Source organism: Malurus melanocephalus, unplaced genomic scaffold (genome assembly GCF_030028575.1).
Source record: "Malurus melanocephalus ecotype Western Australia unplaced genomic scaffold, MMel_1.1 scaffold_156, whole genome shotgun sequence".
Taxonomy (NCBI): domain Eukaryota; kingdom Metazoa; phylum Chordata; class Aves; order Passeriformes; family Maluridae; genus Malurus; species Malurus melanocephalus.
In genome coordinates this window covers 1531249-1603337 of record NW_026623388.1, presented here as the reverse complement: position 1 = coordinate 1603337, position 72089 = coordinate 1531249, and the positions used below count along the sequence as shown (strand labels likewise).

The window sequence follows — 72089 nt, the reverse complement described above, 5'->3', positions numbered from 1 at the left end:
AGTGAGTGACAGGCGTCACTCGGGCAGGAACAGCAGCATTGTCCCGTTGTGCTGAGCTGAGKTTTGTCCCTGTCACACGCACACGGGAGGGGGCTGCTCTCTGGATTCACAGCCAGGTGTTCGTGCCTGTGGGTTTTTTAAATCTGTATCTTCACCAAATCCATTAGAGGTTAGCATTACTCTGAGCACAGGATGGATTTCCAGTGTGGTGACAGAAGGAAATAAGCATGCAAACAGCTGTSCTCTCGTCTGTGAAAAGTACTTGGCTTCAAAGTGCCTAAGCTACTTCCTTGACTCTTTGAGAAGGAATTGTCTGAGAGCTTTCTGGGCTGCAGATAGGTAGAGGGGCCATGGGTAAACATCACAAAAAGAGAGGAACATCCCCTCCTCTTACTCTTGTGCTGCCACATGTGCTGGCTGCTGCAGGAGTGGTGGCTGCCGGCTCCAAGGCAGTGATGGAAGGTGGAGTTGGATCACGATCCCTGTGGGAATGTCGTGTGCCAGTGCCAGGATGGGGGGACACATCCAGTGCCTTTTCAGCTGGTGAGAGGGCAGGCAGAGGAATGGCCATGGGGTTTAGCMTGGCCTTGGCTCGCAGAAATGGGTGAGATGTTGGTGAGAGCTGCAAGTAGGAGCATCTTCTCCACTCTACAAGGTATTGTTAAACCCTGGCCAAAATKCGAGTCCAGAGCACAGAACATGTGCACAAGAGCTCAGTTCCATCAGYTGGTGCTTCTGTGCGTTTTGATAATGGCTTATCTCATGGATTCCCATGTTTTGAAGGGATTTTGCTGGTCCCACACATGCATGCACAGGAATATGTGCACATGCATGCGTATGGCGTGAAACATGTGAGAGTGCACATGTACAAGAACAAAGAACTTTGGRACTGTGCAAGTGTGGAAATGAAGGAGGCCCAGGGAGACAGCTGCATGACTCTTCCGCCTCCCAGGCAGATCTGTCATTTCTGGCTCTAGGATTGGTTTGTTTATTCTGTTTAATGATGCTGACCTTTGTGTCGGATAAGTTGGCCTGTTGCAAAGCTAGGATTTGTGGCCTTTTGGGACTTTAGTTGTTTGGAAGGCTGAGGATATTTTTTACTACATTGGGTCCAAAGAGAATGAATTCTGATGGCCCAGCTGCCCTTATAACTCATTTGCCCTTTAACTTTTGACAGACAAAGTGACTTCAGATTCAGTCATATGGCAAAGTAAAATTCAAAGTTCTTCTGCAAGTTCCTATTTTTGTTGCGTATTGCATGTGTTTTCTTGGGGAAATTAATCTTGAATTTRCAGTGTGACTTTTAGAAAGAACTTATCTGGAAAAGTAGAAAAAAAAATGTGGATACAGTGAAGGGAGTATTGCCTCAAAATGTATTGTCTTTCATAAGAGATCTTATACCAGTGTTACTTTATCTGTCTCTGAATGAACAATCAGTTTCTTAAGAAACTGGCCCCAAATCTTGCTTGATTTTGGGGCCCCCAATCCAATTCCAGAATCTGTTTTAGCTAAAGGAATCCCTCAGGGTTAGCACAGAAGTGTTCACACTGGAGATGTTTTGCAGCACATCAACAGCTTCGTTGGTTTTCCCATCCCTAGAATTTTAGTGRCCATCGTCCTGCAGTCCTTGGGCCTAMGATTGATTTTAAACATGACTGTCTSTCTGTGTTGAGCTGAGCACATCAGCTGGAAGTGGGARATCACGTTGTTTTCACTTGCCATCAGTGGCAGTGGCTTTGCCAGCTCTGGTGGCACTGCCACCTCACTGTTGGCAGCGGGAGGGKCGTGCTGGTCACAGCCCAGTGCCCCACAGGCTGCCCAGGTGGCCCTGCAGCTCGGCTGACTGTCACATAAACACAAGAGCCAAAAATCCTGACCTCTTTGCTTCCCCCCAGCTCCATTGGTCCTGCTGGGTGGAAAGCAGGGAAGGGGGAAAAGAGTACTTTTCATGGTAAGTTAAGCAGAACTCTTTCTGACTTCTCACAGGAAAGGGATGTGCTGAGTAAGAAAGTGCTAATTTCACATCGTTGTTTTTCGCAGTAGAGCTATGCTGTAAGTACCAAGCCCGAGAGGAACGAGAACATAGTCAAATTAATGAAAAATAGGTTATGATGATAAATTATTCAAGTGGGTAAAATTACTTTGGATTTGGAAGACACTGAAACTTAAGGGCCAGATCCTTTTCTGGTATGAAAAGATTCAGCTTCATCAGTTTCAGGGAAGCAGAGGGAACTTACATCATTCAGTACAGGATCTGACTWTGACTGGCAGCATAAGCAGTCATTTAAAACTCAGTGGCATACATTTCATCTACTTTGGGTGACAGGCATAAGGTGAATGTTTTAAATTCTGACACGGCATAGCCTTTCTTTTGAGATCTGTGGTATGATTTTAAAGAGGATGAGATAAAAGCCGTGCCTCTCCAAAGGCACATTTTCTCTGATGTTAAAGGAAACAATGTAAAAATATGCCCACTAAATAAATCATCAGGGACTTTCAGAATAGATCACATCCTTGTGTCTTAAAACTTGTAATACAAGTGAAGTTGTTCACCTTAACTCAGTTTCTTTTGTTCAGCAATTTTTCCCTACCAGGAGGCATGTGTAGAGAAGTCTGGAGGAGACACCCCATCAGAAGAGGTTCCAGAGAACAGAGATAAAGAAGCTCCTCTTTGGACTTGGGGCATGGCACTATCAGAGGTTTAATCCTCATTATTCACACTCACATTTCCAAGTGAGGTGAGAGTGGAGAGGAGGCTGTTACTGTGCTGAAGGTGAATGCCAGCCGGCTGTGGATGTACCTGGTTCTGCAGGATGGCCTCTGGTTTTTAAGTGTCTTAGCCAGCACGGGGGAGGAAATGTGCTGATTTGGCTCCTGCTGCTCTAGGATGAATTTTCAGTGACATTTTCCTTCAGCTTGCATCCACATACACATAAAGTGGAGGGCACAACCAGCTTTTACAGGCCACGTTTGAAGTTACAACTTGCAGTCAATTGCAGCTGCAGAAAAAAACAGAATACCCCAAAACCAAGAACTTCTAGTAAGTTCTTTCATGGCCCTAAACTCTAGGGCTGAATCACATCCCAACAAGCAGCAGACACTGAAGTCACAGCTCTGGCCCCCCCTAGGCCCCTGCTGTGATAAGTGGAGAGAGAAAGTGTCTCCAGAGAGTGGTTCATGGCTTAGGCAGGATGAATCACCCCCTCTTTTCTGAGAAGCAAAGGGTGACACCTCTTTTATCTTTCCAAACAGGCTAACGCCCACAGTAATGCGAGTCGAATGCAGGCTTTAAACGTTTGTGGCATATAGCTATAAGACACAAGTGCTCACATTAAGCCAGCGTGGCATGGCCTCCGTAACACTTTGCATAGCCATTGCTGTGAGGAGARCCTTCCTTATCCCCAGATGACTCTTACAACCATCCCCTCATGTGCAGACGTGAAGAGGACTGACAGTTTCTCCAAAGTGAGAGTATTTTCAAATGTCAGGAAGCTTTATTTTTAATGTGTTAAACCATATAAAATCCCCAGATAATGTACCTTGTAAATGAAATGAGACTAATTAGTAGGAAAGTAATGAGAGAGCATTTACAGAGGTTACGTCCTGAGGTCCAGTCACAGCTATGGAAAATGTGGGAGAGGGGTAAAAACTGCAATCTGCTTTGTTCCTGTAGCACTGGTATTCATAGTTGCTAATTAACCCCAGCAAGGGCAACTTTAGAATGGCAAAATGAGGAGAAAAATGTTAAGGGGCTATGAACTTTGTCTTTCCTTTGTGTCCCTCAGTGTCCCTGGGCAGACACAAGCTCCTCACAGCTGATCCAACCTGCCCTCACACCCATAGCAGGGCTACAGCTCCATCCAGCCTTCCCTTTGTTACAGCCACTCACTAAGAAACTYGGGTTCAAGTGCTTTTTGCAGGGAAAACTCAAGAGCTACTGGGACACCACRAAGTTCTTTTGGTACAGATCATCAAGGTCATGCAGCTGCCCAACTMCTTTTTTAACTGAGAGTCTATTACCCGTTTGAAAAGGCAGAAAGAAGCACTTCTTGACTTTTGGCATTGGAAGGGTAAGCCTGTTACAGGGTTTTGAGCACYCTCATACAAAGGTGTGGAGAGTTGTGTGAGGACTTGAATCAGACCATGGAGTTGGAGTACCATCTGTGACAGCAGATGTAGAAGCTGCACAGCAAAGGATCCAAATGGCAAATTTATCTTCTGGGTTTCTTGAGCTTGAATAGAAGTACCAGGTCTCTTTCTTAAATCAGATGAGTCAGTAGGGTCCTTCCCTTGCCTTTAATGAGCATCTATACTGAGCTGAAAGTGGAACCTTGAAATGAAACCTTGGCATCTGAGTACCGAGATTTTAAAAGCATGAATTTACAGTTTGTCAAAACACCAAGGAGATACTGCTGATGAAACAGCATCGMTGCTATGTACTAAATCATAATGTACTTAGTGAAACACTGACATCACTTGAAGGAAAATGCCTATTGAAAACCAGACCCATGTTGAACTAGGGTCATCCATTTGCACAGCTTTCAGCAGTCACCTGCACCTGAACAGCCACAGGCTCTCTTGGAACAAGGAGGAATTCARAATGCTTGAGGCAAATGCAACTGGAGGAGCGTACAGTCAAATCAGCGCTCCCTGCAAAAGCAGCATTTGTGTCCGTAGAATGATTGTAGGAGCTAGATGGAAAGGGAACAAAGTGATGAGATGAGGAGATGCCATGGCTGAAGTAAAACAGATGAGAAGTCAAATAAGATTTAAAAAATAAAGAATGGTACTRTGATGTCACCTGTCACAAAAGACAAAAAATTGCAAACAAGCAGGTGCCATGAGAMATCGGGTGTGTTCCGAGCAACACAATTTAATCACTGTGATGTTGTGAAGCTGACCAGGTCATTGTGGAGAAAAATCACCAACAGAGTGTCTTTGTTTCCTCTCAAAACTTCAATTGTTTAAATTTGTTTCCCCTCAACTTTAATGGATGTGCTYTCTTCATCTTTTTACTTTTAGTCTGGTCTTCTTGAATATGTGCATTAATTGCACCTCAGATAACTTTGAATTTTTCACTAGCCTAATTACTCTTAGAGTTTTGCTCATGTYTAGGCTGAACTTTTTCTTTCTTTGCTTATGGCCATTACTACTTCTTCTGTTTTCTTCTGAGACTTGGTGTAATTTCCTTCCTTCATTTACATTGTTACCTTGAAGATATTTACAGGGAACGTTCATTTTCTTCCTGAGGTTTCTCTTTTCCCCTGTGTCGATCTTTTCAGTTCCTTTCTTTTTCCTTCTCTCTCCCTAATTTGTATGCTTTCCACCTCTTATTACCCATACAGCTAACATTTTGACTAATTTTTCATCTGATTTTTTTTTCTCATGTATTTAAGATTAATAGCTAAGTAGCAAAACTGACCTTAAAAATCTGTGACGGACATTTCCATAAAAATACTGGGTAGTGTCTCTTTTTCATGCTGCTTTGTGCTTTTAATGTCCATCAGCAGCAAGCTTGTATTGCTGAGCCAGCTGCCACAGTTACACACACACAGAGAAATAAATATCTTCAGCCTTCATTTTTTGCAAGTAGGACTTTGTATTCCCATTTCTTTATTACCTCACTGGGCAATACCTCACAGTTTAAATTCAAACTGCCCAGACCTGGCCAGGTTCTGCACAACTTGTGTGCCCATGTGAGACCTGTGTGTGCATCAGAACGAGCAGAGTCTGCACTCAGGGATGGCATTCATTGGGCACATCTTCCTCCTTCAGATGCTTTTTGGACACCAGTCTGGGTTTGCAGCTGTATTTAAGTGTGTTGACCTGCGTGTAGATGTCTAACAGGATTTCCAGAAGTGACTAGGCAGGCTGAGCTCCCCATTTCCTTATTTCAATGGTTACACCCAAATTCCTTCAGATGTTTGCTATCTATTCTGTGGTCTGGGAAGTGCCATATTCTCCAAGCAGTACTGGGAACAGCAGAGTCCTGCTATAACCTTGGCAGGTTCCTTGGCAGCACCAACCTGGCAGTGCTTAACAGCAGCAAAACAAAACCAGAGCAGTGCCCAGGGTGCGTGCAGTGGGAATTAGCACGAAGGAGAAGGAGCTGAGTAAAAGGACACCATGGAATTGGTTCATCTGATGATGAGAGCGTGAGGAAATGAGGATCAGAAATATCTTAGCAATTCAACATGAGACACTGTCTTTCTATTCTTTGCAAATAGACTGATTAAAAATACCCCAAAGAAAGACAGGTGTTGGATGTATAACAAGTGCAAGAGTGTACYTTTTCCTTGCAATCTCTGGCCTCACATTTGTTTATAAAAAATTATTTAATAGATGGAGAGATGCAACCTGAGAATGTGTTTGTGCAAGTTATATGGTGCCAAGGAATGGGARTCTTGAGTCTGTCAGAAAAAGAAATGTGTTTAACAAGCCACCAGCTCAAGAAGATGCAGTTCCTTTGCCCTGAACCCCCTGCTGTCACCGGCTGCTGTCAGCTGGAGGGTTTGATTTCAATGTTGTGAGAAACCTTAGGCAATCTCACACAGTGCAAGTGAGAAAATGACAGCCCTGTGATGATGCAGCCGGTTTTCCTGATCAGCGTGATTGTATGAGAGCGCTGTACTTAGTTATATCGATTTGTCTCTGAGAGCTCTTTCTGCCACATAAATCTCATTGAAAATCTTTAAAGATCTTGCCCCAGAAGGCCACTATGTTATTTTTCTCTGTAAAAAGAAGCAGAGCCAGGAATTCATTTCTCAAAGTTTTAACTAGAACAGTCCATTTATGAGGAAGGTGTGAATTCATCTGTTTTACATTTTGAAGCATCCAARACCAGCACTGCACTCTATGATTAACCTCCAATTCTAAACTGTACTGCAAAGAGCCGTGTTTATCTCCTCTCCCTTTCTTTCTTGGATCAAGAGGTTTGAATAAAGAAAATCACCTCCCTTTTAGATGGGGAATTGGAAGGAGCATTGTGTTTTATGTAGTTCAAGCCTTAAACACAATAGACACCACAATATAAAGATACTCTYTGTGCCACTTCAGTTAAAAAGACTGATGATACTTCCCTTATGGAATTTTTCTTTAGAATGAGAAAAATTATTTTAAAAATAAATAACCAYTTTAAATTAAGAATCAASTCTTTCAACTCAGCCAGAGCTAAGRAAGCTCAAAATGCAAATTCACATTAAGTCTCCATAGAATTATCAACATGTCTGAGTCATAAAGTGTGTCTCTATGCCTGGCAGACTTATTTCTTCTAGCTCATATGGAAGCAAATATTAGTGAACACAGAAGTTTTACCTTTTTTAACTTGACAAAACCACTTTAAAAAAAAAAAAAAGTGACTCTTGAGTTTGAATTGTCTGTAACACAGAGAGAACCTGAACACCTACATGTGTGTGAGTTTTATGCTGTTCAGGTACAATAGCTTGTATGACATGGCTGTTAATGTTTCAGTAACACTAAATATTTGGTAACATCAATTTTTTTTTTTTTTTTGATACCATGGTAAATGATTCCTTGGCTTGTTCTGTTGCTCTGCACAGATGCAGTGATCTGCACACACTGTAAAAGGAGACTGAGGAAGATTTCCTTCTCCTCTTTTCTTGCAAATAAACGAACTCCAAGACCTCTTACAGTCAGGATGTGCCAAAGTGTCATTTACTCATTTAAAATGTGCAGCCTAGTGCACCTTAAATTACTGTACATCAGAACAAAGCTGACTTCATGAAGCCACGACATGGCAAGCAACATCTGATTAGACAAACATTTTCTGCAGGTGCAGAACCATTGCCATCCAAGGAGGATATTGCATTAATCCAGGACATGATAGTAATTAATGCCACATTCACAAACTTGCTCCATTAGAGGGGACAGCAACAGTGCTCGTTTCTTTGAAACAATCTTCATACAAAAGCTCTGGTGTACCCCTCTGCAGTAAATGACAAAATTGTGTTCTGCCTAATTTCCTGTTTTGTCCTAGAGTATATTCAAGTTTGTGGGTTCTCTCTAAACCTTTTTGGTCTAGGTATTCTTATTTTGAATTCAGAATAAACAAGCTGAAGTTGCTACACAACAAGCAAACGAGAAATCTAATGCAGCAGAGCAGCGGTTTCTGAGGACTGGAACCAGCAGCACCCAACAGAACATTTGTCACAAATGTGCATTTAGTCACAAGTACAGCTCTCATACCTGAAGCATATCAGCATGTCTTCACAAGGGTGGAAGTGGTTTTCAAAGTGACAGCTCAGACTGATAAGAGTTTGAATCTATGTCCCAGACATGAAGAAAGCAGGGCATGAATCTTGCCCAGATTGATGTACATTTCTCACTTTATGCACCAGGATTAGTGCCTTCAGTTTCCCTGAAATGATAGACAAAACAATCATCACATGCAAAGAAATTCAAAGTCAGTTTCTGAGCCTCCAGGTTAAAGAACCCAACACCATGGTTTTTGGAGCAATCTTTAAATCTCTGAGCTCCCCTTTTCCCACTTTCCCCTGACATTAATGGTTCAGGTTCATGGGAGAAATATAAATAAGACCACTAACATTTTATGACASTCCAAGTTATATTTCTGTCAGGAATAATGTTTGTTGCCCCTCAACACTCCTTTACATTTCCTTCAGAGTCAACCCTTTTTGTACTTAGGTGAGACAAACACAGACTCCTTGTCTCCCTCTTCCATGGCTGACAGTAAGGAGGGGCAGGAAGAGAGCACTAGCAGGCCACTGTGTTCATAGGAAAAAGGTTTTCCTAAAGTTACTTTTTGTGTCTTTCAGTGTCGGAAGAATGATATTCGTGTCTCTCTTTCCAAAATCCAACATCTCTTACACCATAAAAAAAAAAAAAAAAGTGCTGTATTTTCCAAGGATCGTCAGAAATGTTCTGGTGGTCTCTAACTCACTGCTGTCCCAAAGAGATAAGTGGGGAGGTGTTTTCCTTTTTGTAATCAAAATATCTTCCAGAATTTGCATTTTCTGACTTCATCACAAGATTAGCCCCAGTAGTGACAGGAATAACTCGTGTTGACAGTACTGGACATATAGAAAAGGTCTTTTGGAGTTTRCCAATGATTAAAAGGTACCTAGTGAGCACCCAGAACTACTTGCATCAGTGAAATATGAATAGTCCATTCACACTTGCAGGGGTAAATCAGAGAGTGGGCAAAGTACATGTGAGGGTTTCTTTCAAAAGACAAGAGAAAACGATAAGACTGTGAAATTGTTAGCATAACAGCCTTTATTTGTATATATATAGTTAATACATGGTGTATTAACTACACTATGTATAGTTAATATGTGGTGTAAGTGTTTATGAAAGTATGTAGGTCACCCAGAAGATAAAAGAAAGGAGATGCAAGAACAAGARCTCAGTGAAATAAAAGTTTGCAGTTCAGCTTTRGTCCAGTTGGTCTGGATGCTGTGGATGCAGGAGGGGTGAGCAGAGCTGGCACAAAGCAAGCACTGCCTGCAGGAAAGACATGACCTTCCGGTGGAAAGCAACTGAGAGGCAGAACACAGACAGCTGGCAGGCTTTGATGGTGTCTCAGCTGACACACAGAGTTTTATTTTGATTTTGCAAGGTAATGGTTAATGGGCAATAACATGAAATGCTGAATGTTTGGCACAGTGTTTTATGTGTCATGACCTTCCTGCCAGAGATCTTTGTTCACACATGTTTCTTTTATTTCATAGTCCTTAAGAGCAATATCTATAATCTGAGTCCCTTTTTGTTCCCTGCTGCACCTCATGCTGGTCATCAAACAGTTAACCTGCATTGCCTTTCAGGAATCCCATCACCCTTCTGCCAGGATCAATGATAAAATTCTGACTGTGAAAGTGAGAAAGACCGTAGGCCAGATGGGTATTAGGTAGCAAAACATTTGAAGGGCTCTTTCTGCAATAAAGAGCTACATGAAGCACTTGCTCTAAAGACAAGCACCGATCTCTTGTCTCCACGGTATTTGCAATCAATATTATATTACAGGTTGATTAAATACCAAAATATTAGAGCGGTGAAGCTCAAAGTGTATTTTTGTCTTTTCATTGTTTCTCAAAAATAACTGTAGAAATTATTTAGAGAATTGTTGACAATGCCAGAAAAAAAAATCAAAATTAAAATAGCATAATAATCAGTATCTCTGACCTTGCAATCTTGGAAAAGGGGGAACACCCATCACTGGATCAGGACCTGGCAGATGCTGTGGGTGGGTAAGAATATTACAACTTAATGGCCTAAATGTCTGGCCCATTTATTCTGTGCAAGGAGGTAGTGTAACATGTAGGATAATTTTAACACACACATTCTTAGGCTGATATCCAATGTGTGTGGTGGATGCCACTCAAAAAGATGATGCCATCCCTGGGAAGCCACAGAAAATGGTTTTTAGATGTTGACTTCACAGATGTGTAATAAAGGATATGTCTGGTGTGCATCTGACACTGGAACACAGAAATGGGTAAGCAAGAGGACGAAAGCGTGTGAAGAGCCGTGGTCAGCTGAGCCACGACTCAGAGCAGGAGCTGGGCCCTCTTGTCTCTGGATTACTTTTATCTCTGCAAGCTTTTTGGAAATAGACATCAGGTTGGTGTCTGTTTGAGCTCAAGTGATAAAGTCCAGCACCAGTGTGAGCGGATGAGGCAGAGAGAACCCGGCTCCCTACTGCAACAGCTCAAAAACAGTCGGGCCACCRAAATGCCCAGCAGTGGCAGGACAAAGATGCTCCTGCCTCTGTTTTTCATTCTGACAGATGCACCTTGGTGTGCGGGGGAGAAAAGTACATGAAACAGTGCTCCCTCTGTGAGCTCCCAGAAAACAGGCTCACAGGAATGCTGTGTCAGAGACCAAGGCAGCCAGACCCACACCATCTCCTTGCATTCCTCCAGCTCACTCTCGTTTACCAGAGCTCTTTTATTCAGTTCCCTATTCAATGCCTTGTTACCAAAGTTTAAGTTTGTTCTTTGAGGGCGTTTTTGGGTCTATTTTATTAGAGGAGGTTTRAGAGTTTGTTTTTTCTAATAAGCTGGAGCTGTAATTGGGAAATGGGTTAAGCTTGCCTCCAATTAAGATAATTGACATGAAATACCCAATTGCACTCTGAGAGAGAGAAAAATAAGTTCCCCAGCTGAGCCACGGAAGAGAGCAGCTTTGTCTAACAATGAAGGTAGAAGCAGATGTTTAGAAAAACATGTAAAAACAATCAGGAGGGGATTTATACATTTGGTTATTAATTAAGATGCATGCATGAGCAGCCAGCCAGCCAAGTTCTGAGTTAAGAAAGGCAAAATTCCAACAAGGGGTACAAGGAAAGCTGTATTTAGGAGATTCCTGGGGTTTTAGTTTTTTTGTTTGATTGGGGGTGTGTGGGAATTGACTTGGTTTGCTTGGGGTTTTTTGGGTGGTTTTTATTTTGTTTTGTGTTTTTTTGTTTTGTTTTTTTTTCTTGTGGGTTTTTTTTTTTTTTGTTTTGTTTTGTTTGTTTTTTGTTTTGTTTTTTCCTCTTGTAAAGAAGGAACTGCCCCAAAGCTTTTTGGAAGTTTCAGATTAGCATGTCCCCTTGCATGCAGTCTTCCTGACTCTGTTCTCTTGGTCATGGTAAGTTTGTTCCTCTTTTGCTTAAATAAAGTAGGATATGATGATAAGGTCCTGTCAGGCCAAGAGTGTCTCCATAGCTAGTAAAATAAAATAGGTTTTGTGCACTCTGTGCTTTGCCAAGGTTTAAAAAGGTGTGGGGAGTATTAGAGTGATTAGAAACAATGAGTAACTGAGGACCTATGATGCTCGTTTGCTTCTGTGTGGGGAATAAAGAAAGCGGAATCCGCCTTTCTGATTGGAGGGAGAGAGGTGCTTGGGGATCTGATGTGGGGATAGACAGCTGCTGTGAAACTCTTAGTTGTATCACTTTGGAGAAAAGAAAATGAAGAGCATGGGTATTTGCTAGTGTCTGCTCTATAATCAGGGAAAGATGCACTAGTGTTCGCAAGAAAGAGGAAAAGCTTCAAAGACTTTGGATAAGAATATGTTTGTTTTTTTTATTTTTCTTTTAAATTTGTGCCTTATCCAACAACCCYAAATTTCATTTACAGCATCAGAAGGAATGTTATCTGAGAGTAAGATTGGAGGAACCAGCACTGAATTCACTTGGCTGCTCATTTAAATGATCATTCCCGCAATTTTTGTGCAAACATTAAGAGTCTTAAATGTTTGCTCTTTTCTTTGGTTCTCCTGTTTGAGCTGTCCTTGAAATTCATAGAATCACAGAACAGCTTGTATTGGAAGGGACCTTAAAAATCACCTTTTTCCAACCYCTCYTCCATGGGCAGGGGTGACACCTTCCACTAGACCAGGCTGCTCATCCAACCTGGCCTGGAACACTTCCAGGGATGGGGACAACTTATTTGGGCAACCTGTTCCAGTGCCTCACCAACCTCTAGGTAAAGAATTTMTTCCTCATATCTAATCTAAACCTACTTTCTTTCAGTTTGAAGCCATTCCCCCTTATCCTTTCCCATCTTTCTGGTCAGCTCCCTTCAGGTACTGGAAGGTGGCAATTAGGTCACTCCTTCTCTGGTCYAGGATGAACAATCCYGATTCTCTCAGSCTTTCCTCACAGGAAAGGAACACCATCCCTGTGGTCATCTTTGTGTCCCTCCTCAGGATTCACTCCAACARGTCCATGTCCTTCCTGTGCTGGTGACCCCAGAGCTGAATGCAGCACTGCAGGTGGGGTCTCACAAGGTGAGGGGCAGAGGAGGGGGAGACAAATTCAGTAAAGATTTTATAAAACAAAAGTCTGTTGGCTTCACTGGCTTGTCTAGCYGAGTCATCTCTGTGGTGACTTTGGCAGGGTTAATGACAGATGACTGCTGGAGGGGGGTTGCGGTTGGTGGGTTGCTTGTTGTGGGGTGCACTAATTTTGCACAGATAAACCTGGTAAATTAATATTGAGAATCAAATACATTTCCTGGCTGAAAACTACCCTTCAGTTGACTTTTCTTTCTGATTGAAATGCTCTTTGAAACAGTAAATCAAATGAGAAAACAGGAAATATGACAGATTCCTCTATCATATAAATAAAAGTGGTTCTGCTCTCAGAGCCTCAGCACACGTGGAGGGCTGCAGAGCCTGGACCACCTTTCAGCAGGTGGACAACCAGGATTTATTCTGCTGCTACTGCCATTGTTTGGAAGATGAAAACTCAGTCTGATGGTTTGTGAAACCCTGGAGGGCTGCTCTGGTGCACAAAGTAACAGAGCTGAGAGATGGGGTCCCTGCAGCCTCTGTGTGTGCCCCTGCTGGAGATGAGGGGGCAGTGGTGCATCCTCCAGCACAGGGCGGGGCTCAGTTTCCCCTGATTTGGTGTTCAGATAACAAGGTAAATAAAAAKATCCTCTTTAACTATTACATAGACTTCCATACTTACATCCTTGTGATCTCCTATTGTTTTTAAAAGCTGGGTTTTTTTTTGCTATTCATCCAGAGGTTTTCTTCTGAAAGTCCACCAAAGATTGCAGGTRGATCATCAATTACAGAACTTACTCAATTCTTTCATAAACCCTRTATGGGTTTCAGTGTTAAGCTGGTTTTGATTCTGTGGTTCATTCTAATGCTTTTCATGAAGTACTACTTTGGTTTGACCTTTCCCACTCTTTTCTTTGTCCTTGTCCTTTAAATATGATGGAATTTCTGGAGATACAGACTGCATTTTTATTAAGGAAAGATTAAAATGAAGAATTTTCTCGGGAGGTTCTTCTCCTTATGTAAAAAGATACTGCAAATGACATTTGGACTCTCCAGAAGTGAAATGAGACTAAATTTTTTTTGAGCCTCATTTGATGAAAGACAAATAACTGAACAGTGCTATTATAAATTATGTGATCTTCATATGCTTAAAGAATGGCATTCTGCATGCTTTACCTTGGCAAAGCTTCTGCTGCCTTCCTGGGAACCTTAGCTAGTCAAAATTCAGCTTGTGGTCATGTGTAATATCCTCCCCATAGTAGCTATCGCTAAATGATGCCTTGTGGAATTACACCCCTCTGGGGAGGGCTCAAGGATCACAGAATAGTGATCCTACTGCTCTTATAGCATGTGCAAGCCAGACACTTAAGAATGACATTTCAAAGACTGAGTCAATTTAGCCCTTTGTCTTAAAGTGATTGGAGAATCTTTTCAAAGGCATATCTTTATGATAGTGTTGTAAATATGTAACATAGATTGAGAGAATTGGGAAAAAAACAAGTTAGAAAAAACAATTTATTAAGTAATATCATATAAATAACTTGTTACAAAAATCAATTTGCAAAAAGGCAAATTCACTCTGTCTGTGAGAAATTGTTGTTCAAATCGGTTTCTCATCAAATCCTTAAATTTCATTTCCCCCTGCCTCCCAACCCCCCCAAAAGAAGCCAGTACAGTGAACAGGAAATATAAGGGAGAGAGTGCACACTTTCCATCTGACAAAAACAAATTGCCCATCCACGCTTCAGAAGAGATAATCATTCCAGCATGGGTCCCTTTGCAACACAGGGAAGTTCTAGGTGTAAATCTCTCGGGTGACAAAATTATCACCCACAAATGCCCCTCTCTGCTGAGCAATGACCAGATCCATGCAATGCTGAGGCTCCCTTGGCACAACCAGGGGATGACATCACCAGAGACTGTGTGGCTGGAGCATGCCAGCAAGTAAATCTTCCCAGGTGGAGACATCATTTTCAATTTATGCTTGGAAGTATTTTTAATTAAAAAAAAATCAATACCAAAAAGCATTTATTTTAAAGGGTTTAAAAAATCACAAATCGCAATAGTTTGCCAGATTGATTTCGCTCAGTAACACAGTTAAGATGCACATAGCATTTATTATAAGGCCTTTCTTTTAAGTTTAATTTTTCAAAGCAATGAAAGTAATCACAGAATTAAAACAGTACAGTGATTCTGAAGAGTTTTTCATGTGTCAAAATCCAGAATAATTTTGTGTTTGCAGTGCTTTCTTTGTCGTGTTCACCTGAATGCTTAATAATTCTATAAGTTTGTATCTTTAATAAACACTAAAGCAATAGATCATAGAAAACTAAAAGCTTATAGAAAGTGTTTCCAAGTATATTTACATAAATAGTGCAGTCTCATAGGAAAGGTCAAAAGCCCACGGGAATGGAAAGGATTTTTCTATATGCTGGACTTATGCCTTATTTGTCAAATCAACTATGTGGAAGGAGAAATTTAAAGATAGCAGCTCCTTTTTATTTTTTCTTTAAATTTATTTTTAAAGAAAGCAAAACGTACATGAAGAAAAAAAGGGCAGGTTTTGTAAAAACTCCTTTGAAATCCAGTAACTCTACAGATAAGATGGTAGAATTGTGTCACAGACCTGCCTTGCACATGACTGATTACCTCCCCTCACCCCCCGTGCAATTCACCTACTGCTCTTCTCCCTGAAATCCTCAGTTCTCTGATCTGAAACCCCACCCACGGCTTTTGGACACCTACCATTGGACCTTATAAACTGCTCAGGAAAGTGTTTAGTGCATGACAAACACAGGTCTGGGCTCAAAAGTGTAACATTGCAAAATGATRGGCAGAACCAGGATTGTTTCAGCTGCCTTAAATAAAACTGCTGAGGGCAGAGACTGGTATTAAAGCACTGTGTTGGTGTTGTGTGTTTTTCTCTCTTTCTGGAGCAATACACGAGTCTGTAGACATTAAATATGCTTTTGCTCCTCTTTAAGTACAGAAACAATCTCTGAAAAAAGAAGTCTTTCTAAAGACTGAGCTGAAACCAAAAAATATTGTGGCTTTGACATCTACTGGGCGAGGCTGCTGTTTCACAGGTGTAGATGGACTGGAAAAATCCTTCCTTTCACAGCTTATGGCATAGTCCATACTCACTGGAAGTAGCTAATAGCTCTTATTTGATGAGGAAGCTCAGACTGCAGAGTTAATTGAAATGCAAATGGGCAGGGGATGGCAGCATCCATTTGGGACAGTGGTCCTCTGAAACACTTYAATACTGCTCACAGGCAAAGGAAACATGGAGAGACCTTCCTAACAGATRGGGGCAGGCAGAGCGAGCACGGTGGTGCTTGCAGAGAGTTACCTGCTCAGAACCACTCCCAGGAATTCACCCTGCAAGTATCACCAGGAGAGTTCTGCTGCAGAAATTTAACATGTGACTTTCTTTCCAAAACATCTACATAGAAATGGCCTGGATTTAAGTTGCTTGATCTAAAAAAGATGTTTTGTTTTGTTTTTTTCCTATCAGTGCAGGAAACCTGAAATGTTAGAAGTGCTCTGTTGGTTCTGCTCAACATGGATAATTCTGATTTTGAAACATGACCAGGTTCCAACGTTTATTATTTCCCTTCTTTTTAAACATACTGTACATATGTAAATGCATTTCTAAAGGCATTTCTCTCTGCTACCCTCTGTAACTGTTCTGGTTTTGATGGTACTGCAAATGTTCAGTTTCTTGGTTTTGAGGGATTTTTTTTTTTTTTTTTTTTTTTTTTTTTTTTTGTTTTCATAASAGAGAAATGGAAAAGCTGTAATGCAGACTGCTGCTTCCAAAAGTGGACTATTTGAGGGCCGCCTCTTCTGCTCACATTTGACAGTGAAGGAACGCCTGTCCATAGAATGAAGTAAGACCAGAAAAAATATATTTGYCTCTTAGGAAAAATTTAGAAAATATTTGTGTTGGTACAGGTGACATGTTCTTCTACTACTTATCTTTTCCAGCATTTTTTTTTTTCCAGAAATAACTGAAAAATACAGACAATTTGGTTTTCTCATGGTTAGATGCAACTCCATCTATGTCAAGTTTKGGAACACACCCCAGTCCTGTGATACTGCTGGTGAAGCCCTGTTGAAACCCCCAAATTCTCCTGTGCAATGCTTTCTGCCAGACTTTGCCTCAGCTTCTCCCAAGCACAGAGAGATGTCCTGGCACAACTGTGTGGCATGGGCTGCCACGCCTCCCCCACTGGTGCTGCTGTGGGATAGAATTGGGTTTAACCTGAAGTACTTCTCCTGGGGTAAAAAAAAMCCCAGCAAACACAAAACAAAACAAACTCCCCACCAGTTTTCTGGGGTAAAGTGATTCTCTTGGGAGTTGAGATGAAATAGTTACTGCAGAAACCTTACTTCATTTCAAGTGTAGAGATGTTATTGTTCTGCAGTGGCATGGCTGGCAGAGTCTCCCAGGTCCCCATTTCATGTTGACCCCACTGAATTCCTTGGCATCTTTTGTTTTCTGTTGTAATGTCAGATGCTTTTCCAAGTTAAAAGCCAACTGCATTTTTATCTCTCTGCTTGGCTTAGGTAAACAGCCTAACAATATTTTTTCTTCTGAAATAAGTGTAGTTGTAAGAAGAGCAGGCTTAAAACAGCCTTGAAAGCCACTTCATAGCCCATAGTCCAACACTTGTTTATCTACAAATGACAATGTAGCACTGAGTGAAAGCATTGTTAAATACTCAATTCTATCATCTAGCACGCCACCATGCAACAAAGTGCAAAGAAATGTTACTGCAAAGGTTTGTACTCACTGCAATATGGCACTTTCAATATTTAATATGCAGTACTGATTTCATAAATTGCACTTTTTGGTACTGCCAAGCAAGAAAAAAAGAAAGAATTGAACTCTCCTTGCTGTGTGAGAGATGCTAAATCTGTTCAATTTGCAGGAAAAAAAAAATAGATTTTAAAACCTAGATGCACAAATAATATTTTGGATGCAAGTTTGACTCAAATTTTCTTAGAAGAATGCATTTGCTATTCAGGCACCATATTTGTGGTGACRTAACATAATTTTATATATATATTTACAAAACAGGCACAAGTAGCCACTCTCTATTATTTACTGTGTCAYTCAATGGACAAGATAAAACCAGCTTTGAATTAGAAGGAAAAAAAAACCCAAACCAACTGAAAACTTGCGCTTGGACTGCCACTAACAACCACTAAATCAGACAAAATCACTGTACAAACATAGGAAAATAGTTACAAGGAGTCATCCCATCCCAAGAAATGACTAATGCTGTCCTGCAGGGTGGCCCAGCCCCTTCAGGGCACTGGGGCTGTCTCCAGCCAAGTGCCACCAACTCCCTCTTCCCAGTGAGCTGGGGGTGGCTCACAGGGCTGAATTCCTGTGTGGCTTCACAGCCACCTGTGCCATCCCCTCCACACACCAATGTGTCCCCTTGGGGCTGAAGGAGGGGAAGGGACAGTTCTCTGGCTCACTTTGGGCATCCAGCTGGATTCCAAGCTTGAAGCTATTTGCCTCACGAAGTGAAGGCTGAGTGAAGATGTGTGTTTGGAAGCCATGGGGAGAGCCCCTGGAGGGATTTTCCAGCCCCAMGGACTGTGCCAGGGGAGCAGCCTGGAGTGAGGGACCTGTGGCAGCTGGTGCTGAGCATCTGCTGCTCTTCCACATATCTGAAATCCAGATGGTCTCTCCCAGCTGCCAGAGCCAGCTTTTGGACAGATTGCTTCCTTCAAGCTCCAATTTCAAGGAAGCCATGAAAAGCCAGGTTTTTATCAAATTGCTTAGGGCCCCTCAGGAGGACACAGTGCCATTGCCATTATGATGGGTGCAACAGCTCAGCTTCCCCACAAGTGATGGAGCTGRGAACCACACTCTGTTGGACTTAAACACTTGGAGAAGGCTCCAGACCTTGGAAACTCTGGGCTCCTCCACTCTGACAACATCCACTCTATAATGCTGGGCATCTGCATGCCATCAGCTGCCGTGCCCTTTCCTGCCCAGCCGGGGCTGCAGCATGGATGGCTCATCCTCTTCCCTCTGAGCCAGTCCACAAAACATAAAATTCTGCCATTGTGGTTGTCAAAGTCTAATACTTGTGACTCTCGCTGCTCTCTTTAACTCATTAGGAGTAATGAATTCTAGGGACTAATTTTTAATGCCTCCTAATTTTCTGTTTATTAACTTTTTTTCCCATCCCTTTTTATTCCTGGAATAAATTGGAGCTGTTYAATTTTCAAAATGGATCATTTAAAATTTGGGGGAGGGGAAAATAGATCAGTTCCTTTCTCAGAATGGAAGAAATGAGAATATTTACATATGAGGTATTTTTAAAAAAATTAATTTCTTCTTTCCTTGGCACAATGCCATGGGCTGGTTTCCTATTTTGGGACACAGGGCAGCGTTTAACTCCTGGAATTGGATATGTCCCATGGCAGCCCCCTAGGATTTTCTCCAGATAGCCTCTCCTAAATGGCTGGATACGAAGAGCAATCACTACATGTTTGACAAATCAACTGAAATACTGAGTGGTGTGCAAGTTGTAAAGCAAACTGTTTTGGCCCAAAATTATGGCATTTTCCCCACCCCACACCTGGACAAATATTACTTAACTTGGCAAAGCAGATAAACACACAGCAGAGACACTTGTGGTTAAAATTTTGCCTTTTGGTGAAGTCTTTAACAATCCTGGCTGAGTAGTTTATTTTAAAAAAGAGTTATACTTATAAACACTACTTTACAGGCCGCTGGAATGACCACTAATTCTCAACTGTTTTTTTTTTTTTTTCATTAAGGGATGAGTCTGGAAGGAAAAAAAAAAAGAAAACAACTACCCAAAAGCATTCCTCAGGCAGAATGCCACTGYTTTCCATTTCTAAAGCATTTTCCAAATGACTTATATAGTTCTTGCAACATCCTAATGAGGTAGGCATTATTTCCCCATTTTACAGATAGCAAAACCGGGCAGAGAGTCAGTCAGGAATCCACCTTGGACATCCAGGTACAAAAGGCCAGGACAAAAAAAGCACTTTCCTCCCCTGCAGTCGCTCCTTTTGCCCCAGAGGGTGGCAGTCACCTTGAGGCCACTCCTCCCCACCCACACGGGAGAACAGGCAGGAGCATSTGGATGTGAAAATCCTGCCTTCAGTGTCCCAGGACAGTGGTCATCACTGAACTCGTGTGACGTGGGGCCGACTGAGGAAGTGCAAACAAAAGCACAAGTCACGACCTAATCCAGAGCTGGGTTTGATGACTTTCCCTGTATCGCAAAGCAAGCCTGTGCTAGAACTGGGAAACCATYGGAGAATTATTGGGGCTACTGACCACACACACGTGCACACACACACACATCTCTCCAGCAATGCTAGGTCCAAAGAATATATACAGAGCAGTCAATGAGCGATATATACGTGTGTGTCAGCATGATTCAGTGCAATGGGGYGATGCCGAGTTCGAGAGAAACACTCAGGTTTAAATGACCATTAAGCCTCTCCACCYTCCTCATGAGCAAAATGCGTGCTTGATGTTCTTTTCTCAGCTTACTCTACTTGTATAATAAACCTTCATTCCATCACCACTACTTTTGACTATAWTACATAGGGTAAACTAGGGTACCTCATTACATTGGGATGTGCAATACACAATCGACAGAGCAGTCGTCTGAGCTGAAGAGTCTGAGTAYGAGTAAAAAGCGAGTGAGCTTAAACAGTAATATACTCCAATTTACAATATAAGCAGAACAAGTAAAAATATTGCTCCCCATCTGATCCCTTTTTTCCCCCTCCACTACTGCTGTGCCTGTAAGATTGGCTTGGTAAACTGGATGCACTCAAAAAATAAGGATTTTGCCTCTTGGAAGCTCATAAAATGATACTAGAAAAAGTTTTCTGATGGCTAACCCACACAGACTGCAGTCATCAGACAWTTCAAATGGGTAGAATGGAGAACCCTTTCACACAGCTGTGGAGAAACAGAAAGAAATAGCCACTTCACATATCCCAACGCTGTTCCTGGGAATGAGGAAGAGAAAAAAAAAAAGAGAAAGAAAAATAATAAAAAAAGACAACATATTAGGAGTCTTTGTCACTGTCCATTGAGCCATACATATCTGCCAGCTTTTTAAACCGAGGTCCCCAGTCACTGAGGTAATCGTAGTCCTGGTCTCCGTCCGTCGTCACCGACTCCAAGGAGCTGAGGGACTCGGCCACAGAACCATTACCTTCGTAGGCGTAGGTTGCTAATGAGTCATACGGGGGTGCTGTTGGATCTGTATCRTTTTCCTTTAACCTTTGGTTAATGAAATCTCTGACATCGGTGTTGTCTCGCGTCGCTGCAGTCCGCCGCGGCATAAAAAGCGTTTCCGGCACGATGTCTCTGCGCAATTTGTTATCATCTATGGCTTCGGGATTCCTCAGYGTGCCGATATCAAATGCCTGGGTGTCTTCCTCTCCACCGCCTTCGTCGTTGTARCTCACAATGTTGTCTCTGATGTCTTCTTTGGAAATTATCAAAGGCTCYTTTTTCCGCTGCCGCCTCAGCGCTGCAAACAGCACCACGGTAACTGCAAACAAAAACAGCAGCGAAAAGAGAAAGGGAAAGGAGATTAATCCCCRACTCTGTCAAAGCCCAGAAGAAATGCTGCGCCTCTGCTTGAATTTGAAGTTTGAGAGGATGCTTTGCAAAACTGAAAATGTGCATGTCAGATTTGTAGGCTGCGCTTGCTCTGCCTGTGAGTTCCTCGGGAGATTAAATGGCATGGAAGCACAGAAGAAAGRAGGTGTCAAGCTCGTAGGAAGCCAAGCAGAGTATCTTTTTGCCAGCAGGCACTTTGTTACCCAGAGTCTCATACTAATTTTGTCACCTTGAGAACACAACAAGTTTCATTAAAGTGGGGATAGAGGAAACACTTCCCCCAGAATAAGTAACATCGGATGTTATTGAGGCTGAATCCCTTGGAAAATAGGGAACTTCTGCCATGGACAGAGATGATATCCACCGAGATTAGCAAAGCTGAGTTTGAAGATAAGTAAATCTACCCTCTGGAAAAAAAAAAAAAACAAACTTGGAATTTGGAATGAATTTTCAGCCAGTACAARGTCTGGGTTTTATTAACTTCCCTGGAATGTTTTACAATGTACACCACCTCAAAAAATACAAAAAATAAATCATGCAYTGATAAGATATGATAAAGGTATTTTTTAATCTGACGAAGGCAGATTGCTAAAACATATTAATATTTCATGTCCTTCATTTTAAATTTTGTGTTTGTGCATGCACATATTTTTCATTTATTTGGAGGTAAGGAACTCTTTCCAAATTTGGAAYCTGATCCAAATTTTAGTACTTTTACTCAAGAATGATTCTCAGTACTGTTGGGGAAGTGGACACAGAGGGTAGAAAGGGATATGGGCAACATTTTCCTGTAGAAGCTTATTTCAGGTTTCTTATCTGGCTTCTGCATTAAGACATAAATGGCTGAATATTGACAAATGAACATCAGCAAGGAGCAGTGATGTATTTCTACTATCAGTGTTGCTTTGGTAGTCTGAGATTTGCAGTGCCCAGCATTTCAGCTCTGCGGTGCAAACTCCAAGGAAAGACACATCTTGCTGTCTTTATAGTTTTTTCATAGCAAAGCAAAGCAGAAATGCCTAAACTCATTGATGTGAGATGATAACGTGGATCACAATGATCTTTCATGTCAGATTCATTTCTAAAATGGCATCTGAGCCAAAGCATAGTAACTGTTAAAATTTTTTTTTTCCCAGTGCCTTCCTCATTTAAGATTTTATAACATTTTAAGGTCAATGATGTCAAATACTAAGGGTGTTGTCAGCCCAAAACTTTATTCAATTAAACCTTATCATTTTTAGCTTCTTTTAACAGACAAAAATCTGGTGGGTTTTTTTTTTGGCTGGGTGGGGGGGCGATGGTTTGTTGTTTTTTGTTATTGGGGGGGTGTTTGTGGTAGTTTGTTGTTTGTTTGGTTTTTTTGGGGGTTTTGTTTTGGTTTGTTTGGTTTGGGTTTTTGGGTCTGTTTGGGTTGGGTTGGGTTGGTTAGCTGGTTGGTTTTTTAAATAATGAGCTCCCCTGCAGGACTGCTTAGAGCAAAATACTATCTCTAGGTGTGGCCAAACATCTTGTAGATTCACTATGGAAAGTCACCAAGAAGACAGGATAAAGTGGGAAAATGCTGTGTCTTACCACAGGAATACTGTGAACTTTGACCACAGAAACAGTGTTACACAGAATGTGCAAGGATGAGACTTTGATAATTACATCACGTCTGATACATGGATTTTACTTTTTTGTGCTGAACTTGCAGGAAAAAGACCCCATCATAAGCTACACGTGGAAGTTCRTCACCTTTATTTGCATGTCAGTGCTCAGCAGTATCTGAATCCTCCCGATAAGATGTTAAACTTACTCACACTGCATATAAACCTAGCAATTTACTGGCACTTTTTGTTGCTGCTAAACTTTGAGTTGTGGTTTGGGTCTGCCCAGAGTATTGTTTTTCACTCAGTAGCGGTTGCACATTCAAACCCTGCAACCAACCTGAAAATAGAAGATTATATAGCTGAGTTAATTGAAAATCTGCTTATGGTGCATGGTGGCATGAGCAGTAATTGACATAAAGTGCTGCTTAGCACACAGAATCAATTATTTTCGATTGACATAAAACAGGAAATCGTTTAATGTCAGATTGATATTAATGAGCACAGTTGTACTAACGAGYGCAAGACTACCTGCAGCATTACATTACTTTTTCTGGTAAGGAACTTAATACAAAGTGAGCTCAACCCTTAGGGGCAATGATACCATGTTTTCAAAAATGAATTTAATGGTGAATTAAAGATCAGATTGTTATTGTGGGAATCTTTTCTGAAAATGGGATAGAGCTTATTTGAGCAAACCTGACTATATTGGTGAAGCCTGAGAACCACAACGCTGTCTTTGACTCATTACCAGAGAGGGAAATTTTGTTAAAAGTAAAGATCAGGATGACTCTGCAGTGGTGATAAACGTGTCCAAGAAAGGTATGAGTATGGTAAAAAGAAGTAGAATCATGAAGGAAACATTTTCTGCCCTGCCTGACCCTACTGCTGTAAAATTGGTCTGACTACCCACTTTCCTCCTAACATCCTCATAACCCCTCCCAGAGAACAGCCTGTGCTGTATTGTACAGTTGTCCCCAGATGTACAGGTACACCTAATGGCCCAGTGACCAATTGTCTCTGTTTGCAATACAAGAGGGGTGGAACCTCAAAGCAATGTGAGAGATGTTCCAAACTGCCCTTATTTTTATATATATTTAAAAAAAAAAGTTGACCACCTGTAAGTGCTCTAGCCAGAGCTCTGTACATCCTCCACAGTCAAGAGCCAACCTCTTTCTAATCAGAGGTGGCTAAAATTGACCCTGCAGCCTCTGAGAGAGTCCTTCAGTATCATTCAGCATCCTTTCCCAACTGAACAGAAGCACTGAGACTTGTTTCAGTGGGAAATTAAATGGGAAGTTAATTCTGCAAAACTAAGTTATCYGGCCTCCTTCTATGGCCAACAAAAAGGGATGAACACCTGCAGAGGGTGAAGAGTGATAAGTCTGGTCCCCCTCAGACACTGATAAGGGATGGGATGAATGTYTCTCTACAGGTGTCTCCTTCCACTGATCAGAGGGTGGAGCCTAGCTGTCTCCTCTTCCTCACATATCGCTAACTTTTAGATAAATAAGGTTAGATAGGCTGTGCCCTATACATCCCATCTGCAGCAGCCCTCAGAGGAGGAAATACAGTAATATACGTACAGGATAAGACAATGATGTCTTTACTTTGCCATTGTCCTAGTCTTGGAATAATCATTACAGCAACACAAAACARCCCTGAAAGGAACAAAATGTCACTGAGCTACTCACCGAGTAATATRATGATGCAGAGAAGAATGGCAATAAGAGCCCCAGTGCTCAGACCAGTAGGATGAATCAAGGCTTCTGCATTACAGGACAGCATCTTCCCTCGATGGTCACAAGCACACACTCGAATAGTCACCGTTTCAGTGCTGCTCTGGATGGGGTAATCATTGTCTGATATTACCACTGGCAAGAAGTAGGTGCTTGTTTCATGCCGGTTRTATCTGGTTTTTCGGGTGAAAATCCCTGCTGTGTTGTCTGGAAACACAAAGCATGCATTAAATCTTCACCTGAAGACTGAAAACAAGGATGAGATAATACAGAAAAGTGGGGTTCCTAGAAATTCACCTCTGTTGTCCTGTAGTGTAAAGTTTGAGCTGCTGGCTGCCTCAGGAGCTAAGGAGAATGAAAACTGATGTCCATTGTAAGAGTCATCTTTATCAACAGCACTTAACGTTTGGATCAGCTGAAACAATAAGAACAAAATAATCTCCTAAGTCAGTGAACTTCATGTTTATTTGTACTCTAAAGAAAAAGTAAAAGCAATTTTTTTATTAATTTTTTCTTCCTCTTCAAGCCAGATGATGTTGCTATAGTGAGCTTAAGAAATATGGTCCACATGCTGCTGATGTTCCAGCACCAGCATACTGGACACGATTTAGGAACACCATACCATTATATCCCATACCATCAGCAAGTAACAAAATGAATTTGAAAGTTGGCAGGAAAAYCATGTTGATTTCAACAGAAGGTTTGGGTTGATGCCACTCCAGATGGGTAGGAAACYTCTGTATGTGACAAGCAGTAGAGAKGAAAGGTGAGACAGTCCAAGMTGACTTTATATTTATCTACCCAAATCTCATGTTACAGCAATTGTTTGTCTGAATCTTCCAAATCATTGCTGCTTTGAACTACTCAGCAACAGGAGTGGCAGACTGAGAGTTATCTGTCAGGAAAYAGTTGTATATTCAATGTTGAAATAGAGACAGGACCTGTAACACATCTGAAACTGTTTTTGAGTGAGACAGTGGAGGGGCCTGAATAAAGCAGAGAATCAAAGAATGAAAATGAATCAGGGGTAACAAGGTGCAATACAGAAAAWAACATTCAAAAACATGCTGTCATGTTAACTGGAAGAATACTAAGTGAAATCAGATACTGTGCAGCCAGTTTAATTTTGCAATTAAGTTTGATGCAATGCAAAATACACCCCTTGATGAGGTAATGCAAGAGTAGYAGCAAAACTCATTTAATTTGGAATATTTTCTTAGTACAAGCAGACAACACACCTGTTCTGCCTTTGCATTTTCACAGACGAAGGTCTCGTAAAACATGGCAAACTCTGGAGCGTTGTCATTTACATCCAAAACCTTAATGAACACTGGGACACGGCTGCTTTGTTTGGGGTTGTCTGAAATGACAAAGCCAGAATGGAGACTTTATTTAGCCCAGTTACCAACTCAGTGCAGCAAAAGCAAAGGGCAGACCTTCTCTGCTTCTTCTCACTCACGGCACTCCAGTTATATTTTGTTGATTTCTGGTGAATGCTTTRCAGGATGAATGTGGTATCATTACTCTAATTCTGCATAAACTATAAAGTTTAGATTGAGTAGGAGCCCAGGATTTACAAATTCCTTTGACCATTCCAAGCATGATATGAATGTATGTGTAATATATGTAAATATAATACAGGGGCTAAATTAAATCTATGTATTAGCCTAATGGATAATGTTYGGTGGCAGTGAAGTATCTAGAACATACTCCTTTCCTTAGCTCTCAAACAGGAAGACTGAATAGTCATGAGGATGAGACTGAGTGGGTTTTTTCCTCTCCACTTGTTAAATACAATACCCTGTGCCCTACAAATCTTGTGGCACAGTTCCTTTAGCTACCACGATTGTCATTATTTCATAGAAACAGTAACTGCAGCTCTGACCACAGATGCTTTCTAATTTATTGTGARTTCACTTGGCTGTTGTTCTAGAGTAAATACTGACATTATCACCTGAAGAATACAAGCAATATACAGAGCATCCAGATCCCCCTAGGTAAACAATCAGTTCTTTCCCTATAAGGTCTGCACAGTGCCAAGAGATGGAATTTGACAAGGATATTCCTGAGCATAGATTACTGATGAAAATATTGTCATATTTCTGGGTAAAAATGAAAACACGTGGAAATATATAGAAATGTCTATACCACAATGAATASACCATTCCTTTTCCTGTTGGGAGAACACAGGCTTTAGTCAAAAAGGTACACAGAATAAGGAAGAAAAGCAATGTCATCAACCTTACCTAGAGCCATAGATGGTAAAGTAAGCAAGATTCTGAGGCAGAAAGTCACACCACAACAAACACTGACTCCTACAATGTACAAGACCTGGCCCCAAACAAATCTGTCATCATCAATCAAAAGAAACCCAAGAGMCATTGCTGTTGATCTGTCTCCTTTGTGCTCCATATCACACAATATCCACCTAGGAGCAGGTGGGTATGGGAATGTGAGAGAGGGAAATCTGAGGGTAAGAGTGTGATTGAATGAAGTTTCATTTAAAAATAAATACCTTCCCCTCTGTTACATGAGGGCTCATACTGAATTTTTCTATGTTGATTTCCTACTCATGTTAMTATAGTTTATTAATACATTTTAACCTATGATTCAAGTGAAAAATAGTGCAATACATTATTCTACAAGCATTCATTACAGTAGCTTGTTTTCTTTATTATTATATTTATTCATTACAGTAGCTATGTATTCATTATAGCAGCTTGTTGACTTTAATAAAAGTCCTATTAATGTGTTTATCATACTTTTATAAATGTGAAAATGCCTTCTCCAAAATTGGCACTGTGTATTTGTATGACAGAGCTCAGTCATTTGGACAAAATATTGTGCTTTAAGGCTCCACARTCCCATTGCAGTTAATATGATTCCATTAGGCATAAACTTCTTTCTAATATGAGCCATTGGGCTAAAYTCATTCAATGTATAAAATAACAGTTTATGTATAATATAGACTAGGCTGAATTCTGTGCTAAAAYACATCAATAAAAAAGTTGAATTTTTATAACAGGCAGAAATCAAAGGCACTCATTTGAAATCACACGACTGCTGGTAAGACTATTTTGTAGGGCATACTTTTCTAACAAATATATTCAAATATATTGGCAAACGTGTTTCTTCTCCTCTCAAGAAGGAGAATTGTTTTTTTTCCTGCTTTTTAAAACTAAACCTACATATTTTCATTTTACTTCTAGGTGCTTMAGGTTCTCACAATTTAAAATGATACTGTAACAAGCAGAAAAGACATATAAACTCTAGGCCCTAKGAACATATTGTGCCTCTTCTCTGATTTAATGGAAATTAATATACATCTTCAAGGTTGTTTTTTTCTTTTGATTTTTTTGTCACCATGTTTCAAATTATTTGTGCAAATTAATTGATGTAGGTTAATTTGTTTGCATTATCCTTTAATTACTGCTAGGCTCTGTCTCCACAGTTTCAAGAAACTGCTTACATCTATTTCTCTCTATAGGAATACATTTTCTGCTGAGCCAGCAACCAAACTGTTAAAGTGGGGTTTTTTTTCAGAATACAGCCTCAAAGTCCTGCCAATGTTTGACTTACCCTGCAGTGTTAAGTAACAAACATTTAAAAATACTCTGGGAGGTGTCTCTGRCAAATCAGCTGTAATTCTGCAGCTGTGACTCACTAGACCTGTGTCCCGCGTTTCGGTGCCAGTTTGCTGTCTGGCTGTGGCAGAGGTACTGACCCGGTGTTTCACYGACTATTTATCTGCAGCAGTCACAGCGTGATTGATTCTCTGGCCTGCTGAGCAATTGCAGCTCACGCTGGTGAAAAAGGAGAACATTTAAAAATGGAGCAATCTACACTTACTGACAGTTCTAGAAAAAGGCAAAAMMAMYTYYKKWWTTTTTTTYYTTTTTTTACTCTAAAATGAAATCAGGAACGATCATCACTTAAAGGTGTTTCTTTTTATGATTTTATAATTATTTTTTCTGTACCAAAAGGAGCACCCACCTATCTGAAAGCACATCCTGCTTGTAACTTGGCTGGATATCTTTTTAGATTACTTCAGTGAAATGTACTCAGAGCTTGATGAGATGAGATAATGTCACTGAGAGTAATCAGTGATTCTGTGGAATTTAGTGGAATGGGACTGTAAGTAGCCTTGCTAGAAATTTCTGGGTTTAGCCAGGAACAATAAGCCGTGGTACTTTGCAGTCCAGTCTCTCTTGAGACTAAAATCAGTGAAGTGTCCTGGATCAGAACAGTAGCTACATTTCAACCAAAAAATTGCCTTTGGAAGACATATACCATAGTTATGCCAAATTTGGTCTAGGCTTAGCAAAGCACACACTGGGAAGCAGCTTGTTGCAGCCTGAAAGGATTCAGACTAAAGAGGAAAGGCAATTAAGACAGAAGCCTGTGTCAGACATGAGGTTAAACTGAGAGGGTTTGGTGCAGTAGAAAGTCTGTGCTTAGGGGAGGAAGAAACCAAAGAGTACTTCTTACAGATCCTAAGCTGGTTTTCAGACACTGTACAATTTTCTATAATGTGYGTTATTTCAGCCCTGCTGGGGTCAATGCAAGTGCTCTTGCTATTGTCAACACTAAATGTTCTTGCTGTTCTTTCCTTTTTAGGCGTTTGTTTTTCCTCTTCTGTTCTACCCAGGTGCTGCCAGTAGTGTGCAACTCTTTACCCTAAATCTCTCCTACAAGATCTTGATAGAAACACAGCCACCTCACTAACAGTCAGTGTTTGGTGTGCTGAAATCCCATACCCAGCCTTAAAAGGTGCAAACTTTCATGAGAGGGAGAGAACTATTAATGTCCTGTAGTTCCTATAGGCTCATACTCACTACTCCGTCATACAACCCCATTTGCTTGCCCCAGTTGCATTGTTCTACATCGGTTTTCAGTTTTAGAGAAGACTTACAGAATAAAGAAARTTAAGTAACGTTGAGCTCTTTACACTCTTCTCACTGTTAAGTAGGTAATCGAGCCAAATATACATACAACAAAGGAAGCAGAGCTTACATTGTCTCAGAAAAATCAAAAGATTTCTAGACGGAGTTGCAGAGAGATGTTGTGAGAGTCACAGAACTATTGTTTATATTAAAWTTATCTACCATTCCACCATAAACATAGGCACTGTGAGTCTCAAAAGCAAACAGAATTGCATTCCCTGATATTTGAGCATTTGATGTACTTATAGATAATGTATTAAAACAAAGAGGATTGTTTAGTAAGRCCATCTCAAATACACATCCTTACCTTAGACCCCTGGCATTCTGACTTCTAAATCAACATGCAGAGTTATCACACGATTACTACTTTGGAACAATCCTAATCTAAGCGACAGACTGATTTGTAACTAAAGCTTGTAACTGCAAAGGATGCACACAGAGTAAGAAATGGAAATGCATAAAACTGATTAAGRTCTGGGCAGCTACCTCAGCCCAGCCACCTTAGCCTTGTTTGAAAACATCCAGTCTGAATGAGACCGAACTCAGCCAACCAACACAGTTTGCCTTTAAACCATCTGTTTTGCAGCAWGCCAGTTTCAGAATTCAACAACCATGCTCAAAATCTAAAATGGCTATTACTGATCAGAAAACACAGAACTGTTGCCTTTCCTCCCTGCTAAGTTACCTCTTCATGAACTGTGTCCCTAATAAACACCAAAGTGCAGCTAACCTCTTGCAGAGTTACTGCTTCTTCGTTAGTATTGAGTGGACGATCCATAAAGGTGACACATGTCCAGCTGTGCTTTCCACACACTCAGCGAGAAGGATAAATTCATTACAGCAGGGACAGGAGTCGTATTTAGGTTTAACTTACTGATCTCTGCTGCTATYACTGTAATGTTGTGCCACAGCAGTGCTTCCCGGTCAAGGGGTTTTGAAGTGAATATCGAACCATTTCCTGAATTGATGTTGAATACTCTGTCCATATCAGTGTGACGATCTACAGAGTAYCTGCAAATACAGAGACAGGGTTAGAGGAATGCTTTTCTTTTAATTCCTGTGTTCTGAAACCATTTTCTAAGACTAGACATCAAAGAGCTAGTAAATGGGGTTTCCTTTTGTTTTCAGCACAGGCTTCAGAGTCTTTATGTATTCRCACAAAGAGCTAGCTCTGAACTACTGGATAATGACACATTGGAGGTTTGATTTAGAAGGTGGAGTATTGTCACTGAATAAATGAATTGCTGCAGAATTTGCATACCTCTGAGAATCATCAAAGATTTGTTTTTAGTGAAAAATGTGAAGTCTGTGTCCTGAAAGATATGAAGTTTATTTTAAGGCTGAGTTGGCTTTTCCTTTATAAAGCCCTCTTTTWATGGTTTGATATCTCAACTGTTCCAAATCATTTTTGATACAAAATTTGACAGCTGGGGTGCATTTGTGCCTTTCACTTCCCAGTGTTTAAAAAGGCTGCCCGCCCAAACCAAGTCAGCACGGAACAGAGGTTCATTATTCCACATACACATATCACACAAAGGTTTGTTGTAACTCATTAAAACTAACATTCTCAGCCCTACTTGATGGTATCTGTGTGTGAAAATGAATGCTAACAAGCTCTRGATGAGCTCAGAGTCTAAATACAGACTCAAATTTTCAATCTGATCTTTTGSTTTTTCAGCTGAACTAAATCCAAGTTTAAAAGTAGAACTCTCCACCTCCCGGGAGAGGGTGCTACCACCTTGATCCAAATGCTGTGACTTAGTTTCATCTCTCCTGAAGATTCTTGCATAAATTATGGAGGTTTTGACAGAAATATGTCTCTGATGTTGCCAAAGCAAGGATGCAATTGCATTATTCTGCTCCTGTTTCAAGCCCAGCCGTGTGCTCATGCACAATCCAGGGCAGATCCTCAGGAAGTCCAGCGTGTCGATGGAGACACAGCAGCAACTGCTGTCCCTCGTGTCCACACAAGGATAAGGATAACGACTGAGCTGATAGGCAGTCAGATGAAAATTGGGCCAGGAGAATGACTGGYAGAGTTCACTGCCACTACACAATTCAGGGGAATGCAGAGGCTGAAGAAAAATTTYTCTTCCTTGCTCTGCTCTAGAAGCAGCTGCAAGACAAGTCCTTTATTCACTGATTTCCTAGTGCCTGTGCAGTGTCTCTTAAATTCTGAGAAAGACTCTGCATGAAAGAAACAGAAATTAGAGGAAACCGGCTGAAATGACATTATGACAAAAGTTTAAAATTTACTGACTTGCTAATTATCTTGTAACTGATTTTTTTTCTTTGCAAATAAGAGTGGGATACAATGCCTGCAGCAGATTAGACTTAYTAGATCTTATTCCAAAATGAGAATTTAAGTTTAGACCTTTCTAAACAAAACAATCGCACCTATTAATTATTTGCACTAAACTGTTATTCTTTTTCCATKATAAATTCCTAGGGAAGCACCCAAATGACATTCAAAGGTACTTGCACAAAAAGCTAACATTTTTCAGTAGGWCTTGCACAGGCATACCTTGCTAGTTCTTCAGATTTAGTTTTCATTCACAGCTGTCACTCTAGTGACAGCACTGCAGTTTTGGCTGCAGGAAGTCAGCTGTGGTGTCACTGACTGAGTTCCTTTATGCAGCATTGCAGTGCTCCCATCAGCTTGAAAAGTRTTGCTTTGTCCAGATCTAAACAGGATATGCGAATCTGTTGACTTGGCTGAAATGTTTAATGGGAACAAGTTTACACAAACTGGTCTAACTCTTCTATATTTTGACAATGTAAGTATTTGATATGGTAAACATTCCATTTTAACTTTAGTTCATTCAGGCTTTTATACGATATGTTGGCATCTTATGAATTAAACTATTTTTTCAGATTTCTGTAGCTCATTTCCACATCTTTCAGCTGAAATACTTCAGCATTTCCATTTTGCAGTTAAATCTAGATTTTGCATTCTTCTTTGTAATGAAATATCAGGATTTTCCATAGATTAACTGTTCCAGCTAACTGTAATRCCATGTTTCAGACTCCTATTCAGCAAGACATTTAAATAAGCAACTAGCTTTAGGCATGAGTTGTATGTTCACTGGGGTTTCTTTCTTCAATTTTACTTTCACTGCAGCTTCATATTTTGAATGGACTTAAAATATCTTACTGTCTTAACACATTTTAATGCCTTGGTGTATTGCAATCACTATCTTTGTAAGATTTCCCAAATTCAATCTGTGGTACAGTATTCCAAAGGGGAAAAAACAATGTTCTGGACTTTTTCTAAGATTACCAGGGCTGTGACATTGAAGAAATTTCTTCAAGATATTAAGAATTTTAAGGTACAAGTATTTGTAAAGCCATATTCAGTCATTTGTACAGTAGAAAATCAAACTCATTAAAAAACCAAAAAAACAAAAACAAAAAAACAAAACCAGGAGAGACAGTTTCTTAATGGAATGTTAATTTTATTTCTTCATATCCCAAAGAAAATACATACAAGGTCAGTGCAGTTAAAGCATGTTTCAATTAYACCATTAAATCTGGTCTAGAAGGATGATTTTAATAAGCTAGACTGTCACTTCTGTTTCTCGGTTTGCATAATCCAGTCTCTTTTGATCAAGGATTTTTAATTATGTTGAATTGGTRGTGATTCTGACTTCTGGATCACAACCTAGTAAGAATTAAGTAGACAACATCAAACTAATTTTTACATTTCTTTAGTGAAATTACTGGTGTGCATTCCTCAGATTTTGAGGACTTCATCTCTTTCAAGCTTTGAGGAATTGACAAGCTAGCAAGTTAAAAGGTATCTATGCAGACTCCAGTCTCGCCTTGTACATAACAGGAAGAAGGGAAGGGTAAAAGAGAGAATCTAACACATGCAAATATGTTGTCAGTAAAATACACAAACAAAATTTAGCCTTACATTTGTTTGCAGATCATTTTCATCTGGGATACTTTAGTAAATCAAATCACAGCAGGAAGACAGTTCCAGTGACTGATGAACTTCATTATGCCTCTGAGGAGTTACTATAGCAAAAAAACTCAGCTAGCAATTTAAAAAGATGTGATGTACAGTACAGCAGTGCCAGTTTCAGCATTATTTTTTTATCAGTATGCAGAGATTCATATTATTTCTGTGTAGATCAAACACAAGCAAAATGCAAAACTTTTTTTTTTTTTTTTTGTAGCACAGCTGGACAGCAGAGTGCTACTGAGGGGCATGTTAATGTTACTACACATGGRCACAAATATAGCCAAACACATATTKATGTATTTTTGTATTTTCTCATGTCATGTCAGAGCAAAACTTATAAGTAAGACTTAGACTGATGCAATTTAACTCCACCAATACACAGGTCACAAATGATTATACAGTCTTACAACCAGGGCAGATACCCACTTCATATTTTGCTATCCCTTCATTGCCTTCTGATGCTCAGCAGCTCTCTGTCTAATGTAACCACAAGTCAGGAAGATTTGTGGGTCAGGAAGGGATGTGTGTGTGAATTTTTCATAATGCATTTTCATAATGATATTGTGAAGGTTTCCTTTAATGGAAGATCAAAAGGGCTTTCATCTAACAGAGTCAGGGCTCAGTTTGTTTAAGAAGAGAAATCTTCGCTTGAGTAGAGGAGAAAATGGAAGGTTTTCATTGTAATATCAAGTGTCTAAAGATTTTATTTTTAACCATCAAGAAAATTGACAAGCAAGTGACAAGTCATATATATACAGCCTAATTGCATCTTTCCCAAAGCTCAGAGTGAAAATCAGATTTAGCATCTCTATTGCATGATAGAAAAAAAAAATTACCCTGTCAAAAAGATGCAGACTCAACCCATGCCCCTAAATTCTGGCAGATACCCAAGATATTAGCACCATAAAATTACATTTATTGCAAGTTAACATCTCTCAGGCTACTGCTCTCTGCTGATTTCCTTTCTTTTTTACTGATTTTCATTTTTTTCCTAGCTATATTTATTTCTATTACTCTAACCTCTTTCTCATTTTTCTTTTTCTTCTTGCACTTGGCTGCTGCATGCTATTAAGGTAAAAAGTAGACAAGCTTTCTGCTGCATGGCATCTGTTTTGACACTTCTACTAAATTTTTCTCAATAACTATCTGATACTTAAATATGCAAAGTACTTATACGGTATTAAAGAACTGCCCTTTGAAAGTTAGATAAGTTTTAGCACACACATTCAATTAACAGCAAAGAGCCGGTAGGCAGTGCTCAACAATGAACAGCACAGTCCCTATCCACTGTAAATCACTTATAATTAGGAGCTGGTGCTGGTGTGAAATGCAAATGGTTGTAGTTATCACCACAGGGAAGGAGGGAAGCACTCCCCTTATTCTCCAGTGCCATTAGATATAAAAGAGCAGGTTCCTATGAAGGCTGCAAGGGGCCTGGGTGTCACCCCAACCAATTTTTCATCTTCATGCTGGCATGCCCATGAAAATGTGCCACAAAAGATGTTCATTCTGTCCCGGGGCTTCGCCAAAGTCTGCACAACATTATGCTGCTCTTAAGCGACTGTGCTTGGCTGCCCCTGAATGCCCATAATTTTTGCTTGTCATGATAAAAATTTAAGAAAACCTTGATAAAAGTTAGAAGGTCTACTCTTGAACAAGAATTCATGTGTAGGGGATGCCATGCAAACTGAAAATAGAGTTTCTGGCAGAAACATTTTCGATTTAGCTTCTTCATCTCGGAAATTAAATGATAATATTTACTGCTCTCACAAGATGAGCTAAGAGMTTAAAACTTACTCGTTACTGTATGATATGCTGACAAAAGATAGTTGYTTGCAAAAGTGAAAAGTAATGATGGACTAGATTTTTATTAAAACCTCACTGTCCTATTCTGATCAAAGGCTACTATGCAATTTCAAAGATGCCCAACTCAGAAACCTTCTCAAAACTGACCTGGATTTGATATTGCTGCACTTTTCAATTCCTCCTCTTGCTGCTTTGTCAGAAGTAACGACTTTAATTAAAGCCCACAACTATTTACAAGTTCTTTTATACTCTATCCAACATGACTTCAGTAYTCCAGCATGCACTGAAACAACACACTTCTTAATTTACAAGAAAAAGACTTAGGTATAGCCACTCCAACCTTAACATTTCCTCCATTTCCTCTAAGATTAGTTTATTGATTCATGGCAAGTGTAATTTATGAAGCTCATGAGACTGACTCTTATCTTACAAACGTGACACTGATACAGGTGAGATCAGAGCCCATGTATGCACATGAGCTGATTCTGAGGCATTTCTACCTGCAATTTACAGAAGATGAATGTGGCCTCTTAAGCAGGTCTGGACAAATGRAAGAAGAAAAGGCTGCTGAATCATCCCCCTGTCATACAGCCAAGAGGATGCATTGCACTGGAAAATGTTAAAGGTGGAAGGAGAACACTCAGATTTTCTTAGTGTCCTTTTTGCAGTACATTTTTTTTGTAGTAGAAATAACATACATTAGTTACTGAAGAGATATAATTCAAGATGCAAAGGCCATGCAAACACATTCACACAAACCTAGATAAGCTCAAGCACGAGAGATCATTTACCATGTACAATACTCCATATTTGAACATGCCCTACAATTCACATTGTTACAAGTGATGGGTTTTWGTGTGTGCTGACATGATAAAAGCAAAACTAGAGCTGTAAAAAATCCCCAGACAAGCTGAAGTAGTATATGCTTACTTGACAGGGTTCTTGGCAGCATCTGGATCCTGAGCAGTGACTGTTCCTATTACACTGTTCACTGGAACATCTTCTTTCACTTCCATTATGTATGCTGGTCTGCTGAACATGGGGGGTTCATCCACATCCTCCACCTGAATCCTGACTGTGGCTGAGTCCTTGAATGGCCCCAGGTACAGGAATCGAGGGTCCACGTGAGTGTTGGTRGCTTCCACTTTGAGAATATACAAGTTTTTACTTTCGAAATCCAGTGCCTGGGAAGAAAAAAACCCAAAGTTTGAGAAGGCTGTGGRGATTTCTTTGACTCTCAGCCAGATGAGCAGGATGAATGGTGGGAAATCACRGAGAGGTCTGTGCTAGGTAACAGGAGCCTGAACTGGGATTRAAATGCCTRCAGAAASGAGAAAGRGCTCTATGCCCTGACAATACATTAAGAAGAAAACCACTATTCCAAGGAATTTTATGCCTGGTGTCCTTAAGACCAGGTAGTTTTCTCAAATGGCCTTAACTCTTCATGTCTGTTATTCTGTCATTTTTGGCATTTTGATGATTTTTTGTCTATTTCTTGCCCATAAGCACCACAYTCTACAGGAGGGACGTTTTTCTAGGTATTGCTTGTTTCATCACTGAAATGAAACACTGTGACAGCCAGTGTCTGGATATGCACAACCACCCACGAAGCCAAACAAACAGGATTTTATGAGAGTCTATGACTATAACCCACACTGTTAAAACTACGAAGAAACAGCATTTAGATACTCTTTGTCACTACTTGGAGAAATGTGGGRACAGAGCAGTCACCCTGTTTTTCCATTACATTGCAGAAGATTCACAGCTTCTGTCAGCAACAGACAGAAATGCAAACGGAGTTAGACTGATATCATAATCAGACCCTGGAAGGCATCTCCTAAAAAAACAAGTAATGACAGGTGTCGTACTGATATCAACAAGCAAGTGAATGTTTGGAAAATCTAAACAATGTCCATCTAGTGATGACTGAACTTGAACTGATGAAGGATGATATCTGYAACCTTATCAAGTTTGCCTGATAACCCACTGTAAAAAATATTTCTTAAACCTTTTCTGACAACCAATGTGCAACCTAATAGATGATGTCCACTGTGATCTCAGAAAGCACTTGTTTTTTTTCTAAAGCAAAGCATGTTGTTAGATCTATTAAATTTTTACAAAATGTGAGTCAAAAGAAATTTGTCTACGTATTTCAATATATTATAGCTGCACAAATCAGCATCTTCTGATAACGCAAAACAGGCAATGTGATACTTATTATTTCTGTTGTCCGAACACAATATACCTTAGTATATACCTATACTAAGTGGACAAATCCTGTAAGCATAATAGGCAGAAAATCCCAGTTGGATGGTGGTGCTTCTTTGAGTTTTTATTGGGTATGTTCAGGATGTAATTTTTTTTTCTCAGTTGCAACCCCCTCCTCAGGTCACTTACTGTCTCAGGTCCTCCAAAGTATGTGCATTCTTTTAGTAAAGGAGGTTTAAGAGGAAAGATACCAAGAAGAAACTTTATGTATAGAAGAAACTTTACATAGGTAATGTTGAGTTTCCCAATGGCTAAGAATTCAAATTAACAAAACCTACATGTTGCACTAAAATTTAAAAACAAATATGTSCTGGAAAATGTTTTGATAGATGTTTCAGAGGCTGGGATTAAGTGTGTTGKGTACCTTTTTCACAGTTATAATTCCTTCCTGCGTGTCCTTGTCTGTGGTGATTCCAAACATGTCATATCCATCCCCCTCAGTGATGCTGTATTCAATCTCTGCATTTTCATCCACGTCAGCATCGTTGGCTTTTATCCTGCCCACTGGGGAGTCGAGTGGTGTGGATTCAGGAGCTCTGAACTGRTAGGTGCCTGCAGCAGAGAGGGAAATCAGGTGAGTGAGTCCCAGGGTGCTCTGGGTGCCGTGTCCCGTGCGCAGGTGACCTGGAGAGCCACAGTGCCCAGACCGTCCTGGGCAAACGCCTTCAGCTCCTGCCGTGCCTCCAGTGGGTAAAAGTGACTTGTTTTTCTACCTGCCTTCTCAWRTGGAGGATGGGCATTTTGCTTTGCYACAAAYRTGTAACTTTAGGAACARATGTCYCTTTCTGGACATTCTCATGGTCYCTGTTTGCCRTATCAGAATTGTGTAGGAAAAATGTCTTGAGGCCAAAGGGCAAATATTAAAAACTGTCAGAAGCCAGYGCAGCTTAGTAACACTAAAGCTGAATCCAGCTCAAATGCCAATTAAAAATATACTACATTGGATTTTGGTCTGAAAAAAYCTCAGCTTGTGGAGTGTTGGCATTATGAAGCTGTATCTTCAGCTTTTCTATTGAAGACGCTTATGTCCAGAGATGTGTAATTAACTCATTGGGAGAAGAGTGCTATATTTCTTCTTAAGTTGCTCTAATTTAAATGGAAACTCTTTGCCCACAGCTAAGAACAGACTTTGAACCTAAATGACAAGTTGCTTCCAATAACTTTCCCAGTGACTTAACTGCCAAAGCTCAGTGATTTGTCTGATAGTATCTGCAATTATTTTCTGTWACAGCTGCTCTTGACTTTGACACACACTGACACTGTTGATACACAACACACAGAAAGCAGTTAGACAAAGTAAAAAAGGGGGAAAAAAGAGAGAGAAAGAAGTAAAGAGAGGGAAAGAGAAGAGGATGAAAGCTGAATCACTTTGAATCCCTTATGGCCATGAATAGTCATTCATAGAAATTACTTTCTAAGACAGCTTGCTCAATTGATTCCCATAAGTATCACACAGATATCCACTGAATTATTTGAGATAGGGGAAGTAAATAGGCAGAAACACCTGATATATTTATGTATGTGCTTTTGTTTCTGTATGCAAAGAATATAGGAAAATGCACTGAAGYAAAAGCTTTCTTGTTATAAATACTCATTTCTATGGAATTGCTCTTGGGATATTTTTGCACACCTAAATAAATTTGTTTCACAACTTAAATATATTAGRTTACAACAGATACCTTAAAATGCTATAAATCACGAACAAAGTCTGAAAGAAAGAATGGTGATCAAGAAATACATGTCAAAGTTACTTAATATGTAGAAAAAATAGAAATTGTTTCTGCACATTAATTCACCTCTCAGACTGGCAACTGGAGTAGAAACATTAAATATTTGTTTCTCAGTTATTGCAATTAACCTTAGCATGATACTACTGCTTACTCATGTGTTCTCTTTTGCTTTCCTAGAGGAAATTTGATACTCAGTAARTTCACAGTAGAAGAAACAATATCTAAGGTGAATAAAAAACCACAAGAAGAGCCATTTTTGTCCATTTTACTSCTACAACACAGAATGTAAATATTCCATACTCTGGGGGAAGCGAGGTGGGTTGTCATTCACGTCAGTCAGTGTGATGTTCACGGTGGTGGTTCCTGATAATCCGCCCATCTGGCCTCCCATGTCTTTAGCCTGGATCACCACTTGGTATTGCTCCCTATTTTCACGGTCCATGTTCAGTAAAGCAGTTTTAATAATGCCTGTAAACATGAAAATTAAAAAGTGGGGAGTTCACGGGTAGCAACTTTGATGGAAGTTCCTATTAAAAAACCCTGGCAGTCTAAAGAACAAAACAATCTCTGTGCAGTAAGTAAACTTTGCCCTGTACAAATATTTACTGTTATGAGACGGTTCATTAAATTACAGACTTGTCATGTCACATCTCAGGCTAGTGCCTGTGTGACAGACACAGTATTAGTGGTACTCACAGAAAGATGTTCTACTTATTTGTGAGCCGTGTTATTTTACATAACTATTTACCCTCTTTCAGTTCCATGGTAAAATCTCTCACTGAACTGGAAAAAGGCTGTTTGTTCATTATTTTGACAGATGTGGTATTAAAAAAAAAGAAAGCTAACTTCAGCAAGACATCATTAAAGAGTGCAACAACATTAAATGGAAGAAGAGAAATTAATTAAAAAAATTATGAGCATCCAAACATGCCTGAGTATATATATTTCTATTAATACATTGATTGAAATTATTTTCCAGTCACTTCCTTCTTCAAAGGCACAAATACCACTCATACGGCCCACCCCTACTGAAATTCAACCATTCAGATTTACCATGAAGCAAAATGTTTGCATTCTCACTGGATGTCTTAAGGTAAGAACTGACTCCTACAAAGGAGGTGAAACTCACGCACTGAAATTCATGACAAAATTCACAGTGGCTTTGAAAGAGACATGTTTCACTCTAGGAGTTCTGCAATCAATTTCCATGGCAGGAAGATCAAGACTGTGGTTTACTTAGCTTCCCTTGCCCCATTCAAACCTCTTGATAAAAGTTTATTACTGGTGAACTCCCAGCTACTTTATCCTTATTATGACTCAGAAGAGCACACAGTATACTGTCCAAGTCAGAAAGAGTGCATCAGTGCAAAACCGGTGGCTTCTGTTATCTAATACCTTATGCTTGAAGGGAAGCTCCCTTTGATCTTGGCTCTCCCTCTTTTCAGAATCGTGTATGCTCTTTCAACTCAGGTTTCAGTTTGAGACATATAATCTCTCCTTCCTTTCCCCTGCCTGAGTCTCTAACATTTATATAAGAAACAATCCTAAACTTGATTAATTGCCTGGCACAATCTATTTCTTTCCCGTAAGGGTGCTGAGGAGAACCGATTTCCCCAGCTTACAGCAATCTAACACAGTGGATGTTTCCGTGGATGGTGTTTCTTCAGATCCTTTGTTCCTTTTAGGAAAATTTAGTTAGAAAGCTTGGGTAGAGACTGTCTATGTAGTCAGGTAGTCAATGGTACACCAGATTCACTCAGACAGAATACATAAGTTTTACATGCACAGGCTCCAAAGCTGTCTGTTAGTCAGACCATTAAAAATTCCAGTCACTGTGTATAATTTAAACATCTTCCAAAAACAGAACTCAGAACTTTAGGATTCTATTTGTGATCTTCTAGTTTAGCGCAACAGTCAATTTTACCTCTTCTATCATTACTCTTAATTAAGATTTCTTTCATAAAATTAGCATTAAAGTGATATGTTGCAGATGTACAGAAATTATAATTACTTTAAACAAGTTTTGAAGAAGCAGGAGAAAAAAACTCACCTGAACAAACCCTCAGTCTTAATTTAGCCACTATGAAGATCTATGAGGACTAAGCACTTTCTTGCACACCCACCTGTTTCTCTCTTTCGTCTGAAAGCCAACCTATTTGGTTTAATTTAAGCAACCACTGTAGTCTCTGTACCCACTGCTTGTTAAAAAATGTTTTAAAACTGGTTCACATCCAGAACTAATTGTATTTATTAGACTTTGCTTGTAAGATTAAAATCATGTAGGTGTCATGTTTACAGATGCATCGCTCTATTAAATTTGTCAGATTTTGCACTGAGTAAGATGTAATCTCTTCAAAGTTTTTTTTACTAATATAGCCTAGCTTGGCTTAGCATGTCATTTTGAATTACAGACATTGTCACAGAATGACAGATAAGGTCCCCTGACCTGTCTCAGATTCAACAGAGAAATATGGTTGTCCCTGGAGTATGCTGTAGACAACTTTAGCACTGTTCCCATATGTAGGATCATCAGCATCAGTTGCAGTGACTTGCACAACAAAAGTACCTGCAATTAAAGAAAATAAAAATTAATAGGTTTTTTCCCATGGCCAAGACAGTTTACGATGTGGTGAAAAAAATCATTCATGTTCAGGTCAGACTTGTGGCAGGAAGTTCGAAATATATTTATTTAGTACAATTCTCTCTGTTCCTAAAAGACATAAACCCAAAATGGTACCTCCCTTATGCCATTGAAACACAGAGTTATTGACTGGACATTGATTGGATCCTTCATCACTTTTCTCYTGAAGGAAACATAAATGCACCCTTCTCCAGATATTGAAAGCATTTGGAATTTGAATCTAGATCAAGAATATACTTTTGCAAATTTACTCATACTCATAAGGTATTTGACATAGAAATGTAGATTTGGCTTTTCATGCGTCTTCTAGAAAAAGAAATGGTGCTGGATCACAGGCAAAGTGTTTAGAAACAAAATAAATCAGCTTACATTTTGGCATTTAAAATCATTTGTGAATAAAGTGTTCGCTTCACATAATAAAATGTAAATATTAGGTTCACACTTCACCAAATGAGTTTTCATCCATGTGACAAGTCCCATGAATGAGAGGAGAGAGTATGCCCCAAAGTCTTTATTTTCATATTGCTTGAGCTTTATTTTAATCTCATTCTTGATTATGATTAATTAATGCTTCTCTCCCTGGACATGATTTCAGATTAGAAATGTGCTTCTTGGAATTCAACCATCCATTGCTATCTGACAAAGAAATCAAAATGACCTCCCTAAGAATCAGAGACAAACAATCAAAACCTGAACAACTTCTCAGGAAAAGATCCCATCTCAAAATAATTTTCCAAGGAAGTTTTTTTTAATTTATTTCTTTCCTTGATTGATTTTTAAAGCTTGATATATTTTAAATCAATAGAAAGATTTCAATGGACTTAATTGAACTTTGGAGCTCTTTCCTTTTGCATGGAAAAAGCAAAAAAGTTCATAGAAARTTAATGGCATATCTAAGAACCAGTGGGTGACAGAAATGTGTACAGCCCCTTCTGTACCTGCCATTTCCCATTTTGTTTACCTTCCTGAATTAAAGAAGGATTGCTGAATAGATCTAGGGGTGGTAATGGCACAGGTGACCATGGAATACCGTATTACTGCACTGCTACTAAATCATGTTAAAAACACGTATTAAACTCTACAGGTGTCACATAACAGAGCTCAACTCACTCTCATTGGTGTTAAACCAGATGGCATCAACTTGGAATTTTTGTGGTAAAACAGAGGAGGCATGTTTCACCTACCTGACACCTCCGACTGCAGAAAACTGCTGCCACTATTTTCCTGGATTTATATTATTTTTTAATGTCTCAAGTACTCTTACTCCAGACTCAAAGAGCAGCTGTCTGTATTTCCCACCTGTAAAATCTGGGCCCTTCAATAACTCTACAGACCAGACCAGACACTGAAACCAGTTATTAGTTAGCACCTACCAACATCTGACATTTCGGGAATGCTGGCATTGTAAACATCCTTTGTAAACATTGGCTCATTGTCATTGATATCATGGATCTTAATGATGAACTCAGATTCTGGTTCCACTGGTCTTCCAGTCCTTCTGTTTATAGCCTGGGCACGGAGGATGTATACAGGCTTTTCTTCCCTGTCTAGTCTCTTTGTGGCCTGGATGTCACCAGTGTTTTCATTGATAATGAAGAGGTCTCCTGCTCCATCTCCAGAAAGGATGTATTTAAGTGATCCATCTCCTTTATCCTGGTCTGAATGCAGCTGGACGTGAAATGGGAATAGGAAAAAAAAAAGAAAGGAAAGAAAAGAAATAAATAATTGGGACACAATTCTAGATACTTTAACTGATATCATGATGCACGCTTTCCTATCAGTAATACTCAGCCAGAAGGCTGTGCACTGCTTTTGGGAAATGAGTTGATACCACARGAGGAGCAGTGAACAGATAGAGTTGTCTTGATGTCAGAATTGAAATGGTCTGCAATATTGTGAGAAATTGCCTGAGGATAACCATGAACTGAAGCTGCAGACCACTTTCCCAAGCTAAATACACATCAATCAACTCTAAATGCTAGTGRCTTAGGTGGAATCTTAGGAATATGTTGGGCAATGATATACTACAGTGGAAAGCCAGCGGATTTGGGAATTGCAGATTTATGTAATACATCACATAGTGCACAGTAAAATAAGCTACTAAATACATACACAAACAGCAGATAAATACATGCAGCCACAGATCTGGCAAACTAAGGGCAGAGGTGGGCATTACAATATCCTAGGCCATTACAACACTGGAAGTGATCAGTTGCCTTATCCAAAGGGACATGGACCAAACTGAAACATGATGGTGGAAAGGGAAAGAAGAGAGTGATGGCAATTAGCATACAAAGCATGAGCTGCCCAAGCCATCATGTTTTTTTTTTTTCCTCAGATGATTTCCACATCTCCTGAAATGCTGCTGAGTGACACAAAAGTTGTGACTGACTAAATTGTACTCTTATGGGCATTCCTTTGAAAATTCCTTATTTATTACCCCTGTCTTAAAAGCGAGGCTACTCAGCTACAATTTATTTTCTTGTTACATTAGATAAAATAAAAATTTAAAAAATGAAACATTAAAATGGCTTCTAAAGTCAGAATACAGGTGATGAAATTAATACGAAAAATCATCTGTTAGGTAGCAGATTCCTGGAAATTGTTTCTTTCATAGAGAAAACATGTTTACTCTTGAGGAGAGCTGGACTTTTTCAACCAGCTCTTTGCTTCTCTTTCTTTGAACAAAAGTTAGGAAAAAAATCCCTGGTGGAGCATGTTGCAAAGCACTTAGCATTGCTGGACAGCATGCAGAGGACAGAAAGATTTGTAGTTTTAAAGAATCTTGGCACAGACTYCAGCAGGGCCTGACTGTGCCCCTACCATGCTGGAAGGGCAGCCTCCAGCATGACCATATGGTCAATGTTTTGGGCTTCCTCCAGCTTTTTGCTCGGATCAGAAATCCACACACAACACAGTCGGTGGCACGGGGCKCCACTGTGTGTGCACATGCCAACGATCCCTAGAGAAACCACGCTCCACGCAAAAACTCTGCCTTTAAGGGCAAAACTCTCTGTCACCACACATTCCAAAACTGTCCAATAATACAAAATATTGTAACTGTGGCATGGTTAATCATTAGCAGACATGATGAAGCATTCCTCTTAATTTTCTCCTTCAGGGAGAAAATGGGCATTCAGTGTAATTTTGCACGGAGCCCTTCCTCTTGATAATAAGAATAGCAATAAGTAGGTTCTGTGCAGAATTTTTCATAAGCAAATTTCACATCCCTTCACAAAACCAGTCAATACCATTTGCTCTGKTTTTTGGATAACAACGTTTCACAGAAGGCTAGTCTTGAAATTTGGAAYAGAGTTTAGGTCTCCTGAGTCTTATTCAGTTGGCCAATTTCCTTGGCCAGGGGGCCTAAAGGAATTATATTATTTACTAGACATAACTTCAGACTCTAAAAAACATCTATCAGACCAGTTTGTTAAGAAGTCAGGCTAGAAGTCTACTGCAGGAAATAATTTAAATAGGTTATTTGAACAGAACTTTCCTCAAAGGCAGTCTGCAACAGAAAAGGCATGAAAATAATTTTGTCTTTAAAACTGTATTTTTATGATTGTTTCACATCAAAAATTCAACTTTTGTTTGCCTTGAAAGCCTGTTTAACTTTGTCTGTCTAATAAYGGGACAAAAACAGCCCTCAGTAACAGACTATCATTAATTCATGTGAGTCATGGAAGAGTGCTGTTTTGAGACTCAGTACAGGCTGAACTCCCAAGCCCATTTTTATCCTCATTTTAATTAAACTTGGTTTCAAAGAACAAACTAGCGAAGAAAGGTCAAGATAGAAAAGGTGTTGGAACCACGCGGGATAGTTTTCCATAGTATTCTTTAACCAGACCAGACTACTTACAGAACTAAAAATGGAAACTTCATGTCAGTTGTTTATTAAATTTCCACTTTTCTTCCAAAGTTATTCCACCCATGTAAGACCCACTGTGGCTCTAGATATGYGGAAAAATATATCTCGGTGTCATCAATGCTGAGAATGAGGTGATCCTCATCTGAGGTTCAATCTTCAGACCTCCACTGAAATCACTAACTTTTGAAAAAACAAGATCCCTCTGGTAAAATTCTTTACAACTACGACACCTTTAGTTTCACAACTTTCCTAAGACATGACAAAACTGAGGGCTGTATGTGGATTATTTACTCTGAGAGTGAGACCTGGGGGAAGTCATGCCCGATGTCTGTAACAGAGAGCTAAGGCTGGCTGAATGCTTATTCTTCAAACCAACAATGAGCTTACAGTGGCATGTCATCATGTGTGACCTCATGAACGTGATTCACAAAGSGTCTCCAAAAGTATGACTGAAATCTATTCTATTTCAGTAAAGGACAGTTTTCACCATAAGGTTTTTGTGGGATAGACCTGTATCACACCACCTGCTTAATTGCTGGGACAATGACTATATTACCAAAAKAGTTTGGATTTTGTTCCCTTCTCTTCAGGAAAAAAAAAACCACAAAAAAACTCGTATTTATTGAAAAAAAACAAAGCCAAGCAGATCTCTAGAAAAGTTTCCCATATATATGACAAATTTGCAACATTCCCTTGTGAAGAAAATATATATTAAAAAAATGTAATATTTTAGATTACTTTTTCTGTCCTCGACTGTTTGTTTAGTAGAAAAGTTCTACCCAGGCAAAGACAATCTTCTGCTTTATTTCTTCTTAAGTGTCACTTTATCTTGAAAGTAATATTTTGTTTGTGTAACCTACATGAAGAGGGAAATWGCTACTGTTACCAGGTTAGAAAAAAATAATTTGAGAATAAAATTAAAAGAGAAAAAAAGGGTGCAAATTGAGTCCTGAAGAAAAGCCTAGAGGTGAGACGTGCTTAAAAATACATTTGATGGGTTATGTATATAAAACTTAACACCWCTGTGAGGTTATGAGGATGAAATTAATGGCAATAACAACCCAYTTCCCTTTTAAGTTGAAGTTACTTCTCACTACCCAGACTCCTTATTGCAAAGAAAGTTTGCTGTGATGAAATATCTGCATAAATTATACTGCAGATGCTTTTAGCAGGACTGTTGCCAGCCAACACAAGATATTATATCTTCACTCTGTTTACTCACCCGTATTGCAAAAGAGTGTCTGTTATCCTCTGCATAAAGTTAGTCAAATGAAAGGGCCTTGGCAGGGAGTCACGGGATAGAATGAAATGTTTGGGACACAGCGCTCAAGTAATCTGGGCTGTATCACACCACCATTACTCAAGACAAAGTTACTTCAGACAGTTTTTTAAAGACTCCAAGACAGATTTTTGCTCCCGTGGGAGCACAGCGTTGCTCGATGGAATTCATTTCAGTTGGTGGGTGGACTGAGCGATACCCCCAAGGAAAGCAAAATTGTGAAGGACTAAGTCTATGCAATAAAAAGTAAATGCATCAGCAATTGCACTGTATTAATATTATAGTAAATTGATTCATTCAGAATCTAATCTGGACACTCTTCTGACATTGTCCATCAATCACTGGCTAARGCTGAAGGTGAATGACAAATTAAAGATTTTACTATGCCCTAGGCATACTTTTTACTCATTTAATACCACTGTTAAGTGAACCATCTGGTTTGCTTTTAATGACTTACAGTCAGATAAAAGCTCTCCAGCCTCCATATTTCTTCTGTTCCTCCCAAATGTCCTGGCCCAAGGCATTCAAATACATCTGCCTGGACATGGGGAAGGCTTCATTCTTCTTAAAGGAAGAGGTGTTTAAAATCCATTCAGGARTGCAGCTCCTTGTACTGGACATTCTGCTTATTGTCATATACATAATTGCTTTAAAATGAAAGCAATTCATCTGGTTTGTTTTTGGTTTGCTTCTGGGGCAGGGCCATGGGGCTGACCTGGGGACACTGCTCTCTAAGCAGGGGGACAGGGACAGTCAGGGCTGGGCGGTGAGCTCAGAGCCCTTTCCTCAACATGCTAAATTCACCTTGATTTGAAACTTTATGAAACATCAGGACCAAAACGGTACAATCGAAGTGAGATCCCACATGTTCTAATAGGTTAAAACTAACCACTAACTTTTTTTGTGTGTTTAAATTGAATACTCTAGAGAGAAGCAGCTTTCCAGCATGGGTGTTTGTAACAAGGTTGTACTGAAAATGTACTTTTACAGTTGTGGTAATTAAATTCCAAAAAATTGAAATTGTAGACCGTGGATATTCTCCAGAGTTAAATAACACCCCTCCTCTACCTCATTCTGTAACACGGATTCAAACAGCACAGCTAATCTCATCTATGAAGTGGCTTTAGGTTATGAAAGACAGCTGTAAATTGCAGTTTAGCTCCCACTAATGTCATATTACTGGTCGCGATACCTGGCAATTCAGGGGGTAAAATGGTTTTCTATTTGCCCTACAGACCGAGTTCCCTTTCCTTCTGTGAATATTACAGGCTTGTCACTGATTTTCAGAGCAGTTACTGAATCCCTTCAAAGATCAAAGCCAATTGACCTTGAGATGTCCACACTGAATGATAAACCTACAATTATCCACAAAYAAGGTGCCTGTTGTGTCTCATTTTCTGTTTGTGTTTTTAAGAGGGACTTGATATTCTGGGGTTGGTGTGGTCACATTTGTGTCTCCAAACACATTATTGAAATGGAGTCCAACTGTTAAAAGAGCAAGCAAGCAGTTGGTAGGTAGCTAACGAAAAGAAATCTGATTTTACTCTTGGGAGTGTTCACAGCACATGGTTTTGCTCCAAATTTAATATATCCCAACACGAAAATACTGTCTAATGTCTAATTAATATATGTCTAATAGGACAAAATAATGTCTAATAATGAACAAATTCAACAACATGAATTGCTTGAAGTTGCACAGTGCAATACCGAAGCATTCAGAAGAAACAAAACATGCAAAAAGAGAGTGCTATTAGTACTGTAATAACAATAACAGCCTTGCACTCTTCTTTGCTCTCCTGGTGCTCTGTGCCCCGACAGCATCAACCAAGTCCATCAATTACTATGTTAACTTCTTTAGTATCATCATATAATCAGTACCAAACTTTTTGCTCTACTTGGTGACTCTGCATTAAAAGGAAAATATCACTGGCTTTGCACATTAGGTAATAAGTTTTACCTGCATGCTGCTGAAGTTTGAGTACAGACTTCTTTCTAATGAACAAAATTTTCCCCCAAAACACTACATACAGGTTCCATATGCCTCCATATGCACACCATATATCTGGTATTATCAGGGAAAACACTGATACAAATATTTTATTTCAAGACATAAAAGATCCTTTCTTCCAAAAGATATTCCACAAGGTCCACAAAGAGATCCAGCATCCCTAGAAATGACAGATTTCCTATGGATGCGTGGGCCATGGTTTTTTGGTCTCGCTTATCTGGATCCCTCCGTACACCACATAACCTCCCTATCTAACACAGCCTTAAGCCAAAACCTCCTGCTCTGCCTCATACCACTCAAATCACTGCATGATGCTGGATGCTTCCTGCTCTGGTCCTTTCCTTGTCCTCAAACCCTCTAGAGACTGTAAAATGATGCTGCTTCTTATGTACCCTACATACTGGCTGGACAAGAACCATCACAGGCAATAGTTGTTGGTGGTTTATGTGTGTATTTATGGAACAGCCAGCTGACCAGCCAGTCAAGGCAAAAAGTAGGTGTATTTGCCTGATGTTGCTACTGCTCTTCAAACTGTACATGAGATTCATGATTTTGACATCTGTATTCCTCTAGAAAATTAAACTGAAATAAGTTGATGGACTTTAGAACTATTTGGAGGACAACGAACCGAGTTAGAGTCTAGACTTCTGGAACTGGTTATGGAAGGTTTGATACTTAAAAATARTTTGGAAGACAATGGGAAAGGGATGCTACAGTGATTCCAAATCTTCTTGGTGCTTACAGAAACTAGAAGAGATGATTCCTTTCTATTCTTATATAAAGCAATTGGAAGATTATAATAATATTTTTACTCTATAGCCTCAAAACTCAGAATAGGTTTTGAAGTAAAATTCAAACACTGTCATTTTCAAAAAAAAAAAAAAAAAAAAATCCAAAAATATTTGACAACATTAAAAAGAAATGCGAACACACCCACTGTTACCTGATCACAGCACCAGGATCCCTGATATACAGCTGTCCGGAACAATGGTTTGACAAAGGGGTTGTATTTAAACTGCTACTACAGGTACTTAAAGAAGATTCCCACTCTTTCGTATCTCCTCATTAACCTGAGTTCTGCTGTCTGAAGCAATCAGCAGTCTTCATTTTTCATCACTTTCTTGGCTGTGCATATATCAGAGTTAACAGAATAATTGAACTGGTTAAATATACTAAGTGATTAGTTTAGTAGGGTAAGTGCAGTTCCCACACTCCAGTTAATACAGAAATCCTGGATACGGTTCAGTGTGACTGATTCCCGAGTCTCCGAGTTGTTAATGTAGTTTTAACTTGCTTGGCTCTTGCCAGATTTAGCCAAGAAAAATGCATCAGGTGCACAGATCCTGTTTGCAGAAATAGCTGCTCTGGAGATCAGAAAATACCTTGTTTCCCAAATTAGATGTGCTACTCTTGTGCCAGCATTATTTTTCTGTTTTAAGAGCATCCTCCCACATACATACATTCTTTCTCATCCTGCATTTATAGATAATAATTCCATATGCTCTCATTATTTTTCTTTGCTAGWCTCACAGCCTATAAACATCTTTTACTTGCAAAATAGGTACTCCTGAGTCCTCAGCTGGAAACCTGTTTACAACCTCAGTATATGGTTTTCAAGTCAAGTGRATTCCAAGAAGAGCCAGGGAAGGAAAGGCCAGATATGAAGGGCTGATGTTCCTTGATGGTTTTCTGAAATTGCTGCATTTCAATTGGCCTTCCTTCTGTACAAATGGACATAGACCTTGGAACAACAATGTTTGTATTTTCCTATCTGTGTTAGAAATGAGTACAAAGATTTGTTGTTATTTTCATTGCCGTAGCAAACTAGTTCTTCCTGACTAAAATACTAAGTTTTTTTTTTTTCTCCTTCTCCTGCTCCTTCTCCTTCTGTATTAGATTTTTTTCTTAATGACTCCTATTTCAGGAACACTGCATTTTTTTTCCTATTTCTATTCCTTCCATTTTTAATAGCTCTCTTTTTCTGCTGTAGTAGATTCTCATTATAAAGGGTAAGACTGAAATCAAGAATCATAGAGTCACAGAATATGCTGTAGTAGAAGGGTTTTATCAGGATCATCTAGCCCAATTCCTGAATGAAAACATTAAATCTATAAAAAATTAATGAAATAGTGCATTAAGGAATCACCAAGGTTATAGGAGTTTCCAGCATTTCAGGGTGTCGTTTGCTTTAGAATTATTGAAAAATATGCTATGTCTATTTGATTGTGCCTACTTTTTTCATCCATTAGAGTTATTGCAAAACCAAGAATACCTCAAAACCTGGCTCATCTTAATATAATAATACATTAAAGGCTGTGCTTTTACAGAAAGGGCATATCTGCAAGATACTTTGTTTACAGAAAGTGTATCAGCCATGGTTGAATGCAAAGAGGCATATTAGCAGAAAAATGCAGTAAATACTGGAATGATAACAATAAAAAACAGTAAAGGATATAGGAATCCARTATTTCCACTATTAGGATGTAAGTAAAATGCTTTATTAAAATAAACACCTCAGTGCATAACATGCAAAGGGTATTCTCTAAGGGCACCCTTTAACCTAAGTAGTGGCTTTAAAAAAAAAAAAAAAAAAAAAAAAAAAAAAAAAAAAAAAAAACCAAAAAAAAAACAAACAACCAGCCATGATGTTCAAGGACAAAAAGGTAAAAAGCTAAAATTTCACGCACTGCAAACAGGGAAAAAAGCTACACACATTCAGTAACAGCAGTATCATCTGCAAAACATATTGTTCTGATTCTAAGAATTGAAGGAGAAATTAATTAAAAAAAAATCAGAGTGATGTTGTCTTTCTCTTTCTTCAGAGTATCAAGATGTCAGTGAACTTTCTCATTCATTCTCCAAAGTAGCAGTGACAATCTGTTCCCTGTAAATGAATGATGCTAAGAGGGTCTAAAACCAGCTTTGTGGAGATGAACAAAATCAGAAAATGAGCGGATCAAAAAGCACTATGCATATTTCAAGATTCAGAAGCAACCAGGTAATCAAAAGACAAACTGAGAATAAAAGATGGTGGCATTTGATTTCAAAACAAACAAAACACAGAAAAGGCAATATAATATTAGTAATATAAGGTGCTGGAGTGAAAGAAAGGAAATATAAAGGGCAATAGAATATGATGTATCATGTTCTCTTATTTTGGAACCTCAAGTTCACACCCTTCACACAGGCTGGAAAGTCCAGGCAGGCTGGAAGTCTCCTTTCATTCTCTTTTTGTGAGAACCATATGTGAGGCCACATGGCCTGTGAGAGACAGGGACCACAGTTTGGCTGATGTTGGTATCCTTGGTTTATGGAACAGCTGGCCCAAAGAGTGGTTGGGAACCTGTTGTTCTGTTGTAAGTGTATGGAACTAAGGATAAACACCCCCACACTCTGTTGACTCAATCCTTTATTACACACCCTTCAAAATMACAAATGGGTTTTCCAACTGAAGTGCAAACATGCAGCCACAGCTAATCAGCTTTGCAAAAAGTCAATTGGAATTCTTTCAGTGTTGCCTGAGGCTTCTCAAATCTTTTCCCTCTTGGATTCCYCAATTGCTTCTGCTCTTCATTGTAAATAAATAGGGACAGTGGCACAAGAGCTTTTGTCCTGCACTGCAGTACATCAAACAAGCACTGCAGTACATCCAACTAGCAAGGCACCTTATTCTGATGGCCTTTCTCTCTGGGGCCAACTGATTATCAGATCTTAATGAGTATCTGGTAAAGCTGCAAACTAGGTAAAGRCACTTCCAAATTCTCCTGAGCTGAGCGCTGCTTAGCACTTCTGTGATAAAGCAGCTTTATTTGTTCCTCTTCCTGTTATCTCTAAGCACAATTATAGCAGGAATTTACAAAGTTTGCCTTTACAAAGACATARGTCTTAAATTTGTAAGGAACAAGAGAATGTGGTGTCAAGTCTGATCTCTAGACATATGAGCTCTTGAGTTTCATGTCCTTTTATCAAACTTCTCACTTTGCTTTGAACTACTGTATAACACCAAGAAAGCAGCAGTGTTCCTTTCAAACTCTAAGGAGCTCAAAACAATTCTGACTCTAAGTAATAACTGACCTCTCATTAAAAAAAAAAAAAAAAAAAAAAAAATCCATGGTTGTATACTGAATTTTCCCAGTTTTACTTAGAGCAGTTTGGTTTCATTATGCCTTTGAAAGATCAAAGAGCTCCCTTCAGCTACAGTAGTAATGGTAACAATACAGAACTGTACAGACTTCTGCAATTACCCTCACAAAAGTGTGAAGATGCTGTTCTTCTCTTAAGGAAGGCCAAGGAAGTTTAAATCCCTGTTTTATGTTTTTGGTCCATCTATTTAAACATCTGGATGTCTTTTTCATAGCAAGCATTGTTTGTTTCTGCCAGTATTTTCAAACCGTGGTGGAGAAACAGGTCCTGGTAGACATGAGGATTTGTTTTAGYTGAGACATCAGCATTCACTGACTAAAAAGCATAAAGGGCTTAGCCAGCTCCAGACTTGTCACAACCTATCTCAGGTACTAGGAAAACTCTCTTACATGAATAGCTGAGCAGAAGGTTAGAATAGATTAAAAATTATTTTATCTAGTGTATACAATTCAGTGATCAGCAATGAAAATTCACACTGCTGAATTATTGAAAGAGCTGTAAAAGTAATTTTGGTTTAGGATGCTGACATTGCCACCACTGCAAATCTACCACTTTAACTGAACACTCAGATATTGGATTCAAGTGTTGAGTGTTAAAGACTAAATGGGAAACTTAGTAGGAGACAGCACTGATTTTTGTCGTATACAAAAAAAAAAAGAAGACAAACAAGGAGTGAAGAACCTTTAAGAGTATCTCTTTGACAAAACCACACAATATGTAAGGGAAAGATAGGCTTGTAGCTACAAATATGCTGTCAGGTTTTGATACTGGCTTTGTCACAGTYTTCCTGTCTGATCTTAGACAGATCACTATTTGATGCTTCCACGTTCTCCCTGCAGTAAAATGTTAACAATGTCCAGTTCTGTATGTCATGATTATAACATGATTTGAGAACCCTGGGTGTAATTTGCTCTGTGTTACTTCATGGAAAGAATGAGTTTCATTTAACTGGAATCAAGATTAGCAATACCATGGTTTTGCCACAGCTTGCTGCAATTAGCGGGCCTACCCTTAATGCATCTGCAATRGTAGAAAATCTGATTGTTCTCAGGTTTTTTTATTATCCCCCAACTGAAAGTTACTGTCACCAAAGGTTTGGATGGGTAGGTGGAGCAGTTTCTGCATTCAGGGGCTGGCTGTCTTACCTAAAGCAGCATTCTGAGGTATTTTAAAGATTCCTTGAAAAGGAAYACATGTGCTTTCACTTGTGAGATTAAAGAAAATCAAGTGCCTGACTCGTAATGACATTCAGTGGGAATACAATGAGTTCGTAAAGGGATGCATGCCTAAACTCCCATTTTTCAATTAGAATTGTGCCTAGAATTCAAGAGTACCAACTTTCTTTACAGCTTTTTTCCCAAGTCAGAGGAAATGAATTCCAATATCCTGATATCCTTCCACTGACTATAATGGGACTTCAGTTGTGTCCTGCATTAGTCAATTAAAAAAGGGAATTCATATATAGAAGACAGAAGCAGGTATTCTGTTGAGATTAGAAATTTTTTTTTGGAAAGGAGTACATTCAGCAAACATGCAGTTCATTAATAATTTTAGTATATGTGCCTTAGTCTCTAAATAACGTAATGTGTATATTTAGTGAGATCAGCCTATACTGTAAGTCCAGCTTTATTTATCCGTCATTTCTCTGGGAATTTACCCAGGGACAGTTGATTACTCTTTATCAGTGGTCAGAACCACCTATTTAATGATTGACAAAATGCTTTCTTTGGAATAATGAACTTTCAAAAATAATGCTTCATAATTAAATTGTAAGCAAATACAGCATCTTAATTAAGGTTCATGAGCACATGTATTTCTAATTCAGTGAAAACCTCTATTCTCCTGTGGGGGTAGGGGAGAATATATCTGAAAGATTAACTACAAAACAAAACAAAAAAAACCTTTGGCCTAATATACAGAAATGTTTTTACTGGGATATAGTTGAATAAAACATCAGGCTTCTTCRGCAAGTAACAGCTTCTGACTACTCCCTGATGGATGCGCTTGAAAGCAAATGCTCATCCTTTGCTTACTGACAAAGGTGACCCTTTGATATTCTGAGTGCTTGATGCTGACAATCAAACCCTGAAATGTGTGTATGAATTTTATATGCTATATAAAAGCGTGTGTGTCAGGGAGGAAGAAGGGGGATGGAGAAGGGAGGATACAGACAAACGSTGAAAAAAAGAAGGGAATAGACATTCAGATTTAAATGAAGACTTAATAAGAAAGAAACAAATTCATATCAACAGGTTTAATTGAGTCTTGAATCTATTTGGATGCCCCTGTCATTCATTTCTACAGGTCAGAAACTGGGAAAATGAAAAATATCTCTGTTCTGTCATATTCTCTGACTTTTTTCTAAACACAAGTTTGTTATACAACCAGACAATTAAGGATTTCTGAGACAGTAGATGCAAYATAAAAAAGTCATACATGTATCTCTCAACAGGACCCTCTTGAAGCAGACTCCTCAACTAGAAAATTGTTTATGGGAAACTTTAGCCAAGTCTGGCATTGAGCAGATACTTCTTTCAAGTAAGCATTCCTCAAAGAATTTGTGAGGCTGTGAAGGGACAGCTCRCATGACCTGAGCACTGCAGCAGAATGATGCAGATCCTTACAAAGGCCAGGTCAGAAAGGCAAGGAGGATTAGCAAATAGTCAGCACATGTAGATGCAACTTTGCTTTGGAACAGGTGACAAATCAGTCGAGATCTTGAGRAGAAGAGGACAGGCCAACACGAGACATCACATTAGGTATCTGCCACAGATTGTCTGCTCAAAGAGATGAAGCAGATGCAGCCTTCTCTAGACAGAYGGAGGAAACCCTCTGATTGCAGGTCATAGCACCCTTGGGGGACTTTAATCATTCTTATGTTTGCTGGAAGGGCAATATGTCTGTGTGCAAGCAGCCCAGGCTTCTGCAGAAYGTCCTAAGACAACTTCTTCACCCAGGTGATGGATGAGTTGACCACAGGGTGTGCTGTGCTGGACCCATTCGTCATGAATAAAGGAGAACTGCTCAGGGATATGGAATAGCACTTTGCCCACAGGCCCCAAAGAGCCTTGAGTCAGGCAGAAAATTCTGTAGAGTGAAGCATTACCCACAGCAGACAAAAAACAATATATCAGGAGCCTTTTAAGTAAATTGGACACACTCAATTCCATAAGAAAAAAACTGGATGCATCTAAGGATGGTGACAGTGATGAAATGTTTCTTTCTATAATATCTGAAAAGCCATAGTCTTTGGGGAAGGTACTCAAATTCGGAAAGTAGGGAAAGTCACACCAATTCAGGTTCAAGAACCAGCATATCCTATCTAGGAATGCATATTAATTTTGACTTGAGAACCTGAAATTCTTTTGGTGAGAATACCCATGTCTATGCTCTCCCAATTATATAATATCTAGTATTCATGAAAGAAAAGAATTCTCTCTGAAGCACATATAATTGGTGTGATACTATCAGTCTAAAAACTCTAAAGGAAATTGTTCATAAAATATTTCTGTAGGTAAAATGACAGATATTTATAAGGTGAATGGTGTAGATCCTGACAGGATCTACCTGGAAGTAGCATGAGACTCAAGCTCACATGAGTTTGCAATTACCATGAATAAACATGTGAGAGCTTTCTTTTACAGGCATTAACTCTTTGCATGCAATCCCCTTGGCAGTTGTTATTCCCAAGCTGTACAGGACATTCTGYGAGTAATTTTAGCAGTTGTGAGCAGCATTAACTGTGCTTTAAGCAATTGATCTGAAATGTGTAAAACTACATGAAGTGGAAAGGAACTATGAAGGAATGCTCTGACACCTCAGTTTACATGCCCTTTAAATCCTCTGCCAGTGCCCCCATCAGCCTGATTGCCAAGGGCTGTAAGGTACAAGAAAGTATGTCATAGAGCCAAAGAACAGGGACATTGTTTGGTTCTGCCTTGGGTGGACCCTGCCCTTCCATTAATGATAACGCAATGCTAAACACAAAAATTGCACAAATGGCTTGACTGAACCTGATGTTGCCTTCCGACAGGAAGATACAGAATGGGCAAAAATGACCAATGTGCCAAAGATGACTCAATGATCAYTATGTGAGCCTGTGCAAGACATAAAAACCTTCTTTGTTCCAGCAGACATCTAGTGTAAACCATCACTTGATGTTTCACGATGTATAAAATAATGCCAGAGGGACAACATTCCCATAGAGAGGCCATTTCAGCTGAGCTCTCCAGGAGCACTGCCCTGTACCCCATGGCATAAGCAAGCTGGGGATAGAAGGACTGCAATCTTCATTAAACAATAGGGCTCCAAAATAACTCTGTAAAGAAAACTGTAGGGTTATAGTTCTAACATAAAACATTTGTTAATCCATTTCCTCCTTCTTTAATGTATGTTTTAAACTCTCAGTCACTCAGTATTTTTTTCTTTACAACCTTCATTTTTCTGTTTTGGGGTGGGTTATTTTATGAAATTAGAAGACAAGAGATATGGACTGCTATTTTTCTTTCTCTTTTCCTTCCAGAGCACAATTCTTTCATTTTCTTCATCTGCCACCTCAGACTTTCATGATAACTACAAGCTTCAGTGCATCCTGAAGTACTTGCAAGTGCGTGCTGAGGCTTCTTTCACCCCATTAATGGTGAAAGCAAGCCACAGTCTGCATTAGCACATCCRGATCAGCAGCAGGCATTCACATCACAACACATTTTCAGTTTGTGTTTTGAAATGTTACACTGCCTGGCCACAGCTCTCAACCCGCTGCTGCCCCACTGTGAACCGATGTTCACCAGTGAGGGAAAAGGCAGCAAAAGAAAAGGGAGGCACAGACAATATGTTTAATTTAATAAAGAGATTTCTCTAGGCTTTGTGGTTTACTATTTTGGGGAAGCCAACTGTAAACAACAAATGGTGAAGTAACAATGGTTGTCTTAGTCCTGAAAGAGGTTTTTTTTTTTTTTCCAGCTGTCACTAGCCTTCAAAATTTATATTCATGATGTTGCAGCTTCAGAKTGAGAGTGCTACTGTGCTAAACAAACAAATAAGAAAACAGTAATTGCAGCTCCAAAGAGCAGTGATCTAAAAAATCCATAATAAAGCATGAACTTAACATGCAGCCTCTCCCTACAGAGGAAGATTAATATGTTCAGCTGTTTTTCTATAGCTAGAAGTCTAGGGACACACAATCCAAGACTTGCTAACAAGAATAGAACAGGATAATCTGTGGAAAGATGTGATCCAAAATGTAAGCACTGGTATGAGTGGGTCATTAGCATGTGGAAAACAAAATTGTTTCGTTTGGAACACAAAACTGACAAGTAAGAATTAACAGGAATATTGTCTAGGGTCCTAGGATTTGCTTGCTTCTGTAGGTGGAATGGGGAAGAAGGGGAGGAGGTTATGTGTCATTACACTGTAAGTACCATCATGTGCCATAATGAAGGAAATGCAGTTTGTTTGAAACAGATGGTTGCAAGGCTCTTTTATTGTGCAATATATTTGGATACAAGGATGATGCCAAGTAGATTCACAATTATGATGATCGCAAACATTAACCATGCTATATTTCCTGCCTTTTCATTTTCTGAATAACATCCTTGCCCTTCCCACCCATTGCTCATTATCTCCTTTCTTAGCCCCTATACCATGGTTTGAAACCTGCCAGCTGTTTCTGGATTGTCGTCCTGGGCCTCTAACCTCTCAACTGTCCCTTACTGCAGAGCGATCTCCATTCTGCAGGGACCGACGGCACGGAGGACTTCTATCAGCGCCGGTAAATCTTTCAAAGAGGAGTACAAGACAAGTGTGTGTATGTGTGTGCAATTCAATACAGAAATGAAGGGCACTTGGRAAAGTCAAGTGGTGGAACATAAAATATGACTGATGGGTGAGGAATAATGGAAGTGCAGATGTGCCGCAGCATTTGTTCCACTTTTTAGGAGAATGACAAGTGTTCAGCCTATTGAAATGGGAGGCAGGTGACCTAACCATATAAATGGGGGGGGGGAGGGAATGGGATAAAAACTCTTGATTTTTTTTGTTTTGTTTTGTTTTTCAATCTCTGTTTTGAAATTTCTGACTTTTAGCTGTGCAGAAGGCCACTTAACCTCCCTTCACATCTTTTCTGTCACATGTAAAAGGCTGGTCTAAACACTTCCAGTGCTTCTGGATGCAGAATGCAGAATCTAGACCCTGAGACTGGATATTCTGATTATCTAAAACAAATTGAAAATTGCTTTGAGTATACTCCCTTTGCTTTCAGAGTATACTCACTGAATAAACAGAAGTTACAAGGGTATTCACTTCATGCATAGTAAAGATGACAAACAGTCTGTTTGGAACAGGAAACKGAAGGCATCAGGCATATATTATAGTGCAAGTTACAAAGCAAGGAAAAAAATACTGAACAAGTGTCTGCCAGTAAAGCTGCAGAAAAGATGTTAAAAGTGCAGATGGGGGACTTATTTTAGTTTGACTTTTCATAACTTGCTTTTTTTGGGGAACAAAAGTATATAACACTAGTGTATGAAAATCTGAGCAAAAGTGAAGATTTCTCTTGCTAGTTATCATGCCATCCAATTAAGATATGATACCTTTTAACAACTGGATTACCCATTACTTCCTAAAATGTTGAAAAGGCATGGACTCTATTACATRACAGTAATTTTCTTTGTTTCAATARSCCCCTGTGTGTGCTCATGGCCACATACTTTTGCCTCAKTACATTGCTTAGTCCCTCTACTTGCTTGGAGAGATTCTGCCTTTTGTTTCATTTGCTTCTGCTGAAATACRCTGCTGTGCTTGCCTTCAGAATAGTTGTAGCCAGGAGTAAAATCAGACAAAAGAAAGAAAAACACTGCTGAAACTATACTGTGATAACATTTAGYTCATCCCCTCCTCCAAAGCAGGGTCAAAATTACTTGAAAGAGGGGATTCTTTCCAAGTGGTTCTTTCAACACCAAATAAAACTATTCTGGGTTTGCCTACAGCAACACAGTATCCTTTTTGTTTTGCCAAGCCACATCCYGGCAGGACTTTGACTTTATCTTCCTTGAAAAATGGAGTTGTCAGCAGAGGTTGATTGTTTATGATGGGTTGTACAGGTAGTAACATCAGATAGCTTCCAGGCGAGCATACTGCTTGAACCATATGAACATCAATAAGACACAGCAGAAATGAAAAGTATGTCTGGAAGTTTCCTTTCAGTGCCAGACAGACAGAGTGTTACAAAACAGTTCCACAGTTGTGCCTGGTGTTACCAGGAAAGAAAGTGAGTCCTCTCCATTGCAGATCACCAGAAGCTGCTCCTGGGTTAATGAGTAAAATGTAAGTCTTGTTCAGGTATTTTTTTAGCCCTAAAGAAAGTGGAATCCTATCCTTTAGGTAACAATGATTCTAGGTTTGTGCGCTATACTAAGTGATGGATGCCAGTACATGGATTTTATGTAGCCAATGGGACAGGCATGTCAAAGCTGTCACATGCATACAAAAGGTTACTATGCCTATGAATATAATCCTGGAACAGGGCAGATTTCTTCACTTTTTTTTTTTCCCTCTAGAATATCTCAAGATCTGTAGAAAACACAGTGTATATTTCTATATACAGCTGCACTGCCACTTCATTGCTCACCTGTGATTTAAAGATGCATTCACTTCAGCTTTTTAACATTGTACTAAGCAGACACAGGTACAACCASATATCTTTTGAAACCCAACTCACATGTTGCAAATTTTGGCTAGGTAGTAGTGCTAGACACTTTTCTACTTTGATGCTCATACAATTCTTTTGTTTTATTTTTGGATTGAGTCCCTGCCAAGTGCTATAATTTCTGAACCAGAAGAAAAGATATCTTCAGGTTAAAATGTCACTGTGCCCATCAGTCACACTTCAGTGCATAGCTACAGTTCACAAGTTATTCAGCAGTGCAATGAATAATTCCAGTCTAGAACTTTTCTTCAAGTTCCTTATTATTAGGTCTGAGACTAGAGTGACTGGAGGAGTGAATTTCAACTCTTTTAAAAAAGACTTTATTTCACACACAGGAATGAAACTCAGGAATACAAAGATGGATAATAAAGCCATCGATCCAGTGTCAGCACCACAGCAAACATCAACTTGTATTTGCAATACTGCGAGTGTCTCACTGGCAGCCACACACCCCTGTCCACTGAGAAACAGCTGCATGTTTGGGCTGACAATGAAGTGTGCAACACAGAAAACTGGGAGCACTTTTGAATAGCTGAAAGTACCCATGGCTACYAAAAAAGGGCTATTTTGCTTCATATGTGCTTGGACAGTTAATTCCTAAAGGATGGAAAGCTTTGGGGTCAATAAAGAAAGAGTATACAGAGTACGGAGAACGACAGTGCTCTGTTGCATTGTCCTTAGTACTGCCTTGAGCTCTGTCTTCAGAAAGATTACCTTTCTCTTTTACTATCTCAAACCTGAATGCATTCCCTTTCACTGTTCTYTCCTACTCTCTAAAACTACTATGAYGAAAATCWGTTTTTTGTAGTATAAAGAGTTACAGGATTTTACAACTATAATTTGGGCAGCTCATAGAAATAATGTTTTTTAGAATCTTTCACAACAGGCTTCTCACATCTCAAATGTTGACGTAGATGTTTGGATTAAACAGATGTTAAAAAAAATGAAAAGGCAAAAGTGAAACCAGCATAAGTGGAAGGTGTTTTTATTTTTTTTTTTTTGTAGCTTATGTAGAATCTTTTTACTTTTATAGTTAAGATGTTAATGCCCACCAGCTTTAACCACTAACCACCAAAAACCCCAGAAGATTCATGTCTGCCTGTTTATTCAGTAAGGCATAAGCAYAATTCCCTTTTATACACCTATATTGCTACAGTTTTAAAATATTTTGCTGTTCACATTTCTTCTCTATATTCCTACCATTTAAAAGTCCATATTTAAGGTTAACATTTAGTCCACTGAGAAAAAAAAAAATATGCTTCATAAAAATGTTCATTAGCCTCATTTGCCCACATCAATCAAATTTAATTGCTCAGTTAAATTGCCTGGTTACCTCAATTTGGAGACATTTAGATGTTTCTATCATTTCCCCTCACACCAATCCTCAGCTTTAATAATAAAAGGCCGCTCTTCCATGCCTCTTGGCTAATTGTTCAGTAACAAGAGTGTGAGCAGTTCTGGCATTTGAAAGATGTGTGAAAGGCCACTCATGACYGGCTTAGGAGCACAGAATCAATGACATTTATATATTATGTGWTGTTTCTATGCTTTTCAACAGAAAGTGTAATAAAGTACAAATAGGTGGAAGAACAACTTTTAAAAATAACATACATTTTTTTTCACTCTCTGACTCCTGTTGGAGCTGTCTTGGTTTTCTGGTCCAACTAGACCATTTTTTAACTGTCTCTGAGCAAACTTATCCTGCAGGAATGTTCACTTCCCCATCAGTCCCTCTGAAGTCAATAGCTTGTACTCTAATTCTGCATTGGAAAGAATGTGAGGCTGAGCMAGTTTATTGTCAAAATTCACAGTGAAAATGAGAGACTGTAGGACTCACCGCAGGACCACATACTTTATCTTTGAATGAAAAGATCCCCATTACCCTGGCCACCCTCAGCAGACTGTGAAATAGGAGAGCGTGTGGAGGGACTGCTGTCTTTCCATTCGTTGTCTATTTTTTTTTTTCCTTGACTCCTTGCTTCATACCTGYTGGTTTCTTTTCTTCACCGTCCCATCTTCTGGTTTTGTTTTTGTTCTCTTTACATAAACTTTGTCCCAACTCATCCTCTACCACCATTTAATGTCATTTCCCCCTTCTTTCCATCTTGATTCGTTTTTGTAAACCTTCCATTCCTTCTGCCTCTGTCTTTCTACTTCTTTCCTCCTATTCTCTTCTGGGTTTTTTTCTACCCTCTTATCTTCCTTCTCTACTTCTCCTCTCTGAGGRCTCTCTGCCTTTGGCCTTTTCCTGTAGATTGGGCTCAATGGTACCTTTCATGAATGCTGATTATACTGGCTGGAGTTCTATGAGTATTACACCAGCTGAGTAGCTCTTCATTTGAATAATGCCTTGCAGCCATTTAGCAGGAAAGGAGTGCCACATCCAGCTTTGACTGACAGCTGACTGGCAGGCAAGAAAAGCAGCCACCATCTCTCATGGGAATATTCAGGAGCTTGCAGAGGGAGATARAATGTCAAACCACTGTGATCTGCAGCCTTTGCTAAGAGGCTTGAGAGTTCAAACTAGATCAGACACAACCCCATATTAACATGGAAAACCAAGCTGAATTGTTTCTGCTTTGAATGTCATCATCAATAGCATAATTTTTGCATTCTGCAAGRCAGATTCCTATAGRCTATGGCACCTTGGGCATTATAGACTYACTTTAGGCTCTTARCACAGGTGCATTAGCTCTAMAGCTCACATAAAGSTTGYTACCTACATGGGGGTCTGCTGCTCAGGGAGGCAAGCATTCTCACAGTTACGCTGTGACTTTTCTTTTACTTTTTTTAGCCCTTTCCCAATTCTCAGCATGCTTTAAAATTAGAAATTTTCAGCTGTYTGCTGCTTCTTAGTATACATGCACAGGGTATGCTTCAACCGAGCTTTGTAGCAGCATGGCTGGCRGTGTGAAGGTCACATCACACAGTCCTGGGTGGCACCACAAAACCTCATCAGAAAATGGCTGCAGCATTGTTGTGTGCAGTGGGGAATAAAAATAGAGAAGTGATTGCCTTTTGCTGGGTAAAGAGAAGCCTCACCAAAAATGTAGATACTGTGAATCCATAACTTAGATCTAATCCTCTTCCAGTTTATATAGTTTGACTGTAGCAAAATTAGTGAGTGTGAGGGAAAACGCATATTCCATGCTAAAGCTAAAAATCTGGCCTATAATTAAGCTGCAKTATTTCCAGACACAAAATAAAATGGAAAATCTTTAATAGAATTCCCAATGATTTGCYGTGGGACCTCCTGGTTAAATGAAGAACTTCTTGTTGATCACAATTTAAAGCTGAAGCGTGCTAACCTTCCCACTGAATTACTCYTCAGCAGAGGCTGGGCACACAGGGACATGAACTAAAAGTTGTAGCAGGCACTGCTTTTCCCTACTTGTTGTTGCTGGCCTTCCAGTGCTTCTAAAATCAAAACATAGATGAATACGAAAGAAACTTACCTTGCCAACATATTGGTAGTCAGTTCCTGTGTATTCCTCCAATAAAAAGAACTGATTCCACATCCAGCTTCTTTTGGAACGATGGAGGTCTTGCCTGCTGTTTCCAGACAACACCAAAACCTTGTCCTTTTCTGGAAAGCCACTAGTCCTTTCGGACAACGGAGTTAAGAAACTTTGGTGGGGCTGACCAGCCCAAAGCAGCAGCCAGAAGCAATGGTAAGTTCTCATCACGGCAACGCAAGAAGGTCTAAATAATGATTTTTTTGTCTTGTCCTCAAACTAACCTACTTTACTGCACTGAATCCAATCTCATGCCGTCTTCCTTCTTTAAATAGTCTCTGCAGTCTCAAAGGATCTCTGGAAGGAAAAATAACAACTTTTTAGCATTTCCAAAGGTACTTAACTGTCATTACTGCAGCAAGCAAGTCCAAAAAGTAGACGAGCAATAACGATTGTTGAAAACCTGGGCTATTTCTGATTCAAAATGTTGTAAATTTTCCTTCAAATAATCTGAGTGAATCTATATTGAGTAGCAAGGAGTCATGATGTTTGGATTAAGGATATGTGGGGGTCCCCTTTAACCGCATTTGCTTTTCTTCATCAATAAGGGCAAACCAGGCATTTTCTCTTTTTRCTGCCTGAACTTGGGGATGTAAGTGATTACTTTCTGATTTGGGATCTTGATGAGGTTACCTTGTTACATCAAAGAGGTGTTTGTGGAACTGCACACTGTCTCCCCAGGAGGCATTATGTTGCTATAGTTATGGACTGAAGAGCCTGGACTTAAAACCAGGATTTTTCCCTCACATTGAAGGAGTTTTGCCTTTGACTTCATTTAGAAAGGCCCAGATAAACAGGTTAGTGAAATAAATGTGTRTATTTTTCAATATCTCATGCATAATAGACCTGCTTGTTATTACATAGGAAATGAAGTGTCCACTTTGGTTTTCTCATTATCTGCTGCTGCCAGAGTTTTGTACTGAGTTTTGAATCTCTAAATACACAGTTATATTTGTAAATGCTTTCACTTATAACTTCTAAAAATAGAAAACTACCTACTGCATTCCACTATTATTAACATTAAATATTGGTGCACCAACAAAAGAATTAGAAAAATGACCTTTATCTCTGACTACTGCRTAATTTTCAACACACAAAATGCTATAGATACAGACCCCAGTGTAGTGTGGACAGCTCTTCCGTTCTTAAAAAGCTGAAAGTTTCTATTCAGAAAGGAAGTAAATATGCTATGTGCCTCAGGTTAGCAGTCGTACAAAATGCCTAATGAACAGCTTTGGAACATTTTATAATGTGAAGAAAACAGAATTAGTTGAAAGAAATATTCCACAACATATATTTTTGTTGCAAACACTTCATCAGATTTTTAGTTCAAACAGATCTATATCCTCAGAGAATAATAATTTGATTAATTTTCATTTGCTTTGTCACTGATACTCTTTGAAAAAAATGTTTTGGGGTTTTTTTCAGCATTCTGACCAAAMCCCAATACTTCAGCTCAAAATTCAATACAGCATATCTCAGTTTTTGTAAATAAAGACCGTGGAATGACAATCTGACTATACCAAATTGAAAACAAAATGTTTTGTTTTTTGCATTGCATTTCATGCAAYACTATTTTAATCATATTCTATATCAAAGACCATTCTTTCTCCYATAATAGGTGTTTGTCTATTTAAAAGTATACATTAGACAGAATTTAGCCTTTGAGCTACACTGAAGGAGTTCCAGCACCTACAGTGCCTCAGGTTATCCACTCTGGCTGTCATCATTCTTGATAGTAAATTGTATAAAATAACCTCAAGTCTCTTACAGTTCTTATTAGTAAAACATTTTCTATAAAGAACTACCACCTAGCTTTTATATGAATGGTAGGTAATGGAACAGGGCTGTTCAAACAATATTGTTTTAGTGCTTCAAAAGGTAAAAATACAATTAAGATTTTTAATACTGTAACTTCTGCGTGAGGAGTCCGATTTTTAGCATTAAGAATGGAATAGTAGTACAATTAATTCTGAAGCACTGTACTTTCCTCTGSAGAAGAGGGAAGGGCTGTAGTTAGCTCTTGCTAGCCAGGGAGCTTTCAGTGCCTGAAAATAACTCTGTCCTGCAGGTTATGGGAGCTGTGCCCACCACACACAGCTCTGAGTTGTGAGAGAGACCCTGACCCTGGCTGTGCTCACACACACATGCAACCAGAGACAGGCAGCAAGAACAGAGCTGCTGCTCCCAACAGAGCCTTCCCAGAGGAGGAACAGCAAAAGCTGGCATGACTAAGCTTYACAATGTGTTCAACAATTGCTTTCAGTGCAACTGATGGAGCAGCAGCAAACAGGCTGCTAGAGCAGGACATAAGCAGCAGATGCAGCAGATTCAGGCACCAGGAGAGGGAGAGTTAAGGTGGAGACTTTAACTCTCTCCATGGCTAAAGTCTCTCTTCTCCTCCTTCTGTCCCCTTCTGACCAGCATAGGGCCTTGTCCTTTATGACTCTGCCAACATCCATTCTAACCTCGGCTCTCACTGGACTGTATTCATGTGAACATCCTCCTTCATGTGATATGGAAGAAGAAATTGTGTCTCACATGATATTTTTGACCTCCATTTTCTTGCCAGGTTGCTCTGGGGGGAGGTTGGGGGCCTGTCCAGGTGAGTTACAGGGAGCTGCCACTATCAGCAGGCAATACCATCAGGATGATGATCTGTGTTTGGAGGGCAGATGTGGAACGATGGACTGGACAGCAGCTCTGGCTGTGCACATATCTCACCTTAAAGGGGAGGGAGGGTCTGAGCTAGGGAGGGCAGCACATGGGCAAACTGACTGCAAACTGACTGCTTTTGTATTAGTGAGATCTGCATGGATTTTGAAGGCATAAGGGGGTGAAAATCATCACTTGCCAGGCTCCTCCAGTGCTCATCCCCACACCCCTATGGCCAGATGCCACGGTGGGGCTCCATACCTCTGCTCCTGCACACAGCATTTCCTGAGAAGTGCTGCCTGGAGCAGCATTACCTAGACAGGCTTTGTGCCAGCCTTTTAAAGGATCAGTCCTTCAAACACCAATTGCCAGGAAACAATTATTCCTGCGAGGGAATTTTCTGCACTTGAAGTCAGCTATATTTCACAGCTCTGATGTCATGGGAAAGGTTTTATAGTGACTCATGCTGAATTATAACTTAAAGGAATGATATCATAGCTGTAAAATACAGCCTTTTACTCTTCCCTGAAGAAATGTGTCCATAATGCTGAAATAAGGGCAYGATCCTGCAATGTCCTTCTTGACTGCACAGCCTTCTTGATGCAGCAGAGCAGCTAAGCCCCAGCAGCTTCCCTATGATGGCAAGAGAGGAGAAACACCTTTACAGACCCTGGCTTAACCATGCAATTGGGGTAAGTACCCTGAGTCCAGGGTGTCTTTGCCCTCTTTATCAGTGCTGTTCTATGGCTTGTAGTGATAAATTCAGCTGAGTGAATAACAAGGACAGAGCACTATATTSCGAGCTGAGCCTTTAGTAGAGTGAGCTCTTGTGGCTCTTAAATGCCATTTTGTGCTCCAGTCCCACTGTCTCATGCTCCACAGAGGTCTCTACAATGGAGTAGTTTTTCTTGTGCAATCTCTCTTTATTTTGAAAACAAGTCGTTCACCAGGGAGATTTTATTTTCTTTAAGCRTAGATGTGCAAATATAAATGATGGGACTTGGGGATGAGGGCTAAAATTTGTTTTCTTCACATTGCAYAAAGACAGGTAAAAAGAGGCACTTTAAACATGGCATTTCTCTCAACCATCAGCTGGTCAKCTGGCTGGGGAACTTGCTGTGTTAATAGCTGTCAAGAGTGAAAAACAATTTTGGTGTACAACAGCCTCAGACAACGGGTTAGCTCTGTCAGCTCAAATATATAGCAAATCTGGGCTTTTTACAAGAAAAGATGGAATGTGCACATCCAAGCTTAAAAAAAAAAATAAAAAATCCCAGTCTAACTTTAGCTATGATCACTGTTAACATAAAAGCAATGTCACTTGCAGCCACAGAACTTTCTTCATTGTGACAAGCTGCAGATCTAAAGTTTATGTTCATGCCTCTTTGAAGGATTAAAACCTCAGACAATTGCTTAATCACTATAAATATCAACTTCAAAATTATTTCCCCCAGGTGATGGTAGTCATAGTCAGTCTCTATTCACCCTCTCCTCCTTCATTAATGTAATGTCTTAATGTGAGAACTCAGTGCAAAATTTACTTCCTTCCAGAGCAATATCCAAGTATTTAAACTATAAATCAAAAATGAAATGTATCCATTGGAGCCACTCCTATGAATCAGGGAGCTCTGCCCTGGAGATGCCTTTCTGGCACAGTGACAGGCATCAGGTACAGATTTTTGACATGAGGAACCCCAAAGAGGTTCCACCTCTGCTCCTGCTCAGCACTGTGGGTTGTAATGCTCTTCCCAGCTAGTTGTTAAAAAGACCAGACTGGCAAAGAGCCTTCCCATGAGAGGCATCAGCAAGGAGAGCAAAAACAGACTTTCGTCATTCCTTTCTGTTCAGCCCCATAGTACTCACTCCATCAGCAGAAAATATGCTTTATAAAACGTACTAGGTTCTGGACTTTAGGGTAATTTCCTCTCTGAACCCATGCATTCAATTATGTTTTTGTATGAATTTATGCATCCTGGATGTTATGGGCTGCTGATAATTAGATTTTAAATAGCTTCTAAACAGACTAACAGCCACCAAAGTCTCTGAAGTTTCTGATACAAGCTTTATTCAAACAGAAGTGCCAGTTTTACAGATCCTTTATTCYCTAGTCATTGAGGTACAGTTTCATTGCTCTAGCACTGGATAYAAAGCTTTGGATTAAGGTCCATTAGTCCACTGAAATGAACATTAATTGTGTTTTCAAGAACGGATAATGCACTGCTATTCTCACAGAGAGACTGAGGAGGTTAAAGTTAATATACCCTTTGGCATAGTATATATAAAACTGAGCACGGGAAATGTTCTAGGGCTTGAGGCGTGTTTACGTATTTATTTATTTCTGTGACACAACAAATTGCATCGATCCTTATGGAGTTTGCTTAGGTTCCGGAAGGAAGATGGATAAAGACAGAGAAAAGACCTTACTCTCTCATTCTAGCAAATATGACTAAGAATGAACAAGTACATGTGCCTTTGCTGCCCCAAACCAGGTCTAATTTAGAGTTGTTGGTGGAAAGATATAGACTCGTCCCTGGCTTCATCATCAYATGAAGTGTATACCACCAGTGTCTTTGGAAGGAGGTTCTACTCTGGAAGCTTTAATTTATATTTAATTTTGTAGACAACGTGGGAACACACTAAAAGAAAGTATTCTGACATAATTTTCTAGATGGTTACCCAGCCAGCACCAATTAAGTCTGTCAGGCAAACCGAGCCTGCTTAAATCCCAAACARTTCAACAGAGCCAACTGGCAGTGACAGCAACTGGACTGCAGGCTCTGGATTCACAGCTTCCCTGTGCAGRAGAGTCAATTTCTATTCCCCCAGCAAGACCCTGTAGTGAGAGGAACTCTCTGGACTCGTGCTCTTGCTAGAAGGATTCTGCCCTGGCTCAAACATCATGTGCAAGTGTTCAACCTGTCAGGCCTGTGAGAGGGGAAGACATCAACATCTCATTGTCAAAGCCTGAGGAACCAAAGGGGAGGGAAGCATTAATGGGGGAGGAGGGAAATGGCCAGATAGTGACTCCTGCATTTGCTGTGTCAGATATGACAGTCCTTGGTACGCAATGAGGCATACCAGGCAAGCATCTGCTGATCTGTTGCTTGGATTTTACCTGACTGCAAAGCYAAGCCAAAGGAGCAATGTCCAAGTCCCTCAGAGAATCTGAATGACTCGGAGAAGCCAGGACCCTGGGGTGTCCTTGGGGCTGTCCTCTCTAATTTGAAGTATGTGATTCTGCTAGCCTGCAGGCAAGACTGCAAAGAAATGATTAAGTCTTTAAGGAAAATCTGCAAAAAAATTACTTTCTCACCATGGAGTGGGTAARGTTAAAGTGGCATTAGTTGCACAAAGAAAAAAAGTATTCCCAGTAACTTAAAAAAAAAGAAGCTTCCAAATTTATCATATTCAGTTCTTTTCAGTGCCTTATTCATATATTTTAATAAATCATATTATTACATTTTCATATATAGCAAAGACTTTCTTGCTGGATATTTTCAGTAATAGCTAAGTTTCACACGCTCAGAAGCTRTAACACTGCAGAGCTGTCCATAATTGACTTGGACTTAAAACGCTTTTGTTGAGTTTGAGCTTACTTTACAATTATGTCTCTCTTATGACCATTTAAATCTGAAAGTCTCAATCTAATAATTTTCTCAAGTGTGAATAAGCTTTTACATCACTGAAACCCAAATGCTTTYTTTCTTTATTGTCCATGAGGCTTGCCTTTGTAAATATCAGTCATAAATGGAACAAGATGTCACTTTTCAAGTGTAAAGATAGCTGATGAAATTTTAATCTTCTGATAACTTCTTTTTTTTATATCTTTCTTATATAAACCCATATTCTCTAGCGATCATTCCTGTAAATACACCACTGAAATAACAAAACAGAAGAGAGCCAAGAGAGAATTCAAACTGAAAGATTTGTGGGYTTAAACTAGAGGTACTTTATGAAGACATCAAGTACACAATGTAATTGCAGCCAGCAGCCGTTGATTATAATGTCTTTCAAAGTCATTTTTTTTATTCAGTTCTCTCCACAGGAAAAAAGGTGCAGCACTACAAAAATAACTAAATGCAGCAGAAATACCAAGATAACTACTACTTCCATCCTGCACTGGGAACTATTAACATGGTGTTTTTGTACAATACAACTGATTTAATCCTAGCGGACCCAGTGAGAGCATCAGGAATCACAAAAGCACACACTGACAAAAGTGGGGAAGTGAGAAGTGTATCTCCTTCTTGGTTCATAAAAGGCCATGRCAAAAGATGACTGTATTTTTACCCAATAGCTAGTGAGTGAACTGATGATGTTGTCTGTTTGCTCTCAGAGATTCAGAATTTTTTTTCACCTGGCGTTGGAAAAGAGGATTAGTGTTGTCTTCTTCTAGAGATGCCCACTTTCAGTCTCTGTAGTTAGTCACACTGGGAGTATATCTTTTATCCACTGTCCAAGAACATTCTCAACACACAAACAGAGAAATAGCATGGAAAAGGAAATCTTGTTTCCATTATACGGCTGCATGAACTGACATTTCTGTAGTCATTCAAGAATATCTGTGGATGGCCTGGACCTAGATTCTTGGTGCTTACACCATATTGTAATTACCAGGTTATTATTCTTCATTTCTGATGGAAGTCCAAGTCATCCTACCTGTGCTTTAAGCACTGCCAGCACCTTTGCCCCCCACACTGGCTGGACACTGGTGCGTGCTGGAGGGTGTGTGGACACTCTAGGTGAAGCAAATGGAAAAGGAGTTGATGTTCCCTGGGTGTGAAGGCAAGAGCAGCAACCTTATGTAGGCACCACAGGCTGGTCACCTCT

At 39.6% G+C, this 72089-nt stretch overlaps 1 protein-coding gene across 1 annotated transcript; it reads right to left on the bottom strand.

Moving 5' to 3' along the window:
• Positions 1-20841: 20841 nt before the first annotated feature.
• Positions 20842-64817, bottom strand: LOC130576818 (cadherin-6). Its single transcript, XM_057371745.1, has 11 exons — positions 64545-64817; positions 43457-43751; positions 41889-42008; positions 39743-39910; positions 38077-38264; positions 36375-36628; positions 30546-30682; positions 25967-26088; positions 25026-25143; positions 24684-24935; positions 20842-21332 (listed from the first exon to the last, which is right to left on the bottom strand). The coding sequence occupies exons 1-11, from the start codon at positions 64770-64772 to the stop codon at positions 20842-20844; spliced, it is 2373 nt and encodes a 790-aa protein (XP_057227728.1). The 5' UTR covers positions 64773-64817.
• Positions 64818-72089: the final 7272 nt, after the last annotated feature.